Below are 72,089 nucleotides of genomic sequence, written 5' to 3' on the forward strand. Positions count from 1 at the left end.
TGGCAAAACCTCGCAATTTTTTCGTCCAGCATCGATTTGTACAAAAATTTGGGATTAGGCTTATTTCACCCTCTAGTTCAATTTCTATATTGAGCCGTTGTACGCTTTTGGTTTTTTAAGGGTGAAAACTACCAATAAAAAAATTATTGTAAAAAATTATAAAACAACATTTTAAACTTTAATATTGTCAATATTTGGTTCTTATTAGTTACAAAATGATTGTTTTATGCTTTAAGATATACTATCATAATATTTGAACCCTTAAAACCACCCTTGCTGGAGCTATATATAAAAAATCACTTATCCTAAAAGAATAATTTCGGCTTGCACCGATTTACATAAAAATTTGGGATTAGGATCATCTCACACTGTAATTCATATTCTATAACATGCTCAAGGGCGTCGATTATCTTTAGGGGTGTAAACTACCCCTTATTGTCAAAAATTATATAAAAACGTTGTAAACTTTAATATGGGTAAAATTTGGTTTTGATTGGCTAAAAATAATGATTGTTTTATGCTTTAGGATATAATATCATAATATTTCAACCCTTAAAAACTACCCTTAAGAACATTAGAATTGTTATAAGTAGATAATTTAATAGATCTATACAGAAAAAAAGTAGAATTAAAGAATTACAAAAACATTTATTTACACCAAAATCCCAATTTACAAATATGTAGAAGTACAAATACACATAGTTTTTAAGTCATCTTCCAGTATACGAACCAGTTCTGAGGAATTATACAAGCATTGAAAATGTTTCATAAGCGGACTATTCGAATATTTCGAAAAAAAACGGGTTTTAAAAACATAGCTCCTTCATTTTTGGCAATAAAAAGTTTTTTCAAAAATGGTTTTGATTTTTGAAGAACTATAAGAATGTGTAAATTAAATTCCGTTAGATCCCTTACTTTTTAATTGGGATGGATTTAATGGACTCGAATAAGGGGGTGTTTGCTTGTAAATAGAGGTTTTAAACAGCTATATCTCGCTAACTGTTCACTGTAAGGAAAATCTATGCAAAATATAATTTTAGCTATTAAAAAACTACAATTTAGTAGTCTATTATTTTTTTCGTATCTCCAGTATTTTCGGAGATATTTGGAAGTAAAACGTGAAAAATACGAAAGTGCAGAAAATCAATTTTTCTTTAAACTCCAATTTTTCTAAAATTTGGACTTTTAAATAGGTCAAACTTCTTGGGTGTATTGACAATACAAATATACAAGGAAATACAGAAAGGTGAAGACTAATTTTTAATTAGGAGAGTAGTTGGGGGGTTATTTTCACTGATTATTTCGTAGAGAAAAACAGGTACCGACATTTTTTTGATCATAAGTCGCTCTACTTTCGTGATCAAAATTTTTTATTATTATTCTTTGAAAGGTTTAATTGTATGCTTGAAAATAGATACTTCAAGTTTTCCACGAAAAGGCAAAGTTTTCCCGTTATTTGGCTTTGAATATTTCAAATTATGCATTTGACGAAAAAAGCTAACCTTTAACATGCCCTGTCTCGGTTGGTGTTGATCTTAAAGATATTATAGAAAAAGAATTTAGTTTGTCTTACTAAAAGATACAATTTTGTTATCTGCAGTTTTTTTGATTAAATGCATATTTTTCGAGGTATTCTCAAGAAAAACCTCTACAAAGTCGACTTTTTCGACGAAAAACTGTTACTTTCAAGCGCGAATAACTCGAAAAATATTAGTTTTACGAAGAAAACGTTTAAACATCTTTTTCTTAGAATTACCTTTTACATCGATTTACATGGTTAAAATGTAATAAAAAATTCCCACCCCCGAGATGGGGTGGCAACTACCCCCAAGGTTTTAGCGTACAGCGGCATGATATAGAAAATGATCCTTGGACTATTCACTACCTTCTGTGAAAATTTCAAGTAAATCCATGCTGGACGAAAAAATTGCGAGCCAAGATGCTTCATTTCCTCGACTACTAATGTATTCGTTTCACTCCTGTTTCCGTTTTGCCACCCATCCATTTATGTCTTCTACATTGCATGATCTTGTTATGTTTTTGCTTCTGCCCCTATCCAACAGACTTTTCCCTGATATTCGTCGGAGTATTTTCATCTCTGTTATTTTTAGTAGTCGTCTAGTATTAGATGTGTCAGGTCTTGTCTCTGCCGTGTATATAATATAGATCTAATTGCTGTTTTCTAGATTCTTGCTTTTGTCTCTTGTCTTAGGTGTTTGTTCTTCCAGGTTGTGTCATTAAGAGATCCCGCCGCTTTATTGCTTTTAAGCTTTGTTGTCGTACTTCCTCTTCAACATCTCCGTAACTGGTTATATCTATTCCTGCTTTATTATTTTCCCATAAATTTTGATTTTCCATCGTAGTGGGTATTTAGATGTTGTCATACATTTGGTTTTTTCTGGTGATATTATCGTATTGTATTTCTTGGCTGTTGTATTGAAGATGTTTGTTAATCTTTGGAGATCGTCTTTTCTGTCGGCGAGTAATGCGGTCTCGTCTATATAACATAATATTTGGATTTCTTTGTTCCCCATTCTGTAACCATGACCTCTACTTATGGCTTCTATTATTTCGTCCATTATTATATTAAAGAGCCGTGGGCTTAATGAGTCACCTTCTCTGACTTCGCTTTGTACTGGTATAAACTGCGTTAGTTTTCCATTTTTATCTTTGCCTGTATTCGATTATGAAAATACATGTTTTCGATGGTTTGTATAATATTGATTGGTATGTTTCTTCTATACAGTAAATGTAAGACGTCTTCGACTTGGATGCGATCGAAAGCCTTTTTCAGGTCTATAAAACATAGATATGCTGGTTTATTGTACTCAATAGCCTTTTCTGTGGTTTGTCTCAGTACAAATACGGCGTCTACGCCTTGTTGTTCCTTGTTGTTCATATGATAAAGTTGTTAGTTTATTGATTTTGTTGGTTAAGATTTTTGTGGTTAGCTTGTGTTCGGTAGATTTATACCTCTATAATTGTTCGGGTCTTCTTTGTCTCCTTTCTTGAACATTGGTCTCATTATGCTATTTCTCCATACGTCTGGTACCTTGCAGTGCAGTATTAGTTTTTGTATATGTTTTGCCATCTCCAGGGTTATATTTTCTCCTCCGTATTTTAGAAGCTCGTTTGTTATTCCGTCTGGTCCTGGTGACTTTCTATTTTTGAGTGAATTTATGGCTATCTCTACTTCATGAAAACTGATTTCTATTTCGTGTCTTAATTCAGGTAGGTTATTGTTTTGATTATTATTTTCCTTTCCTATAAACAGTTCCATCAAGTATGTTTCCCATTTGTTTGCTGATATGTTATTGTATTCCTTCAATTCTGCCATTTCTTTAAGTTGGATTCTTATGAATCGCCATATTTGTTTTTGTATTCCGTAGAAGTCGCTTTCCATCCTTTTTGTAAACTGTTCCCAGTGTTCATTTTTTTTCTTCTTACCAATTGCTAAGTTTCATTTCGTATTCTTCTATAAGTGTCTCTGGACTCTGGATTGTTTGATGTGTTATTCTTCATGTATTCCTCTCGCTTCTCTTTACATTTCTCTTGTATTTTTTTCTGAACTATTGAGTATTGTTGTTGTTTCTTTTGTTTAGTATGACTTTACGTTTTCCTAGAGTTTCTGTTGCTGCCTCTTCAATGTTATTTTTCATTTTCTCCCAGCTCGCGTTTATATCCTCGATGTCGTCTATTTTTTTCAGCTATATCTTCTGTGCTAGCCTCCTTTGGTACATTTCTCTTGTAGAATGTTCCACAGTAATTCTACATTGAATTTTTCCTCGGTGATTTCCTGTAGAAAATGTTTCTGTGTTATTTTCATTCTTATTTTTGCTAGGACTAGTTTTTGTTCATTATCTGCGTCTGCTGAGTTTAAAGTTCGAATATCTAGAATCTGCTTTTGGGTGGATTTTTCTATTAGTGGCTATAAAGTCAATCATAGATTTGTGTCCCTTGGAGTTTTTAAACGTATATTTATACTGAAGCTTATGGTCGAAAATGTATTATTGATTCTCAGTTCGTTAAAGCACAGAGATTTGCCATTTTAGCCTTTAGACATCGCCATTCTGGTTAATTGGGTTTTTTCTGGTATACTAATCTCACGCATTGATTGGTACAGTTACTTATTCTCTTGACACTGTACTATGCAAACTTGAAATCGATGAAAGGTGACAGCTTCCAATGTTAAATTTCATCCTTTTCTTGAGTATCTGTCTTATTGTATGAATCTGGTCAATTGTTGATTTTTATGAAGTGAATCCAGCCTGGTATTTTCCAATTATGCCCACTGTATAAACCTGTACTGGTTTAGTTGCACTTCTGCTGATCTCTTTAGAGCAGCGGTATTGAAAGTGCGAATTGCCGTGATGGTTGCCAACCTTCTTAGAGGAGACGACACACGAGGAAGAAGAATAAACCTGTAGCATTTCGTAGAGAATAGTTGGTAGTATTTTTTAAGCAGTAGTTGTTCACAGGGTTACACTGGCGCATCACTACCATTCTTATAGAGCTCACTGCATTAGTGATTAAGTACCTTATATCAAATGTTGTTTATACTCTTATCATTATCAATATTTTTGTTAGAAATATGAATACCTATCTAAATCCGACTCCACAAGATACCTGCTCCAAAAAAGAATAACGGAAAGAAGCAGAACCATGTACATCACAGAAAATGCCTTAGCATTTAGCCTTAGTAATATATTAGCCTCAGCCAAGTAAGTTCTTGGTGAAAAAAACATTAATAAAAATAAATCGCTTCCAAGGCGAAGAACTCCATGCTGTACACAAGTGAAGGAAAATGTAAAGAGAAGAAAAAAAACGAAACACATTCAGTCGTAAGAAGAATAAAAAATGATCACTGGGAACGTTTTTAGAAAGAAATCGAACATGATTTTTATGGCCTCCAAAAGGAAAGGCGCTTTATAAGAGGTCAAAGAATGGAGGTAAAGGAACTAATAGAACCAAAACACATAGAAAATGATATATGGATTCTTCTTCTTCTTGTGCCATTCCTATCGGAGATTGGAAATCATCAAGGCTACCCTGACTTTATATGGATATAGATTGACTATCTCAAAAAGCTCTATGAAGGGGAAGAACAAATGTTGCTAGAACCGGAAACACCAGAAATTACCACAAATGAAGATATTAATATAAGTACACAGGAAGTTCGAAAAACACTTAAAAAGCTGAAGAATATAGCATTACAAATTTCGCTACAATGTTTTGTTTTAGGAACCCGTCTAAATAAGTATTTTTCCAATTTATTTTATGAAGTAATTTACCATAAAAATTCTGAACCGCCCCTGCTTTTGAGTATTACAAAATATTACACAATATTTGGAAAGTACCTGTTTCCCCTTCAAAAAACCTATTGGGCTGGTCCCAAAATTGTTTATGTTGCAGCAATAAGGACCAGTTTCGCTTGAAAATGCGCAACAGGTTCGCAGCGGTGAAAGATTTTGTCCCGCGAGAGTTAGTTCCACAAAAATCTCTGCTGGAGTTACATCGATCCAGCATTGGAGCTTATAGAGAAGCCACCACCTTGCCGGCATCAATAAGATATTATCGCCATGTGAAACAAAGTGAGGAGTTTGTAGTTTGTTCCGTGACCATTGAAGAGTATTCGTGGAAAGTTTCACTCCCTAATTTTGGGTTTTTGAAGTGAAAATGCAAATACGCAGTACAAATGAATTACGTAATTGATGGCCGGCCTTGCGTGGTGATGTTCTGTTCCTGTTCCCCTATTGATGTCCCAATGAGATGTTTGTTTTATGTTCCTGTTCCCCTATTGATGTCCCGATGCGATGTTTGTTTTATGTTCCTGTGTTCAAGTTTCCAGTTCCCCAGAGCCCCTTTGTATTATGGAATGCCCGCCCCACCCACCTGTAGATTGACACATGAAAGTGTTTGCTTGGTTTATATGTGACAAGTCGTTTTAAAAAAGGTACGGTATTTATTTTGGTACTAAAAGTGAATAAATCCCGAGTAAATAATAAAATTTACAGTTGGTAAATGCTTTAATGTTTTTTTTTATATAAAGATATTTTGCTTTCATAATGGCTTAATTTTTGTAACGTTTGTTTAATATTTACAGTAGTGTTTTGCTATGAAAAATGTCTAAGAAAATTTAGTTTGAAAATAAATTTGCGTATTATGTAAAGTAAATACAATGGCAGTGACATTTGACAGCATAAGTCAAATTTTTGCTTGAGATACACTGCTCAACAAAGTCAAAATATTTGTATTTGTAAAATCATATAAAAGTTGTAGTTGTTCATATTTTATCCTGTGATAAAGTCATTCATTTCCTGTCAAAGAATATTTTTTTAAATAAAAATGAGGTTTGAAATAAATATTTTAAAAATGTACCTATTTTTATTTTCTCTAACCCTTTGGAAAGTTATTAACCAGATTTCTAATGCAACTGTATAAGTTTTAGAGTAGAGAAAAAAAAAGGAATTTGGCATAGAAGCCAATATTGAGGATAAAGTAGCCCGATTACACCCAACAGAGGAGTCTCCGATGAATGTCCCCCCAATTGGTACCCGTAAGTACAGAATATGTCCAGTACGTACTCAGTAATGAACCAGAGGATTTATTTCAAACGGCGTCCATTTTTAAATAGTAGAAAAATCCTCTAGTCTGTGTAAGTATCCTTTGTTTATTTGGGTATGGTAGTTAGTCATCTTTAAACCCTCTCACCCCCCTAACGATTCCACGACCTGCCACCAACAAAACCTGATCTGTCGTTCGCAAAGAAGCTTTATGTGTCTGCTTCTTCTACTTTAGCCCATTTCGACCCCCCAGTAATCTTGTAGTTAGTTTTATCCCTGATCCCGTCTGAACAGACATGTAAAACGCTTCAAGAACAGAAAAGCTGCAGGTAAGGATGGAATCATCATCATCACTGGCTCCACAAGCCTTTCTGAGTCTTGGCCTGTTCCAGGATTCTTCTCCATTCTGATCTGTTTCGTGCTTTTTTCGTAAAGATGGAATACCAAACGAATTACTGAAATATTGTGGAGCAGCAATGACAGAACAATTAACAAAATTAAGTAACAAAATCATAAAACACAATGAAATACCGGAACAATGGAGAACGAGCGAACTAATTCTACTATTTAAAAAAGGAGATAAAAAGCAGCCAAAAAACTACAGAGGTATCAACTTGTTAAATATGTACTACCCTAAAACTTACAATTAAAATTTTTTAAGATCTAATGAATCAGGGGATAAGTTTAGCAGATGAAAAACAGGGTTTCCGTACTAAAAGTTCGTGTACAGATGCAACATTCGTCATAAAGCAAATTACTGAGAAATTACTAGAGTACAACAGACCAGCACTTCTATGTCTGATTGACTTGAAGAAAGCATTTGACAGAGTAAGACTCAAAGATGTAATCCATCTTCTGTATAATAGAGAAGTCCCCCTAGATATCATAAAAACTATTGAAAACATCTACCAAAACAACAAAATGGAAGTCAGAATAGATGGACAACTTACAGAACCTATAGATATAGGCAGCGGAACAAGACAGAGAGACTCATTGAGTCCTATGCTCTTCAATTTAATCATGGATGAAATCATCAAAACCTTCAACAAAGGAAGGAGATATAAAATGGGAAACAAAGAAGTAAAAATACTCTGCTACGCAGACGACGCAATATTGCCAGCCCAAGATGAAGATAGTCTGCAAAGATTAGTCCACAGGTTTAACATAACAGCAAAAGAATTCGATATGAAAACTTATCTCAAAAAACTAAAACAATAGTAATCAGTAAACAACCAATCAGATGTAAAGTAGAAATTGATGGTATCAGTAATGAACAAGTAATGGAAGTAAAATACCTTGGACGTACATTGTCAAGTTACGGAGACCTGGACAAAGAAGTGAGAAATCAAGTACAAGAAGCAAATAGACTGGCGGGATGTCTTAATAACACTATATGGCGAAACCGCCATATTAACACTGACATGAAGACAAGAATTTATAAAGCCAATGTATGGTCAATAATGACATATGCATCAGAGACAAGACCCGATACAGCCACAACACAAATACTACTGGAAACGGCAGAGATGAGAGTACTGAGAAGAATTACAGGAAATACGCTGAGAGATCAAAAGAGGAGTGAAGACATTAGAAGACAATGTAACGTACAGTATATAAACGAATGGACACTAAATAGAAAAAAAATGGACTAACCACATAACCAGAATGGGGGAGACACGTGTCGTCAAAATAGCAAGAGATAAATCACCGATCGGTAGAAGAAGTATTGGCCGACCGCAAAAGATGGAGTGAAAACCTTCCATAGAGGTCCGCCAATGAACAAGCAGAATTGCTTATAAAGAGAAAGAAGAAGAAGAAAACTAAATCCGTAGTAAACCCAAAGTAAAAAATTTTTCAACGGAAGGGGTAGGCGCAAAATATCCCACCAATGTGTTTTAAATGCATTCATTTTTTTCGAATCCTGAGAAAACTAGAAATACGGAATCTGCCAAAATAAACAGTACCGACATTAAGATGGCTGTGAAATTGCGCAAGCAAGTTGCATTTATCATTATTGGTATACTTGTCATTAGCTGTCAACTTGGCATTACGTTACTGTTAAAATCGTTATCATTATATTTCCTTCTATCGAAGAAAATTTTTTTCAGTAGAACAATATTTTCGCTCATACGTAGTTGGACGGAGTAAAGGCCCATATTTAAAATAAGTGTCAGAAAGATATCAACATTTTAACAATCAATCCCTTAATAAAGCTGTAATGCTAGCGGTTGATGAATAGCTTTAATGGTAGAGAACGCCTTCTTAAAATGTTGTTAATATCTTTTGACACTTTTTTAAACATGGGCCATTATTCCGTCCAACTCCGTATGCGCTAAAATAATGTTCTATTAAAAAATTTTTTTCTTCGGTAGAAAGAACCATAATGACAAAAATTTTAACAGTAACGTAATGTCAAGTTGACATCTAATGACAATTATACCAAATATTATGGGCACAAAATGAAATTCTCTACCGATTAGCACTGACAGAGAAAGAAAAAGAACATTAAATGGTTCAATAACTATATTTGTGCCTCTCTCTTACTCTCCCGCCTACCTCTTGTTTTTACTGCTACAAGGTAGCAATCAGTATTATGTCTTTTCATGACGAATATCCGGGTGAGTTTGTGTTTTAGCATTTTGTATTATATAGAAGAGATTTTAGTTGAGCCGATATATTATAGAAAATATAATAAATAAATGGGTATAATTCATAATAGATCGCTATTTTCATAAACAGTGACAGAGCATTCATAATATAAGGGATCAAACTTAAAAAGGATTATTGAGAGTCTCGTTCGAACGTTCGGACAGTAAAGTCGTTATCGTAGATAACCATTAGTTTATAATTGCTTTTTAATTTCACAAGTTTTTGTTAGTGAAGTGCAAAACAACACATCTATTAATCATTGGGTGATGATGGATTTTGTTATCATTGGATGATAACAAATTTAGTGAGTACCTATTTAATTTACCTACTTCATAATATTTAACATGTCACAGAACGTCAATAACCCTACTAAGTCGTATTCAGCGGCGTTAGCCCAGAACTCGAATCTACTACCAAACAGAGATCAAGCCGTAGTTTTTACATCAATACATAGGCGTAACCAGGGGGGGGTTATGGGGGTTGTAACCCCCCCCCATTGGGATGTACTTTGAGCTCTATACGCTTAACACCATAGCCCTCAGAGACCTTCCAGTAGTTGTAACCCCCCCCCTTTTAGGTAGTGTAACCCCCCCCTTAGGATCATCCTGGTTACGCCTATGCATCAATAGATGGTTTTAAAATACAAGACTATCTCCTACAGATGGGACCAATAGTGAACCCATATAATATAATATACTGTTCACGCATCTCTAACAATCGAGTATGCATATACTTGAGAGATAAAAACATTGTCGACGATTTTCTAAAAAATTATGGAAGTATCACAATTAATAACACTCGTATAGTTGCTTGAAGATTAATTACCCCATCAGATAGATTGCTAGTATCTAATGCAAGCCCCACAATTTCTAATGAAGAAATCACAGGATGTTTACAAAATCTAGGCTTAACATTATTATCGCCAATGATACAACTGAGAATTGGAGCTACTGACCCAGCTTACAGCCATATACTTAGTTTTAGAAGACAAATTTACATCTCGCCTCCAGAAAATGCATCTTTACCGGAATACATTGATATAGAACAAGATGGAATAGTAAATAGGTTATATTTAACACTAGACAGCCACAACTGTTTCAAATGCAAGCAGGCAGGACACAATGCTTTACAATGCACTGCCTCATTTCCACCACCTATGAGTATAATACCTACAGGAAGCAATATTCAATCAGACAACATAACTCAGGCCCAGAATTCAGCACTTTCTATTTCTGACACCACTACCGCTTCTTCTTCCAATAATACACAACCCATCAAAGACCACAGTTCACTAATAAAACAAAACGTGCCCCTAGACATGTCTAAGCTATCTACGCCACAAAATCCATAACTATCAAACTCACCCCTCTCTCAATCTTTCAATACCCCTATGAATCTTGAGATAAACAAAAATATTTTGGTGGACAATACAAAGTCCGATCATCCCTCAACACAAAATAACTCACAAAAACGTACCGCTTCTGCTGTTTCTTCTCCTACTTCTGAGGATGTCCAATTCGCAACTCCAACTATAACACAAAATAAGAAAAAGACCAAAACAGAAAAAAAACCTGAACAAAACATAAAGTTTTCAGACAATACTAAAACATATATAGATAATCACTCGCCTCCTTTTTGCCTCAGCAGTCAGCAAGTTGAAAGTCTACTAGAAAATTGCTACGGCTGTTCTGATGTAGTAACGGTGGCGAAGGATTATAACTCTGACATCGTAGCTATTATCACTATGTTGGATGAAATTCACCCACATTTAGAAGACAGAACAACAAAATATCGCTGCACTAAATTGAGGAAAAAATTAGCTCTACAAATTAATTTACAAATTAATTTAACGAATTTGGATTCTGAAAGTGATTCATCCACTTTTTAATTTTTGTGCTCAATAATAAAATATAATCATTTATGTATAACAAAATTTTACAGTGGAATTTAAATAGCTTTAAAACTCGTTTACCTATGTTACAGTTGTTAATCAATCAATACACACCACAAATTATTTGTCTTCAAGAAACTAATTTTAAAGATTCCACCTGCATGAATCTAAAATCTTTTAATTCATATTTTAAAAATAGGGATAATGCTGGTCACGCTTCAGGTGGCGTTGCCATTTATGTAAAAGAACAAATAATATCCAAAGAAATTCCTCTAAGCACAAATCTGGAAGCTGTAGCTGTACAAATTGGTACAACACAAAAAGTTAACATATGTAATATATATATACCTCCAAATTATAACCTAGAAGAACAACATCTTGTAAACCTAATAAATCAGGTACCTAATCCAAAATTTATACTGGGAGATCTAAATGGACATAACACTAACTGGGGTTCCTTTAAAACTACATCTACCGGAAAGAAGATTGAAAATATAGTGAACACGTTAAATCTTGCAATACTAAACGATGGTAGTAGCACCCACTTAAACTTATCGACAGGGACATTTTCTTCTATAGATATCTCACTTTGTACACCCACTCTTCAAATAAATCACAATTGGTACGTAGAAAAAGACTTATATGGGAGTGATCACTACCCGATTTTAATAGAAAAACACTTGATTAAATCTACGCCAGTTAAGCCTGATCCGAAATGGAAGTTAGACAAAGCTGACTGGGGCCTTTTTCAAGAAATTATCCGTAGTGAATCTTCAATGATTTGTTTAGATAATACAATAGACGAAATAATTCTACAGTTCAATAAAATCATAACCGATGCAGCTATAAAAGCAATAGGAAAAACAAAGTTCATTGAAAGGGATAAAGTTACTCCCTGGTGGAATGAAGAATGTAAAGAAGCTATTAAACTAAGTAAAAAAGCTCTTCAAAAGTACAAAAGGCACAAAAATCTAGAAAATTTAATCGAACTTAAAAGAAGTAGGGCTAGAGCCAAACTGGTTACCACAAGATCTAAAAGACAATCATGGATAAAATATGTAGAAACGATAAATAATTACACACCTGTATCAAAAGTTTGGAGGAAAATAAAGAAGATAACAGGCTCGAGTTCATATCAAGGAATAGATTCATTAGAATTAGACAATAAATCATCTACAACAGACCATGCAGAAATCGTAGAAAAAATAGCCGAAACATTCCAGTTAACATCCTCAAATTCCATTTATGATAAAGATTTCCTAACATATAAAGAACAACAAGAAAGTATTCCCATCAACATAGTAAACAATAATGAACCTATAAATGTACTTATCACAATCAGAGAAATAAGAGAGATGTTAGATTCTTTAAAGGACACATCTCCAGGTCCGGATGACATTCCAGCTTCTTTTCTGAAACACCTACCTGAAGAAGCTTTAGAAATTTTATTAAAAATATACAATCGTATATGGACTAAACATGAATTTCCCAGATTATGGAAATCCTCTATAACTATTCCCATTTTAAAACCTAATAAACCACGAAACAAAGCAGATTCTTATCGTCCTGTCTCTCTAACTTGTGTCATGTGTAAGCTTTTAGAAAAAATTATAAATAAACGTTTATTGTGGTGTCTGGAAGAAAACAACCATCTGATTAATGAACAATCTGGATTTCGTCCTTTAAAATCGGCCACCGACAACTTAGTAGATCTAGAAACGCATATTAATAACGCCTTCTGTAACAACCAGAAATGTATTGCAATTTATTTTGATTTGCATAAAGCATTTGATATGGCCTGGAATCACAAAATAATATCATCACTGAAATCATGGGGTTATCAAGGAAATATACTCGCTTTTGTTAAAAATTTTCTCCTAAATAGAAATTTCAAGCTAAAAGTAAACGGTCTTCTATCTAATGTGAAATATCAAGAAAATGGCACACCTCAGGGATCAGTGATCAGTCCGACGCTTTTTCTTGTAGCTATTAATGATATAATCAAATCAATGAATAAACCCATTCAAGCCAGATTATATGCTGATGATCTCATAATATTCTTAAAGGGAAACAATATACAGAGTATGGCCAAATTACTACAAGATCAACTCGATAAATTTATATCTTGGTCTAAAAAGAGTGGTTTTCAATTTGCTTCATCCAAAACTCGCTGTATCCTATTTTCAAAGAGACCAAAGCAGATAAAGGAGATACCTACTTTAAAATTTGGAGGTCAGAGACTCGAATATGTAGAAACAATTAAATATCTAGGTCTAATATTTGACCAAGCTTTAACCTGGAAAGAACATATTAAATATATTTCAGCAGCATGTCAAAAAAGACTAAACCTCTTGAAATGTCTTTCTGATACAAACTGGGGAGCGGACGGTAGGACTCTACTCACATTATATAAAAATCTGATCCGTTCCAAGATTGATTATGGATGCAAAGCTTACTCATCTGCTTCAAAAACAACTCTAAAAGTTTTAGATATCGTACAAAACAACGCTCTTAGAATAATATGTGGTGCATTTAGAACAACTCCTATTATAAGTCTTCAGGCCGAACTCGGCGAACTACCTTTAGATTTAAGAAGACAGGAATTAATACTCTCATATGCAGTGAAGCGGTATTCTTCACAATGTCACCAAACTATTTGCTCTTCAAGTACTCAGCATACAAAAACTCACATTCCCTTTCAAGAAAAATGCAAACGAATCATAAATGAACTACACCTTAAAGTTCCTAAAATCTATCCTAGCAAAATACCAACTCCCCCTCCTTGGCTAATATCTTCTCCTCATTTAATAATGGATCTAGCGTTAGAAAATAAGAAAGAAACCAATCGTCATATAATTATTTCTAAATATCAAACCTTAATTTCTCAATTTTCCTCATTCGAACAGTTATTCACTGATGGATCAAAGACTAAATATTGTGTAGCATCTGCCTTTGTAACACATAATGAAATAAAGAAATGTAAACTAGAGGGGACTAACACTATTTTAACAGGAGAACTCTTTGCGATATATAAAGCCCTAAGTCATGTTAGGAAAAGTTCTCAAATTAACTTTCTCATAATTACGGACTCTTTAAATTCTTTAGAAATCATCTCTAAAATCTATTCCACCCACCCTGTGGCCAAACTCATAAGACAAGAATTGCACAATCTAAATCACAAAAATGTTGCTTTCCTGTGGGTTCCATCTCATATTGGAATCGCTGGAAATGAACTGGCAGATAAACATGCTCGAGAAGCCTTAGAGGACGCAACTATAGAGATCTATCCAACAACTCCAGCGTCAGATCTCAAATCATATTTCCACAGCAAAATAGTTGATATATGGAATAGCAGATGGCATGAAAACCAGAAGCAGTTATTTGAGGTAAAACCAACATTTCAACGATGGTCTGACAATTCCACAAATCGATTTTCCCAAGTGATCATCTCGCGATTGCGGCTTGGTCATAGCCGCCTCACGCATGGTCATCTGATGACACGAGATCCTCAACCGGAGTGTTATGCTTGTGAGACCCCTCTGACAATAAAACACCTTCTAGTGGAGTGCCCGTTATACAGTGCGGAAAGAGTTCAATTCGGAATCCCGGACGAATTGAAAATACTATTCTCAAAGTGCGGTTTGTATAAAATTTAATTGTAGTATTCTATAGTTATTATTATTGTTAACAAAACTATCATTTTCGCTAATAGCCGTACAGGCTGATGCGAGTTTGTAAATAAAAAAAAAAAAAAAAAACTTAAAAAGTTCCTTATTTCTGTTATGTTTTTTTGTACTATATGGGACTAAATAGAAAGCAATTTTTTTTCATTACATGTAATTAATGTAATTTATTTATATTATTATTTTTTATCATGGCTATCTACTTACTTACTTAGTCCTAAGCCTTTCTACCTTTAGGTGTAAGGCTGGTGGAGTTGAGTTTGGCATTGTAGTCTCCATGCTTTCCGATCTTGCGCTAAGTTTCTTGCACTTTCCAATGTCAGTCCCTTCTTCTCGACTTCTTTCCTGATTTCATCTACCCACATAACTCTTGGTCTCCCTCTTTTGTTTTTCCCCTGCACTCTCGTTTCGAACACTCGTTTTGTTAGCCTCTCGTTCGACATTCTACACACGTGCCCGAACCATCTAAGTTGTCCTTCTACTATTTTTTCATTGATTGGTTCTAGTTTTAGGTTTTGTCTAATTGTTTCGTTTCGTATTTTGTCTGTCCTTTTTCTGTTTGCTATTTTCCTCAGGAACCTCATTTCCATAGCATTGACTCTGGATTTTTGTCTCCCCGTCAATGTCCATGTCTCGCTGCTATACATGATTGTTGGTCTAACTACTGATTTAACGACTGCCGTTTTTACTTTTTCCGGTATCCCTTTTTTCCCAAAAAATGTTGTTTTCATAGTGTTAAATAAGCTTCCTGTTCGTCCCATTCTCTCGTTTATTTCCATGTCTTGTTTACCATTTGATTCGATTATTACTCCTAGGTATTTAAAATATTCCACTTGCTCTAGTTGTTTCCCGTCTAATTCTATTGCGTGTGTCTTCCTCGTATTTGAAATTATCATTGTTTTTGTTTTCTCTGTATTAATTTTCATATTTATGTTTGATAGTTCTTCTTCTAGGATTTCAAGATTGTTCTGTAAGTCTTCTCTGTTTTCTGCTATCAATACCATGTCGTCTGCAAATAGTAGCTCCGATAGTTGAGTCTGTTTCATTTGCCAGTATCCTAATGTTAGTTTTCTCATTCTTCTCTTGGCTTTCTTTATCGCTTCATCCAGTACCACTGAGAATAGCAGTGGACTCAGCACGCATCCCTGTTTGACGCCTTGACTTGTAGAAAATTCTCTGGATTCCTCGTTATTGGTTCTTACTGTAGTTGTATTATTTTTGTACATATCCTTTATTACTTCTATTATGTGTCTGTCGACTCCCCTTTCTGTTAGTGTCTTCCAAACGTCCTTTCTTCGGATTCTGTCAAACGCCTTTTCCAGGTCAATGAAGCACATATGTATCTCTCTATTTTTCTTGATTACCTTCTCACTTACTTGTCTTAATGTGAATATTAGGTCTTGCGTGCTTCTGTCCTTCCTGAATCCACACTGTGTGTCTTCCATAGTTGTTTCTATTTGTGTTTTTATTCTTGTCTCTAGTATTCTTGCTAATACCTTCCCAGGGATACTTGATATGGTGATACCTCGGTAATTATTACAGTTTCTCTTGTCTCCCTTTTTGTGTATTGGTAATATAATGTCTTTCTTCCAGTCCTTTGGTAATTCTGCTCTATTTATGATATCATTCATTAGTTCTTTCATGCTATCCATTCCCTCTGTCCCCATGAATTTTATCATTTCCGGGGTGATATGATCCTTGCCTGGTGCTTTGCCCAGTTTTACTCTTTCTATTGCTTTCTCTAATTCCTCTCTTGTTATGGATTCCACTTGTTGTTCTTCATTCCTTTCTTGTATCTCCCCTATGTTGTCCTTGTCTACATGAGTTAGCTCTTTGAAATGTTCTCTCCATCTTTCCATTATTTGTTTTTCTTCTGTTAGTACGTTTCCATTCTTGTCTTTTATATTCGGCATCGTGTGCTCTTTCTTTTGTCTGAGTTGTTTTAATGCGCCGTAGAAGAGTTTTTGGTTTTCCCTATAATTTTTTGTCATTTTTTGTCCAAATATCTCCCATGACCTTTCCTTTCCTGCTTTCACCGCTATTTTAACCTCTTTCCTTTTTTCTTTATATGCTTCGTAATCTTCCGGGTGTTTTGTGCTTAGGTATCTTTTCCATTTGTCTTTTTTGTTCTTTATTTTCTCTCGTATTTCTTCCGTCCACCATTCTGTTCTCCTCATGTTAGTGTTTGCTATTTTTGCTTTCCCGCAAGTTTCCTCAGCTGCTTTGATTATGCTGGTTTTTAGATATTCCCATTTTTTTTCTATATTTGTATTTTTTGCCCTACCTTTCAAAGTATTATCTAATTTTTCTTGGAATTTCTTCTTATATATTTCCTCTTTTAATTTGTAACTTTTTATTTTTTCATTTACTACCTTTTTCTCTTTTCTTCTTTTTCCTCTGTTGTTCTCATTCTCATTATTACTAGATGGTGGTCACTGCCAATCTCCGAGCCTCTTTTCACTTTCGTATCCTGTACTCTTTTCCATTTGTTGCTGCTTACCAAAAAGTAATCTATGATTGATTTTTCGTTTCTGCTGTCTTGTACTCTCGTGTATTTGTGTACTTCTTTATGTTTAAATTTTGTATTTGTTATAACTAGTTTATTCTCCATACATATTTCTATTATTCTTTCACCATTTCTGTTTAGCATTTCTTCTCCTTCTTTTCCCATGCACTCCTCTATTCCGCTGTTGTTGTTTCCGACTCTACCGTTTAGATCTCCCATTACAATTATGTTTTCTTCCCCATTATCAATTTGCATTTGGAGCTCCTCGAAAAATTTATCTTTCTCTTCCTTTCTTGCATCTTCATTTACTCCGTAGGCTGTTATTATTGTCCATATTTCTTCGTCCATCAGTTTAATTTTCACCGATAATATTCTCTGGTTAACATATGTTTCTTCTATAACGTGTTGTAGTCTATTCGGTGCAATTATTATCCCGACTCCTTCTTTTGCTCTCTCTTTTGTATCCGCTCCTACCCAAAGTAACCAATATCCTTTGTGTATTTTCTTAAGACCTTTTCCTTTCATCTTCGTTTCTGTTATTCCTAGTATTTCTATTTTTTGTCTTATCATATCTTCTACCAGTTCTTCCTCTTTTCCATTGATGCTTCTCACATTCCATGTTCCCATTTTTATCTCTCCTTTTTTCTGCAATCTAGCTTTCCCCTTTTTCCTATTTTCATCCTTGTTTACCTTTGCATCATCTTTTTCCCTATCGCTTTTCCCATTCATTGCCTTGGTTGTCATTGTTGTGGGTCCGGTCTCATTATTTTCTTTTAGTTTTTTGAAGTCCCTTCCCCGATATTTCTGTGAGTTAGTATAAGTTTCTCTTTATTATGGTCCCATTTCCACTCCTTTCCATTAATCTCCAGTTTCATATATCCTATCTTCGTAGTATTACCTTTGTCTTTTTCTTCTTTTGCCATTTTCCTAATTTTTGCTTGTATTTCCCTTTCCTTTCTTGTTAAATCTGATTCTATATACACCTTTTGTCCCTGTAGATTTTTCAGTTTTCCTTTGTTTTTTAGTACACTCATCTTATCCGTTAGGTTTTCCATTTCTGCTACAAAGATTTGGTCGCCGATCTTCACCGCTCCTCTCAGTCTGACCTCTAATTTCAGATTTCTTCCTATGAAGTGTTCTACTGACTCCTTTACAGGCTTTCCGTCGGTAGCATCTAGTGTTAGGCCTTTTAATACTATATTATTTCTCCGTCTATCTTTTTCCAATTGTTCTATTCTATTGTTTGCCATTTTTAAACCTTCTTCCAATTTTTCGTTTTTTTCTTTCAGCTCCTTAATATATTCCATCGTTTCTTTTTGGTCTTTCCGTATGGTTCTTATTTCTGCCATCATTTCATCATTTTTCCACATAACTTCCCGCATCATTTTTATCATCTCTTCATTTGTGTCGTTGCTTTTATTCGGTGTTCGTCTCGTCAGGTTACTCTTTTCAAAATATAATTTATCTTCTTTATATTTTTTCTTCTTAGATTCTTCGTCGCCACTATCAGATAGTTCTTCATTCTTTCTATAGGTTTCCTTTCGGATTGTTCCTGTTCCGCCACTGGCCATTTTAAATTAAATGTTAACCTCAGCACTAATATAAATATTATTATTATATACTTAGAAGTTTATTTTTATTTCGCACAAGAACTCTTTTTAAGTTTAACGATTATCGATAACGATAGGTCTTTTAAAAAACCGGTGTTTTTATTGTGATAGGTTTCGAATTCGAAATTACCTTATCGCCAATACACCTGCCACACGACCTCTCGCCTCGCCCGCCAAACTCGAAATCATGGCTATCTATTGTATAATTATCAAGAAACAAATCTGCCAAATTTCACATTTATAACTTAAATAATAAACATGTTATTTGAAAAAATAGCTGTAATATTGGAAACCAAAATCTTTAAACGCGATTTCCCAACAATCTGCTTTTTGAATTGTGCCTCTATATTACCGAGGGCGCGATATGCCCAAAGATGGATATTCCTGGATGCTTAGATAAATATATTATTATCAAGGCCCTACTATCCATTCTACAATTTACAGCACTCAACATTTTGTATCCAAAGGGAAATAAATATAAGAGGAAATCTGTTTTTATTTTTTAATGAGAAGATAGGTACATACCTATCGCTTGGCCAGAATATATTAGACGGCGACCCTGCAGATTTGAAAATATGATTTTTGGTGTCTTAATTTGATAAAAATATTCTAAGATAACACGGATATGGTGATTTTTTAATATGAATTTGGTTTGAGCCGATCATATCAACATTTGTCACAAAATTAAAAATAACCTTGTGAGATATTTTGTACTAGGAACTAGAGCAAAGAAATAGCTTATTGATATTTCGTAAATTGCATTCAAATTCTTTCTTTAACATGTTAACTGTGCCATTTACGCTGCAGGTCATTTATAGCATGTTGATTCATGAGGCCATGACGATTTTTATTTGTAGGTTTTTAAGTTATACCGAGTACCAAATTTTAACTCAATATTTGAGTTTTACTTATGGACTGAGTAAGGTACTCAAATGACTCTTTGGCAATGCAGGAAAAAGGGCTGGCAGCCAACCTGTAAAAATACTTAGTACATCGATAGAAAATATTTTATCGCCAACCGTCACTAAAGTCATTCATTATTGTATTCATTTGCCCTCATTTGCGGCAGTAAAGTAACACTTTATTGTACTGAAAGGAGAATTTTACTTTACCTGCCGCGATTAATCAAATTAACCGAGATTGAATGTAAGTGGTCAGAGGCGGCTTTACCTATTGTGCAGGGTGTGCAGTGCAAACGGGCGCCGGATGTTGGGGGCGCTGAGCGCCAAAGAGCGGGTCCTTTACTTTGTTTCAACATAGAATATGCTTTAAAACGATTAATGAAAAATTACATTGGCACTTAAGCGCGATTTATAGATTGCCGCCCGCCCGGTTTCCGTCCAACGGACGGACGGAAATCTTTTGATTCGTTTGAAGACATACCGACAATGATTCCGAAATCGGTTGTGGAACCTATAAAGGTCAATTTACTTGGGACTTGCCGAGTATTTTTAAAGGCGTTTGTACACGTGTCGCGGGGTAATTTTGCGAAATAAGCTTTGACGGAATGAGATTCAAGAAATATGGCAAATTCATAGGTCTGGATCCCGCGTATGAAAAAAAAGTTGATTAATAGCAAGCTAAAAATCTGTTAATAGCTTAAGGGTGTCTAGTCGGATAAACTTTGATATATGGGAACACTGTAAGAGGGACAGTTTTAAATTGTGGAACAGGTTAAAAATTTGGAACGGTCAGACTACGAAAACGGCACATTTATTTTGTCCGACAGAATAGACTTAAACTCTCCGAACAGAGATTAAACTCTTATGCAAAAATCAGACTGCTATTCTCGCTCTTCTCGTAATCTCAGACTCGTTCGATAAAGAGTCACTGTACTAACTTGGTACATAAATAACTATTATTAAAATATAATGTTAATTTTATTTCAACGGCAACACTGCCGCCAATACCGTCAAGTTGACGGCATCGCTCAGTTGTTTACGAAATAGTTAATTCGTATCAGTTGTTTGTATTATCGAGTTGTGAGTTGTTTTTTTTTTCAAGAAGGTGTAACAACAGTCACAATATTTAACGATAGCAAAGCATCAATGAAACATAACAAAATTATCAAGAAAGCTTATTACGCTTACTTTGGTGTAAAGCATGGTGGCTGATCACGAATTCCTTCCCAACCGTAATTTTGAATCCAGGTAGCTCTCGAATTCCTTCCAGTGGATTAAAATGTTAACCCTTGTAAAAGACGCATTTCATCCATGTAATTCAGATACCCCGCCGTTGTTCGACTATTCAGTGTATTTAGACAATACTGTATTTAACCATGTAATGCAGAAATCCCGTAAGTACCACATTTGAGGGGTTTCTGTACTGCATGGTGTAAAACGTGAATTTTGCGCAGTGACAAGGCTCCTTGGAAAATAATAAATTTCTTATTTTAAATTCTCCAAAATTTAATGCTGCCCAATATTCCAGTTCAAGAGGTATTTTGTCTCCACCAACTGACTATTAATGTATTTGAAATTCATGATCTCCACAAGGACACTGCAATGTTTTACGTAAATCATGAAGGCGTTGCAAAAAAGTTGTAATGATGTATGTTCATTCATAATGCACTATATAGGTTCTGTTCAGCCTGAAACAACACGACAGCAGCACATATTTTGGGACGGATGTGCAGGACATAATTAAAACCATACAATGATTCGACTATGTGCCACACTGGCAACCAAAACAAACCCCGGCGTGCAGTCACGGATTGCAACGAACGAAATGGCATAGATGCCCTAGCAGCAACTGCTAGCAAAAGACTATGTTTTGACTCTAATGGCATATAAAACAACGTAATGTTACTCTACATCCTACCAGACTGAAAACAATGGGAGATTATCCCTATTAGAGATCTGTTTTCTTCCATATGTTAGATATTTCCTGTAGTCAAACGAAAAATGAAGAAAACAGATCGAATTTACACTGCAATGGACTACTTGAAGTTAATAGCGAATGCCAGTCAAAGACAAAAATTTTCTATTTATGAAGTGCACACTGATATGATAATAGACTATAAGTTATGGTGGCCCAAGTACTATAAGCAAAACTGTCTGTCAGTTGACTCGTATGCTCGTAGAGTTACTAGAGGAATGATTACTTTACTCATGATTCAATAAAACCTGATTATGTTGTAGCACGTGATTTTATTGACTCAGCTGTACAGTTTGAATATCAGTTAAGTAAGACCAACTCAAAACCTATTCTCCCAAAGACGGCACCATATCCAGAAGGGTGTATACCAATTAATGTGAAAAAAATAAGAGATCTACAGAAGTTAAAATCCTGCTTAACATATGACATTCAGAGCTTCTACGATGAGATTTTTGGATGGCCAGTACTGGACAAATATGACCCACATGACGTTCTTGACTAACTTTGTATTAACTGAATAAACATCTTACTTTTTTGCAAGCAATACTTTTTATTTTAACATCTAATTCAGAAACCCCGTAAGTGCAGCGACAAAATCTCTTAGTAAAATTGGTAAAAAAGCAATAACTAATATTCAACATGAAGAAAATCATTGCAAAACACTCATATGCAAACAAAGATCTCATTAAAATTGTAACAAATAACAGGGGTTGATTGTAAATCAGTTTTTTGTCCACCACGAAAAATGTTCGGCGTACGTGTGGGGTTTCTGAAATATATGATTCAAATATTGTCATTTTTTCAACCCTTTTAAATCTTGAATTTTTGTCTTCTCTTACAACAATATTCTTTTCTCACAAGTTTTTATAATTCATGGACTGTCAGATAATATTTATATTCCTTTGGTATTCTTTTTTGCTTCTAGGGAAATCTTCTAATGTTTACTCTAACGCTTTCTTGCTTTTGCAGTCCGAATGTAAAACGTAATTTCTTATTTTCACCCAAAATTATTTTTGTTGATTTCGAAGTTGCAATACATTCAGCAACCAAAAGAGTATTTCCGGAAGTTGTCACTACCAGGTCTCTTTTGTATTTAGGTCAATCTTGGTGAAAAAAAAATCTAAAAATAGGGTTGAGTGTGAAATATAAAAATAGCGATTCTGAGGTTGAAAACATTTTAAAAAAATTATTTCCTTCAATTCTTCTCTGCTCTTTCTTTACCCTCTCGGGGTAAGGAACTCGAGTGGTTTTTTGACGGCGGCGGGAAGGAATTCAAGTAGACCGAGCTTGGTGATAAGGACAAATCTTGAGCTATACCGAAAGTGTACTTTCAGTGTGAACAGCTACTGAGACAATGCAAAAAAGGTAGACGAAACTCTTTACCCTTCGGCATTCCAGTGGTATGCTGGGAACCAATAAACCAAAACATATGACTGTTACTTCTGCTCCTGCAAAGGATTTCAGCGCGAAAAATAAACATACACTTCGGGATTGTGATTTACCTGCTAAACGATTTGTACCTTGTTCACCATGTATCCCCATGCTTCCACCTTTTTGTCACACCATTCAATAACAATCATCAGATGAAAGTTAAAATGAAAAAAATGAATATGAATTAAATCCTGAAATAAGGGTGATTCCATTTCAAATCACTCAATTTTGATCAAAAAAAAATTTTAGATCTCCGATTTGTCTGAAAATTGGTATACATATTTAGCATCTGCGAGATGTAGAAATAAAACATTTAACGTCAAATTGTCTTCTTCTTCTTCTTTGTTTTTTCTCAAAATATTATTTTAAGCGAATTTACAGTGATTTGGTATTTATTTAAACAAATTTGCATTTTCGATCGTAAAGTATCAACGGAAAATATGATATTTTAATAGAAGAGACTCAAAAATGTCATTATATGATATTTTAATAAGTTATTTTGACTCAAAATAAGTTTTCTATCAAATTTTATAGTGTAGATAACGTTAAAATACCGGTTTTTACATTTTCCTCCATTCCAAAATACGTCATAATAGATTTGGCTGAAAATTTTCCCACAAATAGCCAAAATAGAGGACTTTAAGTGGTTAGAGGGATTTGAATTACAGGGTGTAACAAAAATACAGGTCATAAATTAAATCACATATTCTGGGACCAAACATAGTTCGAATGAACCTAACTTACCTTAGTACAAATATGCACAGAAAAAAAGTTATAGCCCTTTGAAGTTACAAAATAAAAATCGATTTTTTCGAATATATCGAAAACTATTAAAAATTTTTTATCGAAAATGGATATGTGGCATTCTTATGACAGGAGCATCTTAAAGAAAAATTATAGTGCAATTTGTGCTCCCCATAAAGAATTTATGGGGGTTTTGTTCCCTTAAACCCCCCCAAACTTTTCTGTACGTTCCAATTAAATTATTATTGTAATACCATTAGTTAAATTCAATATTTTTAAGACTTTTTTGGCTCTTAGAATTTTTTCTATACGGCAGTTTTTATCGAGTTGCAGCTTATTTTTTAATATGTTTGCATAAAAATTTTATGGGGGTTTTGTTCATTTAAACCCCCCAAATGTTTGTGTACGCTCCAATTAAACTATTACTGCGACACCATTAGTTAAACAAAATGTTTTTAAAACTTGTTTGCCTCTTTGTATTTTTTCGAGAAGGTATCTTTTATCGAGATATGGCTTATTTTATAATACGATTCAAAATATACCTAAAAATGTAAATCATACATAAATTTTCATATTATTACCAAGTCTCCATAATCGTACTTTTAACCATATACAAATGTGTGGTGGATTTGACAAATATTCAAAATATCTCGATAAAAACTGACTTTTCGAAAAAGTACTAAGAGCCAAAAAAGTTTTAGAAATATTGTGTTTAAGTAATGGTGCTACAATAATAATTTAATTGGAAGGTACACAAAAGTTTGGGGGGGTTTAAAGGAACTAAACCCCCATCAAATTTTTATAGGGTGTCCAAATTTCCCTATAATTTTTTCTTAAGATGCTACTGTCATAAGAATGTTATATGTCCATTTTCAATAAAAAAACTGTAATAGTTTTCGATATATTGAAAAAAATCGATTTTCATTTTGTAACTTCAAAGGGTTGTAACTTTTTTTATATGCACATTTGTACTAAGGTAAGTTAGGTTCAATCAAACTATTTTTGATCCCAAAATATGTGGTTAAATTTATGACCTGTATTTTCGTTACACCCTGTATATTTTAACACAAAAAAAGTTACATGCAATATCATAATAAAAAATATAGGCGCCTACTGTAAGTACAATTAACTCGACAAACATTAACATTAAGTAACAAAATATCGACCTCACGACAAAAATTGTTAAAAAGAAGTTGTAATAATTGTAAATACGATTTATCTGGAATAATTTCAGTTCCTACCATTTTTGTCGAGAAGTTAAAAATGGCGGAGATATTAAGCAAAAACGGTTCTCCTTTAAAATCAAGATGGCGGCTAACGTAACAGGGGAATTCATTCGCGATTTTAAATTTAGGCTACTATTGACCCCCTAAAGATTAGAAAAGTTAAATTTTGGGCAGCTTGGCATGCAAGGTCAAATGCTCTCCCGACTGGACTAATATACTTTTCTGATATTATTAGTCTGATATTATTGCATGTAACTTTTTTGGTATTGTAATATAATTAAAACCCTTCTAACCACTTAAACTCCTATGTTTTAGCTATCTGTGGGCAAATTTTCAGCCAAATCGATTACGATGTATTTTGGGAATGGGGGAAAATGTAAAAAACGGTAGTTTAACGTTTTCTACACTATAAAATTTGATCAAAAACTTGTTTTGAATAAAAACAACTTGTTATAATGCTACGTATATAATGACATTTTTGAGTTCCTTCTATTAAAATATTATTTTGTCCATTGATACTTTACGATAGAAAATGCAAATTTGTTTAAATAAACACCAAATCACTGTAAAATCGCATAAAATAATATTTTGATAAAAAAAGAAGAAGAGTTTTTGACCTTAAATATCTTATTTTTACGTCCCGCAGAAGTTATACACCAAATTTCATAAAAATCGGAGATCCAAAAGTTTTTGCCTAAGTGATTTGACATGGAATGTACCATAGACCAACCTCAACCGTTTATCCGAGTTGTACTAAATGACTTAATGAGAAACTTGGGCCTATCGAAGGATGCTGCACAAATCTTAGGACCCCGGCTAAAAGATAATAATCTTTTGCCTCTATAATATGTTCACGCGTAAGTGACTCGTACGCTGTGGTGTACGAGTAAGGTATACGAGGGTATATAAATTGGTATACGAGGTACCCTGTAACACTTTCAATAAAAAACAAAATGTAAATAATTCAATAAAAAAACTCCTTTTACAAAATTTATTGTTCACTCGTTTTCCTGACAATTATTCCTTCTTTTTTAATCGACGAATAAGTTTTTAGCGTTTCTCCAGCCTAAAAAGTGGATTTTGCAGAGACCGCTGAAAATTTCCCATTTTCAACTCGCACTTCAGACTGAACTAAAAATGAAGTAAAAACTAAATAGGTAGTGGTATTTGTAGACTTTTAAATACTTAAATTTTTGTGAGCAGGCCAATTACTATAAGTTTTCAAGATGTAAGCAAAAAAGCGGGAAAAAGCAGATATTTTTCGCTGTTTTAGCGATTTTTTCAATGTTACGTCACGAAATTTTGTCCGCAAACCTCATATTCGGATTCAGCACCCCAAAATACATGTATAATGAAAGAAATTAGAACTACCCCAAAACTTTCCCACCACAACCACAAGTTAATTGAATTATAAAAAGTATAACTAAAGCAAATAGTCCACCACAAACAAAAAATATGCCCAAAAATAGATTAGTCCTGTCGCCAGGGGGGGTACAACGGCCTCCTTTATTCAGATGGACTTACTCAAGTTTTTTTATGTATTTTGAGTCGTAGAACACGAATTTTTTGGGTAACAGTTGATCCGGATGTCGATAAGATTGTTATACACAAAGAACTTGAGGAATTACATAACAGCGATTTATCTTAAAAACAAAATATTTTTTTGCATATTTTGGGTCATTTAAAAAAAATTTCTTATAAGTTTTTTTGTAGAATGCATAGTTTTCGAGATAAACGCAGTTGAACTTTCAAAAAATCGAAAAATTGCAATTTTTTAACCCGAATAACTTTTGATTAAAAAATAAAATAGCAATTCTGCTTACCGCATTTGAAAGTTCAAGTCAAATTATTTCGGTTTTGATTATTTGCATTGCTAAAAATTAATTTTTTTATTGTCAAACAAAACTATAAATAAAGAGTGTTCCCGTGCTAAATGCAAGCGTTTTAATGCATGCTACGTAGAAATAGCCTGTTTGTAGCGCGCCTACTCGTTCGATTGAGAAATGCATTGAAAATATCACTCAAGCACTATGTGTTTATAGCTTTGTTTAACAATAAAAAAAATTAATTTTTAGCAATGCAAGTATTCAAAACCGATAGAATTTGACTTGAACTTTCAGATGAGGCAAGCAGAATTGCTATTTTATTTTTTATTCAAAAGTTATTCGGGTTCAAACATTGCAATTTTTCGATTTTTTGAAAATTCAACCGCGTTTATCTACAAAACTATGCATCCTATGAAAAAAAACTTGAAAGAACATGTTTTGCTTAGAATGATAAAGATACAAAAAAAATTTTTGTTTTGCGAAAAATCGTTGTTATGTAATTCCTCAAGTTCTTTGTTTATAACAATCTTATCGATATCCGGATCAACTGTTACCCAAAAAATTCGTGTTCTACGGGTCAAAACACATAAAAAAAACTTTGGTAAGTCCATCTAAATAAAGGAGGCCGTTGTACCTCCCCTGGCGACAGGACTAGATACTCTACGTTACTTAGATAATTATAACACTATCAGGGTCCTATTATCCATTCTAAAATTTATTGCACTTAAAATCTAGTAACGAGAAGGATAAAAAACGAGGAAACCTGTTTATAATTTTTAATGAGAAGATAGATACATTCGATTGGTCACCATGGCTTAGAGGTCAGCCCTGGTAATTTAATAATAATTAAATAAATAATGAATGTCATCTGAATAATTATTCCGAAAAGTTTCCTATAGCACATACTTAGATTTACATGATTAAGTCTTTAAAAAGCCTCTAACACAAAAGGACAACAATAGAAATTAACAAACACCTGACAATACAACACACGAACAAAACTAAAGCGTAATTATCGGCTGTGTGCAAGAGAGTGAGTGGGTGTAAGCTTGAGCGTAAAACGCCGACCGACTACATGTAAAGTGCCCCTTAGCGTACCGTTGGCAAATGAAGACACGTCTCTCCTACAGAGCAGAGTATGCAAATCCCAATCTACCGATAATAATGACTGCGATGCGTGGACTACTTCTTATTGAACTAATTTGGCAGTGGTTAGTGAACCACCGTCACCTTCGAAACGCGGCTTCAGCTTTTCTGCTCTGTATACAGCCAGTCGGATGTTTTCTAAACCCTTAGAAAAGCGCTGGCTTGTGTCTCTTTTAAGTTGCCGGGGGTATCGACTAATATTATTCAAACGTTGGCTTTAGTTATGTCTAATTAAGGAGGGGTTATCTCTACGAACTAACCATTTAATTATGAACATGTGAAATTTAGAGTTAAGTTAAGCAATTAAAATCCGTCACGTTAGTTAAATTATTTGGAAAATTCTTTGATACGAAAGTTCAATTTACAACAGACAAATTTATTTGCTACATACTTAAAATAATAATCACATGTTTCATATAATGCAGGAAGAAATGTAAAAGTATCTCTTAGGAAGCTCTCATACCAAAAGCGATATCCGATCGATATATATGTAACACGCAACATCCCATATAGTCCAGACTGTATCGTCGTCCCCGTTAGGTAATTATTTCGATCCGTCTTTTTTTGCACAAACGTTTTTACTCAAAAAAAAAAGGTCCTAATAACAAATACACGGTGCCGGGAGGTGCCGCGGTCGGATAATTGTTTAAACAATTTTTGTAAACAAATTTAAAAAATCAATTTTTTCACTTCGTAATAATTTTTTTAGATTCTTTGGGACATTATGAGCAAAAAAGGTCTCTTATGATTTTTCTCGAAAATTAATTGTTGTCGAGTTATACGCGATTTAAAATTTGAAAACCCAAGGCTTTAACTCTGTTAAAAATTTTTATTATGAAAGTCAGAAAGTGACTAAATCAAAGTTTAAAGGCCCCCTACGTGATCCTGAAGAAATTTTTGTCATTAATTTATTACTAAACTGTTTTTAACTATTAGCACTAACAGCGTATTGTGGCGGCCGTCAATGTGAGTGCGAGTAAGATGCACCATTGGTTGCCGGAATGGTGCATCTCTTTCGCACTCACATTGACGGCCGCCTCAATACACTATTAGCGCTCATTAATAATAATTAAAAATAACAGCTTAGTAATACATTAATGACACAAATTTCTGCAAGATCATGTAGGGGGGGGGGGCTTTAAACTTTTATTTAGTCACTTTTTGTCTTTCATAATAATAATTTTTAACTGAGTTATTAAGCCTTGAAAATGGTCATTTTGGTGTTATATATAGTCTTACCTTAGATTGCAGGCCATACTGGAGTAAAGGGGAATAAGAGGCTGATAAATTGGCAAATATAGACTTTAAACGTTTCTGCAAACATTGAAATATATAAATTTGACTTTTTACCTTTCATTAAACACAAAATTGTAGTTTGAGTTGTAATTGAGTTTAAAGTTGAATGGACAAAACAGTTTAAAACTAAAGGGAAATGGTATGAACAATACCAAAGTGATTTTTCTACAAACCCTTGGTTCCACAAATTCACATTTGTGGATCGAAGGCGCTTGATATCAATCATTAGGATGCGAACGGGTCAATGCCTCACACCAGATCATTATTTGTTTAAAATCAATTATAGTGATACTCCTTTTTGTGAATGTTGACAAATAGGAAGTATAACTCATATGTTATTTGAATGCCCAATTACAAAATAAATCAATTTGACCTGTATCAGGAACTTGTTAATATAGGAAGTCCAACCCTCATTTCAATATAAAATCGTCTACATAATATTAATGACCAAATCTTAAGAACGATCAATCAATTTATAATAATATTTCAAATTAAAATATAAAATAGTTATTTGACAATCATAATACAATGAATTTAACGAAGGGAATATGGAAAATCCAGGCCCTTTGAAAAGAGGATTCAGCGTTTTTCCAATTTTAAATCGCGTATAACTCAAAAACAATCAATTTTAGAGAAAAATTACAAGAAACCTTTTTTGCCCATAATGACTCAAAGAATCTAAAAAAATTGTACGAAGTTAGAAAATTGATTTTTTGAATTTGTTTAAAAAAAAATTTTAAACTATTTTCCGATCGCGGCACCTCCCGGCACCCTGTGGATTTATTATGAGGACCTCTTTTTCAGTAAGTTTGTGCAAAGAAAACGAATCCGAATAATTAACCTAACGGGGGCAACGATACAGCATGGTCTAATAAATATCACCCGTTAATATATGTATTCAATGCACTTAAACTATTACCTAGAATTCTTTGAAACGTCGTCCGGGGTCGGATTCTAAAAAAAAGGGCAGAGTGTGCCGTTGCATATGCCCAGATGTGTATACATATTTGGGATTGAAAGCGTAGAACGAGAGGGATCCTAGGGTATTATAATTTTTGAGATAATAGGTTTATTGAAATCAATTTTTTACAATAATTTGGTCTACTTTTTTATTTAGTACAAGTAGTAAATAATTTTATATATATAATCTATATCTAAACCTTTCTTAAGGTGTTTGAAAAATACATTTCATGCATCTATATCATATACAAAGCGTCTCCACTCTTGCTTATTCTTGGACCTTGGTTTCGCTTCAGTCCAAGTTGTATTTTTCTTCAGAATTCTTACCACTTCATCGTTCCAGGTTTTCTTTGGTCTCCCTTTTTCTCCCTTGTTTTGTACTGATGCCTCCCATACGCGTTTTACGTGTCTATTGTCGTTTATTCTACACAAAACCCAAAAAGATTTAAGCTTGTTCTTATCTAGTATTTGTGTTTTTGGTTCGACTTGTAGTTCTTCTCTTACAATGCTGTTTCTTATTCTATCGCGTCTTGTAATTCCTTTTACTTTTCATGAGTACTTAATGTCCATTGAGTTTATTCTATTTTTCGATGATTGTTTTAGCACCCAGCTCTCACTACCATAGGTGGGGATCGGCCTGAAGATCATTTTATACACCCCCATCTTCGTCCTATTGCTTACTTCTTTCTTTCCAATGAATGCTCTGTTTAAGCCCTAGTACATTCTGAAAGTCATGGTTATCCTTTCGTTGACTTGTTCTTCTGATCTTCCTCCATTTTCTATTTTCACACCCAGGTATTTATGTATATGTTGTTACTTGTTCTAGTTTTTGGTTATTTATCTCTATATTTACTCCCTTATTTCCCATGACCATTATCTTTGTTTTCTCCATGTTTATTTTCACATTTCTTTCCCTAATAATACAAAAAAATAATTTTTTATACAAATTAATTTAAGTGATATTTTTAAAGTTTATGGGCAATTGATAGTTTGTTCGCTGACGGTAAAATAATGCAAAACCTATAAATTTTAAAGATCCGCTTAGATTGACATGAAAGGCATATACATAAATATATAGGTAGCATGGAGGCGAGTTTCATTCCTTCTCGAGGGTGAAAAAATATACGTTCAAAATAAGACCGGAAGTGGATAAACTAACTAATTCTAAGCAACTTTTGTTTCATAGCATTTTTTCATTAAGTTGCGAGTAAGTATGTTCATAAAAAAACACATTTTCAGACGGTTTCTTGCAACTAACTTAAAAAGTAAGTATTTTATCGAAAAAATAATATTCTTAGCAAAAATATATCCCATAAAAAAGTGAAAAAAATGGTTTAAGTATGAGATTACCTAGTAAAAGAAGAGTTATAAGTAATGAAAAACACATTTGATACTCGCCAAATTTCAAATTGAATATATCAACGTGGAATAACCAAAAAATAAAGCACTTTTTGGGAAAAACTCATTACCACTTTTTTAAATTGTTTAAAAAACTTTAATTTTGTTTTAGTAGCAAAAGTAAGCTTCTTCTTCTTCTTGTGCCACTCCTATCGGAGATTGGAAATCATCAAGGCTACCCTGATTTTGTTTACAGCTGACCTAAAAAGTTCATTAGTGGTGCAGCCAAACCACTCTCTCAAATTCCGCATCCACGACATTCTTCTACGGCCTGGATTCCGTTTTCCTTCTATTTTTCCTTGCATTATATTTTGAAGTAATGCGTATTTATGACCTCTCATCAGGTGACCCAAATACTCGAGTTTTCTTCGTTTTATCGTTAATAAAATTTCTGGGTCTCTTCCTATCCTTCGTATTACTTCAAGATTTGTGATTCTTTCAACCCAACTTATCTTCAGCATTCGACGGTAGCACCACATCTCGAAACTTTCAATATTTTTTATGTTGTTCTGTTTGAGAGTCCAGGCCTCTACACCGTATAATAGCGTGTTAAATACGTAGCCACTTAGCATTCTTAATCGTAGAGGGATGCTTATATCTCTGTTGCAGAAGAATTTTCTCATCTTTATGAAGGTGGCCCTGGCAATTTCGATACGTCTTTTTATTTCATTGTTTTGGTCTCCAGTTTCGTTTATTAAAGTTCCCAAGTATTTATAACTTGATACTTTTTCAATTTGAATGCCGTTTATACTAATATGTGCTGGTTGTGTCATGATTTTACTGAAGACAATATACTTGGTTTTTTTGATATTAATGTTTATGCCATAATTGTTGCAAGCAATATTTATGTTTGTAAGTAATCGTTGTAATTCTTCTACTGTTCTTGCAACTAGTACAGTGTCGTCTGCGTATCGAATATTATTTACAACCTCTCCATTGATTACGATTCCTTCATTTGCTTGCAAAAGGGCTTCCTGACAGATGCTTTCACTATATACATTAAACAGCAGTGGTGACAAAATGCATCCCTGTCTTACTCCTCTACGTATTTCTATTGCTTTTGATATCTCGTTTTCTATTTTGATGTTAGCTTTCTGATTCCAATATAAGTTGAGAATTATTCGCAGATCTTTATTATCTATGTCTTTTCTTTCAAGAATGTCTCTTAGCCTATCGTGGCGCAAAAGTAAGCAAGTTACGCTTAAAATAACGTTGGTCACTTCCTTTTTTCGTAAAAAGAAATCGTGAAAATCACCACCTAATCAGCATCCCCAGTGAAATTAATCCTACTAATATAATATGATTCTTTTACAACTTATGCTTATTCGCATACTACCCAGAGCTTTTCATTCTCCAATTGCTTAATTTTATCATTAAGGCTTTTCAAGATTTTGCTTAGACTTTCTTGTATACTGTTTTTTTTTGTACTTTTTTGGTATTCTCTAATTCCTCTAATATTTTTTTTTCGTGTATGGAGCCCTTTATATTTTTTACTTCGTAAATAGTATATTTATTTGTATTGTTCTGTTTTCTAGCGACACTCTGACACCGTATGTTGTTATTTTTTTGACTGGGCCATTGGTCCTTGGAAGATAGGTATTTTATTTTGAACTGCCTCCTCTTGACAGACAAAAGTTTATGGCATCATTTTTTATGGCATCATTTAAACCGAGCTTCTAATCTCCTACTGACACTTGTTTTCTGTTCCAGTTTAAGTCAAAAAGCTTAAAGTTGCAGTTTACTGGTGTTTCAAAATTGGCACGCTCCTGTATTCTACATAATATATAAAATGTGTGATGCGACGTTATCTCTATTGAGTGTAAACAGATGTACGCTATTAATTATGAACTGTGCAACATTTTACGTATGAATTTTATTTTATGTGTTGCATTTGGTCTGCGAGCTTCCTTACTAAGCTAAGACAAGCGAAATACATATAAGAATAATAGAAAACCTATAATAATAGAAAACCTGTTTTTCGCAGATGATCAAGTAGTCGTAGCGAATGATGAGAAAGACACGGCCTACATATTTACAAAACTAAAGAAAGAATATGAAAAATGGGGTCTCAATATGAATATGTCAAAGGCAGAGTATCTTAAAATAGGGATGATGAAGAAAATCCAGATTTAGAAATTAGAACCACAAAAACCTGTAAAGAATATAAATATCTCGGATCTGTAATATCTAAAGATGGCCCTACCAAAAGAGACATTGAAAACAGAACGCAGCAGGGCAAAAAGGCAGTAAACATTCTAAGCTCTCTACTATGGTCTAAAGATATAAGGCAAAAAACGAAATTGACCATGTAGAGCCTATTACGACTTATGGGGCAGAAGTTTGGCAGATCACGAAAACAGATAGAAAAAGAATAATATAATATAATTAATAATAAAAAGATATTAGAAGGAGGACAAATACTGTATATTCCAGAGAAGATAGAATTGAAACGAGACGACTAGTGTGGTATGGTTACGTGAAACGAACGAATGAAGATAAATGGTCAAAAAAAGCTTTAAATTACATCCCACAACAAAGAAAAAGAAGAGGAAGGCCTTCAGTTGCCTGGGAAGAAAATGTACGGCACATCATGAGAGATAGAGCCATCAAAGAAGACGAATGGATGGACAGAAAAAGATGGCGGTCGAAATGCGAGAAGCGGCAGAGGCTGTAGAAACCTCGTTTATAGATAGATAGATAGAAAACCTATATTATATCCCGACACCACACAAGAAAGTATGTAACACTCAATCGCAGAATATCAAAATTAAAAAAATATTTATTAACAACAAGGTTACATTCTCCCCCTATTATTATTTAACTCTTCCTCGGCAGTTATTATGCCAGAAACAGTTGGTGTTGTAGTACCCGGAAACCCTATTGAGGTATGCAAATGGAATCGTATTAATGACAGAGAATATTTTGAAGATTTGTAGAGAAACAGTCCAAAAAGTTTATACACAAGTTTGCATTATGGCTTAAATGTAAACTTGAATAAAACCAAGTTTCTAATCTTTACCAAGAAACCAAATAATAATGCCCAACTTTTTGCTCAAATGCCCGTTTTGCTCAAATGCCCGCTGCCCGTGCAGCGTTTTGTGAGCTAATTAGAGTATTCTCAGCATTTAAAGATCACGAAGACCGTCAATAAATGTTTGAGCAGCCAACTTTTCCACCATTTCTTCGGGAGCTGTTGGAGATCTTCATCTTTCGTTTTTCTTCGATTTTTAAACTGCGACTGACAAGACATGCTTTACATATTCGTAACCATATCGCATGTTTAGTCTCTTCTTATGCTGTTAGAAGTCAGCTGTCTCCTCTACTGCTATTGTCTGGAGCCTATCTAAAGCATCTCCTCGAAGAGCAATAGACAGGTTTACAGTATTTTTTTTTCGGACCATCCTTTCGCTAGTGCAGCTAATTCGAACTGTTTCATATAATTGTTCGCTAAAGATTTTCTGTGGAAATTTGGAACTTTCATCTGAACAGAACTTTTTTCAACTATCGGCCGTGACTCCAATTTGTATTTGGGGTCATCGTCTTTTATCTCTGCTAAAATATGTTTAATTGCTCTGTATACTTTCCCTGTCTCCTCCACCTCTTTCATATTTTCTCCAAAAGCCAAAATATCGGCAACAACTTTGTTTTACGACGATATCTTCTCGTCGAAATCCGAGGTGACCTTACAGATTTCCGATGAGATCCCAGATAGCATGTAAACTTGTGGCAAGTTTGATTCTTCTTTGATTTTAAATTGCTGCGTCAAATATTATGAGGCAAGTTTGTGTCAAGTTTGCTGCAATATTGTTATGACAAAGATGATAATTAAAGTTTGCAGCAACTTTGCTGCAAGCGTACAGTTGCAAAGCCACGTCACGCGTGCCATCTATTTGGTTGACTTACACGTTACGGTCGGTTCGGTTCGGTTTCGTTCGTTACCCTGACTGATGTCACGCCCGCGAAAACGACAGTGTTGCCACCAGTGGTAAATTTCTCTTTTTGCAAGAATGTTCAACATAAAAGGGAAAAAGTTAACTTATAAGGGAATCTTTGCTCCAGTTCAAATTGTAAAATATTTATAAAAATCAAAATATTTGAAAATAATTCAACATATTTTTACAGATCTTTCAAACAAGAGCATAGAAGGGAATTTTGTCATAAAAGTGGGAATTTTTAAGGTACGTTGAGGGAAAAAGCTTAATCGACAGCTGGAAACACGGGAAAAGCAACCTGCCATCCTGCCAAGCGGTGATAATTTGTGGTTAGGTATGGTATATTCTATCCTATGTTGATATTTTTCTTTGATTGTTTTTACAACATTTACCGTACAATTCTCCGAGACTATTACTTTAATTACTAAGCTGAAGCTTGTTGTCTTCACTTTTTCATAGACCCACCTGCTTGTGGTGATTAGGTACAGATTGGTATTCTTTTTGCTTTGGTGAAATTGAGCTAAGTTTTTTTATGTTTTTCGTAGCTTCTAACTGTATTTACATACATACTATCTAAAATAAACCTATTATAATATATTATTTATAAACAAGTTTTAGGTTTTATTGTAAAATTGTTACTTTAACATGTTTTTATCTCTTTTAATAGCAAATATTAATTCTGTTCACACAGCAAGAATTTATAACAATTTCTTTTATTTGTTTCAGAGCTGAGACAAAACTGAGCATCGGAATCTGAAGCTAGCGGGTTTAATGTAAGTTCCAATAAATAATTTTAGACAATAGATTGTATTTTAGTTGAGTGATTACTGAATAAATAGTTATATAAAGTGGTATTTTATTTTCTATTCACATTGTTTTATTCAAATTGTAGGTAGTATGTCAAAACAAACCTTAAGCAAGTTTGTATCAAGTTTGAAAAAACAAACTTCATGCAACAAAACAAAAACAAACCTTCAGTAGGTTTATTATATCAAGTTTGTATCAAGTTTGAAAAAACAAACTTCATGCAAGTTTGTTACACTCCAACTAGCAAGTTTGTTTAAACTTGCTTCAAGCTTGCAAAGTTGCCATGGCAAACCTGCAGCAAACTTTCATGTTTGATGTATCAAACTATTTGCAAGTTTGAAACAAGTTTATATTGCTATCTGGGATGTTAGCAGAAACTGTGATTTTCAGAGAAGAAATCTCGCTAGAGACTTTGGTTTCCAGGAATGTAATATCACCTGAAACTTTGGCCACATCGGAAGAACCTTTTGAAATAGCAGAAGTAACTTTATTTTATAAGGATTTTATATTACCCGATATTTTGGAAATTTCTCCAGAAACTTTATATTCCAATTTCGAAATTGACGTAATCACATCAGCTTGCCTGTCCCTAAACACATAAGTTTCTGGATTATGCTCCTCTTCTTGCAGGACGTTATTAAGATGTTGGACTAAATCAGCCTTTTTTCCAGCAAATTTTTCTCGGTATTCGAGTTCCTTTCTTAACTCACTAACGCGCAAATCACTGATTAAGGACATGACTATAAAATTTATACTCAAATCTCACTCACTGAAGTTATTTTACGAATATAATTTTATTTATATTTTAAACATCCCACTCTGACACCAATTTGTTACGTTTTTCTTACTGATTTATATTTTTTAGACAACTATGTTTATTTAAATAAAAACACTTTATTTATCTTCTTTATTTTACAAACTATTTTTTTAATTTATTTAATATTAAAATTATTTTATATTGAACACTAAACATAATAACTTATCTAATTACAATTATTATAAGTCAAAAATAAACCGCGCAACCATACATTCAAAAAGGCAACGAGGATTCAAAATTATGACTGAACGCCGTTCGTATCGCTTCTATCTTTCATAGTGGTACACCTATGGCCCGGATCCTTCCATTTGGTCACATCTAGTCTAGGTAATAAAAGATAACAAATCGATTATTCTAGAATGAAACGTTTTGTTTACCTGTGTGGCGAAGGTCAAACATTTGCTTTTGGGCACTCATTTCGATATTGTCATAATAAGGCCAGCCGTTGCGTCGAGTCTCTGCCTGACAGACAGTCGAGGACAGCGTGTAAGGCCGTCCGCACACAGAGCTACTAAAAAGAAACTAAACTAGTTGGTAACTAGATTTACCAACTGGTTACTAACTAGGACTCGCACACTACGCTACTGAGAATTAATAAAAACGAGTCACTTCTTGACTGTGCGAGTAGCATTGTTATACAGTATTTAAATTTTAAACCTTTATACCTATTACATTATTGAGTGTTATTATCGCGTTAAAAATGTCTAGTGATTCAAGTGATAAAGGTATTATTCTTTATTATGATAACAGAAGAGGTAAATCGCAGAAAAAAAGGAGTTAGTGTATTCATCCCTACATTGAAAACAATATAAATTGCAGAGCCTTTGTCGCTGCAAAATGATTACAAGAAAGTGATGCTATATTTCTTTCATTTTATAGGATGTCAAAAAAATCTTATTTACATTTAGTACAATTGCTTGTACCGGCAATTCACAAGAAAAATACTCCAATGCGATGTGTTGGGGCGGAAGAAGAAGATTTTAATAACCCTCAGGTAAGGAAGTAACATTTATTTAATTTTTTTAAAAGAAAGTTTCTAAACCACTAAACTATTAATGTCTACTTAAGATATCGGTACCTAAATTAAACATTAGTATTACATATATGTATTTATTATATTTTCCATTAGTTGATAATAGACTGTTCTACCAACTTCGCGTGTTAAACTTTAATAAAAACATCACAACAAACTAGAAACTAGTCCCCAAGCGACCTGAACCTCTAGTCCGTTGTCGACTGATCACTGACCGGCTACTAACTAGGAGCGCTGTGTGCGGATACTCATTAAAATACATTGGCAGTGACTAATAAGTAACTGATTGGTAACTAAAGTTACCAACTGGTTTCTTTTTAGTAATAAGAAAGCTGACACTGAAGAAAGAACACATAATTAAGCTGCAGTCATTTGAAATGTGTTGTCACAGAGGGGTGTTTCGAACAATATGGACACAGAAGAAAAAGGCGTATTGCGAGAAATGGATAAATAATACGAAATAATAAACACATAAAAATAAGAAAGTTACATTATCTGAGACACGTAATAAGGGGATAGCGATATGAATAATTGCTAAAACTGATAATATAGGGAAATATCAGAGCAGAAAGGAGTATAGCAAGAAGGAAAATATCGTAGTTGAAAATTTTAAGAAACTGGTTTAAATGCAATAGTACTCTTCATATAGTTAGAGAGATTTAAGTTAGTGATGATGATATCCAACCTCCAATTGGGAGATGTCACTTAAAGAAGACAAAAAGATGGAGAACCAGCGTTACAAGAGGAATTACAATTCTCTGCTTTATTATTTTTAGTCCAGTCATTTCGTCCCATATCAAACATATAAATTACTAAAAATAATCAAATCTGCATTGAATATTATGGAAGGTCAGATAATAGAATAAGTGATGGAGTTTAAATACCTAGGCATCACACTATCTAGCTAAGGAAGGCTCGAAACAGAAGTGGAAGATCAAGTGAATAGAGCAAACAGAGACGCAGGTTGCCTGAATGACTCAATATAGAGAAATAAAAATATCGGAAAAGAAATGAAAGGCAACATTTACAAAATGGTCATCAGACCAATAATAACAACAAAAAGATGGCTCGGAGAGGACAAAAAGATGTGATGATGATAACCAACCTCCGATTGAGAGATGGCACTTAAAGAAGACGAAAGATATGAAGAACCAGTGTTACAAGAGCAATATCAATTCTCTAATTATATCGCGTAATTTTATTATTTTTATTCCGGTTCTTTCGCCCTATATCAAACACATCAATTACTAAAAATAATCAAATTTGCATTAAACTTAATTTTTTTTTCACTATAGTTTGAACTGCACATTTTTGTTTTTAGATATATAGATACCTGCCATTAAAATTATTTGCTCATTATTTTATGAAGTCATGCGTGTTCCGCACTGCTGGCAGGCAGGCAAAAACGTAAATAAAAATAACAATAAATTGAAAATAAATAGCCGATACAAAATAACGAGGTCCGCTGAATTGTGTTCTGTCAAGTGGAAGTTTGCATCATTTCGAGAAGGCATATTTAAACGAACTGGCCCTTCAAATGTCCGGTATCACTGCAGAGAGGGACTAGGTACTTTTTGTCATATACACCAATCAATTCGAAAAATGAACCACTAAGTTAATTTAATGTAAATTGTTTATTGCATTAAGTAGGAACTTATACGTCTACTCAGTAGAAAAATGAAATTCTCTTATAAATGAAAGAAAAAACAAGTTTCCTATCTTCGTTTTTCTTGTATTCAGTAAAACAGCAAAACTTGATAACATTTTGAAATCACATTTGGAATAACAATTTATCTATATTTACGTTATAGTCATTAAGAATTAATGATGCATTTTAATGTGCTTGAAAGGCCACCAAGGCGCAGACCCACGTAGCACAATAAAAACATTTTAGTTTTATTTAAGGTTTATAGAGGTTTTATTGTGGTAAATAGGAAGATAATGGTTTTAAAGTTACATTGTATATATACTGCTAGAACTTTAAAACTGTTAAGCATTTGTCACTAGTTTAAAAGTATCTAATAAGAGTATCAAATAAGACTAATTATTCTTAATTGGTAATTTGTCTTTTTGTAGTTTTAAAATGGTTTATTCTCAGTTCACTTTAAAACTAATCAGTTTTATAAAGAACTTCCGGACTGTTTGGTTTTATTAGATTCTAATTTGCTACCTTTTCGTTTTATTGCAGTTTTAAAGATTCTCCTAATATGACTAATAAAACCTATTATTAAAACTACTTGATCTCGATCTCAAGACTATTATGTCAGTAAAACATATGTCTTAAAACTATAAAGTTGCTTTCTTAAAAGCAACTAGTAGGCTATATTAAAACCAAACGCTCTTAACTGAATCAATTTGATTTCGTAAAGACTAAATTATGCTTCTTGTTAGAAACAATAAAACTATAACTCATCCCCTCTTATTTCATGTCCAAAATGGTCGGCCATTTGTTTTAGAGCGAAACAGTAGTTTAGTGTGTTGTAAAAAGTGGAAGTACTGTTAGTATGGAAGAAATAAGTCGCAAGTACTTAAAGTATAAACAAACTGACAAATCACAGCACTATGACGCCTCGATTTTAGGTTAGATTCACATTAAACCCGAGTGGCATTATTGACAACAGCATTAAAACTAAACGGTTTTAATTGCAAGGCAACCTTGCTTTTTAGTAGGACATATGTTCTTGGAAAGGTATAAAATAAAACCATTTGATTTTAGCAATTCTCTGTCCATAGAACAAATAGTTTTATTTGGATTTCGACCATATTGCTTTCTGGAGAAACTGAAAGCCATGAAAGATTACAATATAAGGCTTACATAAAAATTATAAATAAGCGACTTAAAGACATAAATTCGATTTATTTTAACAATAAAACATTACAATTGTAGATAATTTTTTTTTTTCAAATTAATATTTTTCGGATATAAATTTTTTTATTATTTTTATTTTGAATCGCCAAAAGTCAGAAATTTTAGGGCGCTTGAGTTATTTAGACCTATTTTTGTTAACATTATCAATAAAGTTAGGTGCGCAAGTGTTTTTCTACCTTGACAGTCCGAAATAACCAAATACTTTTTATTCTTTTACGGTTACAAATACGTATCTACCTATCATAACACATGTAAAAATTTGTTGGCCCATATGGAGTATATGGGTTTAAAGAATCATTTAATATGGTAAATTGTCTTTAAAAGTCTCCATTTAAGAAACCTTTTTAAGTTAGCAATAAACCTGCCTGCACTTAAACTGTCTTTTAACATTGTTTTAAAAGCACCTTCACAGCCGCTTTAAAACCAGTTGCTTAAGAAAACAAAGGTTTAAGAAGGTTTTTATTTTAGGTTTTATTGACATCTTTCAGAGTTGGCCCTTTTATGCTGAAAGCGGTTTTGTTGAAACCTTAAGGTTTATTAAAAACCAAATGCTTTTAATTTTAGTTTTATTCTTCAGTTTTAAAGCATCCTTAAAAGACTTAATAAACCCGTTCGGTGCTACGTGGGGAGTGTACCTCAAAGAAATTCAAATTTCTAGGGCAATAACTTTAATTCAAGAAGGTTATTCAAGAGGCCGCCCAGAAAAATGTTAAATGTTAGTCGTACTATGATAAATAGAGCCTGGACCAGATATGAAATGTATTGAGTTATTGCAAGACAACCTGTAAATTATAGCTAAATAGGATCGACTTTACAAGTACAGGCCGTCAGGATCGTCCAAGAACAGCTCGAACGCTACAAAATGAGTTGGGAGAAGCTACAAGTACAAAAGTAAGTACTCTAACTTTACGTAAGTAATGGGCTTCATGAGGCTTCTTGCATGGATTAAATGCAAGAAGCCCAGCCATAGTACCTTCTTTGACCCCTGCACATCTTAGAGCCAGATGCTTGTTTGTAGAAGAACACATTAATTGGGCTATGACACAATGGAGTAATGTGATGTTTACGGACCGGTCCAGATTTCTTTTAAATCATGTTCACGAGCTTTTGGTGGAGCTTCAATTATTATGGTGGGGTGGGATAAGTTTAAATAGCAGCTCTGACCTGGTAGTTATTAGGCGATGACAGCAGTGTCCAATAATAAATATTCAGAATTCATATTCGATATTGAACAGAATTATTTTATCACCCAGTAGACCGCACGAATTTATTTATTTTATATTCACGCACGTAGATTAATTAGTTTAGATACAAATTGGTCAATTATCAACAATATAATTTGGAAATGTCACGAAACTGCTGACAAAAGTAGAATTATTTACCTTAATTAGATATACAAATCACGGGGGACTAGCGTCACCTATGACCCAATTTAAGCTTCTATAAAACTAGGCTCTTGGGCCTAGAAAGAGAGTTCTCATTCAGTCTTCAGCTAATCGCGTATCAATTATCAGTTACAGTGTTCGGCGGTTCTCCCGGGATTGAAATATATCCTTGTGTTCGTCTATATCAATAAACGTATTTATCGCTACACGTGGTCGATTACACATGGTCCTTATCGAGAAAAAAAGGAGGCCTACAAGTACAGTCCACACCAATCGAAATCAGTAGCAAATAGACGACACTAGGCCCGGGAGAACAGAACCAGAGCGAAGCAGAAGCCGTATCCAGAAAACTACAGGTCAGAAGCCGTATCCAGAAAAATAACGGTCAGAAGCCGTAACCAGAAAAATACAGGTCAGAAGCCGTATCCAGAAAAATAACGGTCAGAAGCCGTAACCAGAAAAATACAGGTCAGAAGCCGTATCCAGAAAAATAACGGTCAGAAGCCGTAACCAGAAAAATACAGGTCAGAAGCCGTATCCAGAAAAATAACGGTCAGAAGCCGTAACCAGAAAAATACAGGTCAGAAGCCGTATCCAGAAAACTACAGGTCAGAAGCCGTATCCAGAAAAATATCGGTCAGAAGCCTTAACCAGAAAAATACAGGTCAGAAGCCGTATCCAGAAAAATAACGGTCAGAAGCCGTAACCAGAAAAATACAGGTCAGGAGCCGTATCGAGAAAAATACAGGTCAGAAGCCGTATCCAGAAAAATACAGGATACAGGTCAGAAGCCGTAACCAGAAAACTACAGGCCAGAAGCCGTATCCAGAAAACTACAGGCCAGAAGCCGTACCCAGAAGAGTTACTGCAGATCCAGAAAGAAAACTGCAGGTCAGAGGGCATATCCAGGTGCGCATGCAGAGCCAGTCCAGAAACATAAAAAAGAAAAAAAACCGTAAGTTTTTGAACAAATTAACATTTTTCCAACTATTTCGTATCGTATAACGCAATATTCTTTCCAATTTTAAACCGAATTATTCGACCTATACATATTTACAAAAATTTTAGTGCATTCTATACAATAGTTGCCATTCAAATAAATTTAAATATTTACTAACTATTTACTCTTTTATTTTTGTTAACTATATTTGCCTATATTTATTTATTGATTCTAACTATATTTGCCTTATATATTAACTATACTTTGACTACCCTAATAATTTCATAGTGCTTGGTATTTCATTTACATAATTTTAGATCGCATTATTTTAAATACTCATCGTAATACAGAGGTTGTATTCTTATTATTCTATTTATAACTGTGCAACATAATACTTTGATTGACATTAACCCACATATAACACTGACCTGCAGATAAATAAGCAAACCTCAGCAAGGTCTACAGAATTACTATTTACGATTCAGCAAAAGGTGAATCACAGTAAATTGAAAATATAAATAGTTACGAAAAAAATACGGTAAAAACATTTATTACTGCATAAAATAGAAAGTACGTGGATTTAAACATGGAAGCGTTACAGAACAAGCAAGCTGAGCTTGGAGGAGAGATTTCTAAACAGGTGTCGTCTCTTAAGAGAGACCCTGGATCTCGCAAGAATCAACAATACATTAAAGAGCGTCAGGATAGATTAGAGGATTATTGGACAAGGTTTGGGCATAACCACGAGAAATTATTAGATAGCGGAGTAACGAAAGACAAGTACTTCGAAACAAAATACTACGAGCAGGTTTTTAAGACATATATTGAGGGAAAAACCCTATTGGAAGAATATGGAAGAATATTGAAAAGAGGAAAGACAACAAAAGGAAAGGAGATACAAATAAGAAAACAAAAAATCGAGGAATTATTACAAGAATATGAACAGGAGTTGCAGTACGATGAAGAACTGCAAGCAGAATTGAAAGAACACATGGAGAAAATAAACACACTCATCATAGAAGCAACAGTAAATGATGAGCTAGACGTTATAAACAGTGACGAAGTAGAGAGGATAGATCAGCTAAGGAGGAAGGTCAGGGAAACGATAAAGAAAATGCGGCCTGCAATGCAACGACCAGACAGCACACAGAGAAGAGAGGGAGTAACATTACCGCAGGTAAAAATCCCTGTGTATGAAGGAAGATATGAAACGTGGAGAACTTTCCACGATCTGTTTACAAAGGTAATACATGAAAACGAACAGTTGTCGAGAGCAGAGAAGATGCAGTACTTCAAAACACAAGTAAGAGGGGAAGCCCACAGGATGATACAACACTTGCACATATCCGAAGCCAACTACGAAGTGGCATGGAACATGTTAAAGGAAAGATATGAGAATCCGAGGATGATACTGTTTAAACTAATAGACAGGATGTTACTAGCACAGGAAGTAAAGGATTCTTCCGCTAGAGCACTGAAATCACTACATGACACCTTCCATGAGTGCCTGGAAGCCATAGGAGGGTTGGGAACAGACACGGAAGCGTGGAGCCCATTGATAGCGCGAATTAGCATAACAAAATGGGACAATGAGACAAGGAGACTATACGAAAACTACAGCGGAGACAGTAGAGAGATACCGACGTTCAAGTCAACACAAACGTTTCTACAGCGACGATTCCAAACACTGGAACTGCTGGAGTCAGAAAAGAGACAAGAGAAACAAGGAGGAACGGGTAAGAAAACAAGAATGGGTTGCGTGATATGCAACGGAGATCACGGAGTACCATACTGCAGAGAATTTCTGGAACTCAAGGTAAAAGACCGGAACAGGATAATACGAGAAAAAGAATGGTGTGCGAATTGTCTAGCACATAAGAAGGAGAAACAATGCTTTTCACAGGTTAGGTGCAAACACTGTGGCTGAGACCACCACCAAACGTTGCATTATGAAACAGGAAACACAGGCAACAGAAGAAACACAAATGAAACAAGAGGAGAACAAATACAGGAAAGAAATGGAAGAGAATCAAAGAGTAGAAGAAACGGGTACCAATCGGACAGGTACAGAGGAGGAAATAATTATTCCAACAACGCCAGAGAACAAAATAACGGAAGACGAGACAATACGCAAGGGAACAATGGGCAAAGAAACAACAACACACAGCAAAGAGGACAGAACTCAGTTAACTGTGCAAGCCATAAGGAAGGTGAAGCATTACTAGCCACAGCAGTGGTACGCGTTAGGGATGCGAATGGAGAGCCTCACATAATGAGAGCATTGATCGACCAAGGGTCACAATGTGCATTTATAACGGAACAAGCGGCGACGGCGCTAGGAACAAAAAGGCAGCCAATACAGGCGACCATATCCGGAATAGGCTCGTCAGGGGAAAAGACAGCCAACTGGAGTATGAAACTATTGATCGGAAATCATTACCAAAGTGACTTCGAGATGGAAATAGAGGCACTGGTACTACCGAAAATAACAAGGGATTTACCGGAACAGGACATAGTCCTACAGGATTACAACGAGAAGGATGTGCTACTGGCAGACCCAAGATACTACAGGGTAGGAAAAATAGACTTATTGCTAGGAGTAAAAGAATATAGTTACATATTGACAGAAGGGATGCACAGAAGAAGTAATGGACTACTAAGTCAAAACACCAAACTAGGATGGATAATTTCGGGGATAGCGAAAGAAAGGGAGACTACTAAAGCAGAAGTATGCTGTATGATATCCAGACAAGAAATGGACATACAAATAAAGAAATTCTGGGAATTAGAAGAAGTGAATCAAGAAACAAGTTTATCAGTAGAAGAGCAAGAATGTGAAGAAATGTATCGTCAGACAGTAAAAAGAAATGAAGAAGGTAGATACGAAGTGAGAATTCCGTTTAAGGAAGACGTCACAAAGTTAGGAGAATCTAAGCAGCAGGCATTCGCCAGATTGATGCAACTTGAAAGGACGTTCACAAAAGACAAACAGTTAGAAACGAATTACAGACAATTCATGGAAGATTATGAAAACCAAGGTCATATGGCAATAGCGGAAGTCCAGGGAGGAGGTTACTACCTACCTCATCATCCAGTGAGAAAGGAGGACAGCACTACAACAAAAATAAGAGCCGTGTTAGATGCATCAAGTAAAAGCTCATCAACAGTAAGCCTAAATGATATTATGCACACGGGGCCAAAATTACAACAGGATTTGACAGATATACTATTGAGATGGAGATCCCATAAGGTAGCATACTCAGCGGATCTGGAGAAAATGTTTAGACAGATCAGAATGGCAGAAGAAGACCAAATGTATCAAAAAATACTCTGGAGAAAGAACACAAAGGATCCAGTGCAAGAATATAAATTGAAGACGGTGACATACGGCACGGCCGCAGCACCATTTTTAGCATTAAGAACAATACAACAGTTACAAGAGGATGAAGGAGGGAATTTCCCTACAGCAGCGAAAATAATAAAAGAAAATATGTATGTAGACGATATATTAGGAGGAGCGGAGACGTTAAAAGAGGCAGAATCAGCCCAAAAGGAACTAATACAAATTTTTAAGAAAGGTGGATTTACACTTAGAAAATGGTTGAGCAACGAAGAAAAAATAATGGAGAACGTACCGGAACAAATGAGGAATGTAGACTCAAAAGCATTCAAGCAAGAAGAAATACGAAAGACGTTAGGAATACATTGGTCACCCAAAGAAGATACAATCAGATTCAAGATAGAAATAACGACGACAAAGAAAATAACGAAAAGACACATACTGCCAGAAGTAGCAAAACTATATGACCCATTAGGATGGATAGCACCAGTAGTAATTCAGGCGAAAATGTTCATAGAAGAACTTTGGGAGCAAAAGACCAGTTGGGACAAAGAATTAACTAGCGCGCAACAAAGCCGGTGGAAAGCATATCAGGCACAATTAATAAATCTTGAGAGAATAACGTTATCCAGGTGGAACAATTTAAATAAAACAAACAGAGTAGAACTACATGGATTCGCAGATGCGTCTCTGAAAGGATATGGAGCGGTTATTTATGCTAGGGTATTAGACCCGGAAATTAAAACAAATCTATTGATAGCAAAATCTAAAGTCGCACCATTGAAAGGGAAAACGACATTACCAAGATTGGAATTGTGTGCCGCGGTACTATTAGCAAATTTAATGAAGAAAACCCTACAAGCATTGAACAGGGAGAACATGGCAATATATGCATGGTCGGACTCAACAATAACCCTGGCTTGGATAAAGGGATCATCAAAAAGATGGAAAATGTTCGTCGCCAACAGAGTAGAGGAGATAAAAGGAGTTATAGCGCCAGAAAATTGGCATAAAGTGGATACGAAAGAAAACCCAGCGGACATCCTCTCACGTGGAAGTACCGCTTCAGAGTTATTAGAAGCAGAGTTATGGTGGAAGGGACTAACTTGGCTAACGAGTAAAAAAGCACTGAGGTTACCGGCAGAGGATATACCTGAAACAAATGAGGAGGAAGTCAAAACGAAAGTAACGACGCACATGGTAACGATAAAGGAAGACATATGCGAGAGATTCTCGAATTTAGAAAAAATGAGAAGAGTGGTATCATATTGTATGAGATTTGCAAACAACTGCAGAAAGAAGGACAAAACTCAAGGACAACTTACAGTCCGAGAATTAGAGGAAACATTGTTAAAAGTGATAAAACTCACACAAATTAACAACTTCAAGCTAGAAATAAATAAACTGGAAAAGAAACAGCAACTAGACAGGGAAAACAAATTAGCATCATTGGTACCGTTCCTGGATAAACAAGGGATTCTAAGAGTCACCGGAAGGCTAAGGCACACGAAGCTACAGTACGCCGAAAAACATCCTATAATTTTACCTAAGGACAGCGCATTAACAAAGTTAATTATATCGGACAGTCATACAAAAAATCTACATAGCGGACTACAACAGACATTACAATACATAAAGAGGAAAAATTGGATAATAAACGGAAGAAGAACCGTGAAAAGTCAGTTAACTAAATGTATAAAGTGTAGGAGGTATAAAGGACAAGTAGCACAACAGTTAATGGGAGACCTGCCGGAGGACAGAGTGAACCCGAGTCATCCTTTCACGAATACAGGGATAGATTACGCCGGGCCGATAAAAATAAGTACTACGAAAGGCAGAGGACAAAGGAGTTATAAAGGATACATTGCAGTATTTGTGTGTCTGTCAACAAAGGCAGTACATCTTGAGGTAGTAAGTGATATGTCTACAGATGCATTTATTGCGGCGTTCAAAAGATTTACGGCACGCAGAGGACAGTGCGTCAACATTTACAGTGATAACGGAACCACATTCGTAGGAACGGCAAACTTACTAAAAAAAGAAAATCAAAACCTAGAGGACGAGATAAAACAAGGATTAATTGCACTAGGCACCCAGTGGCACGTCATACCTGCATATGCGCCACACTTCGGAGGATTGTGGGAAAGCGCCGTGCGAATAATGAAATATCATCTGAAAAGAATCATAGGGGAAACAGTACTGACATATGAAGAACTGAGTACGGTGCTAACACAAATAGAAGCCTGTATGAATTCGAGACCATTATGTGAATCATCAGAAGACCCAGAAGGAAAAATAGCAATCACACCAGCTCACTTCCTTATAGGGAAAGAAATTGTATCACCGAATCGGGAAGAAGAGCTCACGACGTACTTGAAGATGCCAGCAAGGTGGCGAATATTGGAAAAAATAAAAAGGGATTTCTGGAAGATTTGGAGGCAAGAGTACCTGCAACAGTTACAACAAAGGAATAAATGGCATAAAACACACCCAAACATAAAAAAAGAAGAAATAGTCATAATTAAGGAAGAAGATACACCTCCAGGTAGATGGCCACTAGCAAGGGTAATAGAAACACACCCTGGAGCGGAGGGATTAACCAGAGTAGTGTCAGTGAGAAAGGCTAACGGGAAAATAACAAAAAGACCTATACATAAGCTGATAAAATTAGAAGAAGAGAAACAGGAAAAACCAAAGAATTCATCAGGATCAAGATGGAAGAAAATATTAATCGCAATAATGCCCATGAATGCAGAACTGTATAAAATATATAATCCGGAACCAGGGTTATTTACTGAAGACCTTGGAGAGGTTTACATAGATCGAGGAACATTCCGAATAAAAGTGCTAATCGAAAAAGGAAGAGTTCAAAAGGAGCATCAACTGATAGGAAGTATGATACAAGGCATACGGGATCTGTGCCAAGAGACAAAAATCGTAAATTGTAAGGAGATAATAGGGAAGTTAGAGGAAGGACAAAGGAAGGCGGAGTCAATAAGTGAAGCGTTGACAGTAGAAATAAAAGGAAGAGAAAAAAGAGGAATATTAGGCACAATATTAACCTCCATATTTGGAGTGAACGACGAAGCCTATAGTGACATTGAGACACTAGACAAAAACCAGAGAGAATTAATAAAGGGGTCACAGCATCAGGCAAAGATAATGTTAGAGACAATAACGTCAATAAACCACACGGAGATGAGGATAAATGAACAGATGAACAAGTTTAACAAAGCACTATTCACAGGCCTACAAGAAATATCAAAAGGACTCAATGAAGTAGAAGACAAAGCATTAAGACTAGAAACCGAATACAGCACGTTACGAATACAAACCATAGCATTACAAGTTACGGAGTTCATAAACGAATATATTCAATTTTACGAGGGAATATTAAACCTGCACTACAACCACGGCCATTTCGTTGATATAATAAAGCCGGGTCAAATAACCAAGTTAATAGAAAGAGCGGGGAAGATACTACCAAAAGGAGTGGAAATACGACGACAACCCATTATAGAAACAGAGGTCAGCCATGACGACAAGTATATAAAGGTCATCGGCTACTTCATAGTGACAGGGAAAAATAATTACAGCATGCTCAAGATCACCGCGATACCACTTAAGGTCGAGGGGTCAGTATTGCATTCGTTTGTCGCCCCAAGAAATCTACTGATTGTAGATTATAACACTCTCCACTACTTCGAATTGACCGCAGAAGATAAAGCAAGATGCTTACAGCTGGCACGGGCACAGATAGCGTGCTCTCCAACGGCCGTAATGAACATGGATACCAAACCAAACTGTATACTGGAAGAAATTTATGAGCGATCTAAGAATAGCACATGTCCAGTGGCTACCCGGGCAATACATCAAGCTCAGTGGAGTAAGATGGGTACACCCAACCTTTGGTTAATAATCACACCGATTCCGATACACCTGTCCATTATCTGTGATGGAAATCGGAACGAAAGAGTTCTGGAGCGAGTCTCATTTCTGAAACTCTCGCCCCGATGCATCGCCCAAACGAAAAACATTACATTACTCCCCACTAGCAGCGGGGTGGAGACAGCGATAACCAGCTACCTGAAGACTCCGATCACTCCTGTAGCGCAGTTGCTGACGATGCCAAGACATCTGTTAAATACGATTCAACCCACACACATTAACACACAAGGCGATGAATTCCGTACTATACTATTGGACGAAGAAAGTCTGGAGCAAGAAGTAGCGCATACGCCCTGGCGAAAGATACATGAGTCACATTGGACTTATTTAACGGCCACCGGGGTCATTACTTCGATTGTGGTGATTGGTCTGCTCATATTGTGGAGATACTGTCCTGGTATACGAAAATGTCGCTCAGGCAAAGCACTTAGGCAGACACCCGACCACGAGGTAACTTCTTTAGCTCGTAACCGGAAAGACGCCTCCCCGTCGACTTCCAAAGCCGACATCCCCCTCAACACTTTTTCATCTAGTAGTCCCAATTTTGATCTAAATATAGAGTCGGACGGTGAAAGCTAAGTTAACAGTTGGAAAAATATTGATTATTCTTAAACTACTTATTAATAAATTATGTATGTTGTCATATTGGAGATATGGTTGTTATATTTTATATTTATGTTATACTTGTAAACCTCGAACACTGATACTTGGGACAGCTTCCGGCGGGCAGTATGTCCAATAATAAATATTCAGAATTCATATTCGATATTGAACAGAATTATTTTATCACCCAGTAGACCGCACGAATTTATTTATTTTATATTCACGCACGTAGATTAATTAGTTTAGATACAAATTGGTCAATTATCAACAATATAATTTGGAAATGTCACGAAACTGCTGACAAAAGTAGAATTATTTACCTTAATTAGATATACAAATCACGGGGGACTAGCGTCACCTATGACCCAATTTAAGCTTCTATAAAACTAGGCTCTTGGGCCTAGAAAGAGAGTTCTCATTCAGTCTTCAGCTAATCGCGTATCAATTATCAGTTACAGTGTTCGGCGGTTCTCCCGGGATTGAAATATATCCTTGTGTTCGTCTATATCAATAAACGTATTTATCGCTACACACGTCTTTTACATCCTACGTATTTACACAGCAGAGCAGTACATTAACGAAGTTTTTGAATAACATGTTGTCCCAATTGCTGAAAATATGGGTCTATAATTTAACTTTTAGCAAGATATGACCAGGATAGTGCAACATTATTTGACTACCCAAAACATTCAGGTTATGGAGTGGCCAGCAAGGAGTCCGGATTGAAATACAATCGAACAAATTTGGGATATATTCGCGAAGCACTTGAAGGATCGTCGGTCAGTAAAAAACCTACAACATCTCGAGAAAGTTCGTGTGGAATAATGGGAACAACTAGATCAAGAAACTCTTCAAAATGTGAATCAAAGCATGCGTGGACGTTATGCAGAAGTTAGGCGAGTTAGAGAAGCCCATACACGCTATTAATTTTATTTTAAAATAATTTTTAGCAACGCTGTTCACATTTATCACTTTTTATTTTTTTCCGCAAGAATATTTATAGTTCAATAACAAAAACTTTTCCATTGGTAGGGGAGCAAAGTATGCTAAATGTGCAGTCACTGGAGCGCTGTGTGGACCTATTGCCATTTTTGGGGACTTGCCATTTTTTAATTTAATTTTCCATTTCCAACAATTGTTTTTTCCGATTATATTTTCTATCTATAGTTTCTATATAAATCTATCCATGTTTCGAAAAAATGTTTCAAAAAAAAGTTGCATATTTTTACGTAAAGAATCCAAATCTGCAATAAAAATTTGGGGCTCCTATTTAAGATTTTAAAGGAACCCCCCACCCCACCTCCTTGGGGTCGTGTTTGATACCATTCGATAGATTTTTCCTAAATATTGAATAAGTGTATTTTGCAGTTTTTCGATCTGATGTTTATTTTGAGAAATGTCGCGGGATTTGTGTTTAATATTTTAATTTTACCGCCCACCCCTCTCCGTAGTGTATCATGTTTGCTATCATTCGATAGACTTTTAAAAAATATTAAAAACGTAGTTTTTAGTTTTTCGATCTGAAGATCATTTCGCGAAATATTCGCTTTTTATCTTGTGATACTTTGTGACTCATCCATTTCCTTAGGCCCCGCTTAAAACGTCAGATTTTTGAGATATACACTCTTTTTTTCCATGTACTTAACTTACCTTATCTTAATCTGACAATTTCGAGTATTTTTAAGGATAGATTTTTTTTCGGGCTCCCCTTAACGAACTCCCCTGTGTTAAGAGCCAATATATGGTAGGTACATCTGCAGGGTACCAGGTTTCTCCCCATATGATAATCTGACGCGCTCGAGTAACAGCAAAAATCCCCGCTTGGGCTCCCCTATTATATATTTATAGCCTTAGATGTTATTAAATAAAAATAATGTAATCAATAAAGGAATTAGATCAAAATTATGAACATCTGAAAGTGGCTCCTTTTTCGTTTTGATCAGTATATAAACTAAAATATACCTTGGACTATCATTATGTAACCAGGCTATTGTAGTTTTCGTATGTTTCTTTTATTGTTTCATTAATTTTTTTGAAAGATTTTGGAAGACCCCTTTGTAAAGTTACAGATAAAAGAGTGTTGCAAAGACTTTCAAAATAAATAGTTGAGGAAAAGGAGAAACCAATATAAATAGTGTGTGAAACAACACAACGTGTTTGAGATGAATATGGAAGCAAAAATGAAACTATATGGTGACGAGTAGTCCTTTCAAGACGACAGACTCAGTAAAACACAGGTTAAAACAAAATACGTATATTCATTGTAGTTATGTACAGGTCAAAAAGAAATAAAGTAAAAATACAATTCTATTTGTCGCCGTGTTGCAGCTAAGTCCTCCGCCGGATATACGTCTTTAAAAGAAAAGCAAAATTAATAACATTCCGACATATCCTTACACCTGAATGCAGTGTAAGTTGCAACAGAGTCACGCGATTAAAATATATAAATTTATCGGGAGCTCGCTCACTTCCCTTGCTACCGTTTAATTATGAGCCGCAAATTACTTCAACACGGTACACCTTGCTGCTCAAGTTGGCCTGCCTTAGCTTGCGTGATCACGTCACTATGGTGACTCGCTGCTCAGGTCGGCCTGCTCGCTCACTTCGCTTGGCTGGTAGTGGAGCCCAGAGCTGTCGCTTCAAGACTCGAGAATCTCGGTTCGCTGGCCTCCTTAAGTATTCCTCTGCCTGTGCTGTTTCGAAGAAACGGAAATGAGTGGGGCATCTAAGCGGACGATGGAACTCGTACGGTTCTAGTGTTGGTGTGTGTTCGGCGTATGATTACAATATTAACATATCGGAAGAACCATACAAGTGGTCAAGAGATTTTTCGAATAGAGTTTTAGGCACTGCAGATAGTCATTTGTTCCGTGACCTGACCTAAACCCTGCTTCTTCTTCTGACAGAAATCGAGTTTTACTTCCCATATGTTTACCAGTCATCATCATTCTCTTCGCCATATCCCTATGCGGGGTCGGCTTCCCTAATTGCATTTCTTCATACAATTCTATCTTGAGTCATATCAACATTAATCCCCTTTCCAAATTGTCCTGCTTAATCGTCTCCTCCCACGTCTTCTTTGGTCTTACTCTCCTACTCCTTCCAGGAATCTACACTTCAGCAATTCTTCGTATTGGATGACTAGCGTCTCGACGTTGAACATGACCAAACCATCTCAACCTATGCTCTCTCATTTTGGCATCAATTGGTGCCACACCTAAACTCCCCTAATATACTTATTTTTAATTTTATCCTTTTTGTCACTCCACTCATCCATCTACGCATTCTCATTTCTGCCAAATGCATTCGTTGTTCCTCTTTCTTTTACACTGTCCATCATTCAGTTCCGTACATCATAGACGGTCTTATGACTGTTTTATAGAGTTTTCCCTTCAATTTCATTGGAATTTTCCTGTCACACGGCACACCACTCGCTTCCTTCCATTTCATCCATCCAGCCCTAATTCTACTGCATGCATCTCCATCTATTTCTCCATTACTCGGTAATACCGATCCCAGGTACTTAAAACTATTGCTTTTTACAATCAGTTCACCATCCAAAGATACCATGTTATTTGTAGTAGCTCCATCTTTAAATGAACATTGCAAATACTCTGTCTTTGTCCTACTAAGTTTTAAACCTTTTTCGTCCAGAGCTTTTCTCCACTGTTCCAGTTTTTGTTCTAAGTCTCTTTCACTATTTCCTACTAACACGACATCATCAGCATACATTAAGCACCATGGAATATTACCCTGTAGTTTCGCTGTTATCTGGTCCAAAACTAATGAGAATAAATACGGACTAAGCACCGAGCCCTAGTGCAATCCTACTTTCACATGAAATTTATCAGTCTCTCACACACCGGTCCTAAAACTAGTCGTTACTCCCTCATACATATCCCTCACAATCTTTACATATACCAGGGACTCCTTTCTTATTGAGTGCCCACCACAGAATCTCTCAAGGAACTCTATCATATATGCTTTCTCAAGATCAATGAATACCATATGAGTGTTTGTTTCTTTACTCCTGTATTTTTCCATCAACGGCCTTTTAATGAAAATTGCATCTGTTGTTGATCTGCCCTGCATAATGCCAAACTGATTCTCGGATATTTCAGTCTCTTCACGTATCCGTCTATCAATTATTCTTTCCCATATTTTCATGGTGTGGCTAAGCAGTTTTTTATAGCCCTGTAGTTTGTACATTGTTGTATATCTCCCTTGTTTTTGTAGATAGGTACTAGTATACTGCTTCTTCATTCGTCTGGCATATGTCCAACTTCCATAATTCTATTAAGTAAACCTTCTAGTCACCTTGTTCCTGTCTCTCCCAATGCTCTCCTTACTTTCCCAGGAATATCATCTGGTCCTACCGCTTTTCCTTTCTTTATTTTTTGAAGCTCTTGAGCCACTTCCTCGTTTGTTATTTTGGTGACCATTGCTGCTACTGTCTCCGTTGACTCTACAGGTTGTCTGTCTAATTCTTCATTTAATAAGCTGTCAAAGTACTTTGCGTTTACCAGTATTCGATCTGTATCCCATATGTTTACCAGTATTCGAGTAAAAAGCTTAGATATGGGGTTTACCAAGCTAATGGGCCTATAGTTCCCAAGATCTAATTTATCTTTATATTTTCAATATTTAATTTATCCCTCTTATTTTTTTATGAAGGATTGAAGATTTTAATGAAACTGAAAGGAAAATTAGTTAAAATTACCCTAACACCAGCTATGATCTTGAAAATTAAATTTTGAACAGTTAAAATGAAGGAGGAAAAAAGAAAAAGGAAAGTGGAACTGAGAATGCTTAAATGGAGGGTAAAGTGAAAAAAAGGATACAATTATTTATAATTATGGACAATCTTTATTTATAGACCAATTTATTGAGGAGAATGCATTGGTTAGGTTAAGGTAGGATAGGTGCGGACATATTCAAATCAAAAAGTTAATCTCCCAATATGAGGAGCTGCTGATTTGCCAATTCCAGGAACAAGTAGGAGAAAAAGAGCAAAAAAGCGGTGTATTCGACCCTCCTTGACGAAAATTCATTATATGTAACAATAACACACTGAAAACTTTTGTTTTCAATAATTCGACAAAATTTGTTACAAATTAATGCCACTAAAGCTGTTTCGGCAGAGTGCCTTTATCCAGTGACGTATTTTATTATGTCACTTCACTTTATATTCTTTAACTCGGCATCCGACAGATGGGGTGCAGTACACCCCAACAATACTGAAGCGAATAAAAAAATAAGGAAATTTTGCATGTAGTGGCCACAGCGGCTAGATAGCTTTCTAATCTCTATTAATCTATGCGATGACACATAGTTTTTAGCACGGGCGTAGCCAGGGGGTTGTGGGGGTTCAACCCCCCCCCCCCCCCCGAAAATTAAGATATTAACATATTTCAAATTTTTATTATAAATATAATTTTATTATAAATATATATTTGGTCGTTTTACTTTTTTGAACCCCCTCCGAAACTAAAACCTGGTTACGCCTGTGGTTTTTAGTCGTCTGTTTAGTTTCAGCAAGTGTAATAATTCGTCTTTGCCATTTCCAACCAGTGGCGGCTCGTGGCCTTGGAGACAGGGTCGGCAAGGTTTTTTTGTCTCCTCATATAGGTATACCATCAAACTAAAAGGCGTCATATTCATCATAGGAGATTTTGTTGTTTTTTGCTTTTTTTTTATTTGATGTACTTGACATTCTCTCTTGTTTCATGGTGTTTCGACAATACGTGTTGTTTCTTTTGAGACAAGGTAAATCCCGTTTTTTTAGGCAGAAATTGGTGGTAATAAGAAAATTGATAAACAGTTTGTTGTAATGAATTGCAGTACTTACTACATAGAATTATACATACATATTGTGCAACTTATCCCACTTTCTGAAAATATTTGGACCAGCATAATTTTTAAGTACATAACTTGCAATAATTAATATCTTGGAAATTCTTTGGCGAACGTAAGTTTTAAATTTTAAATCGTCAAAGAGGTCAAAAATTTGCAAATCTTCAAAATTCGAAAAACGAGTATCTATTTGCATATAATAGTAGGTATCCAAAATTTCAAGATATACTTACTCGTTTTTCGAGATATGTATCATGTCGTTGTCTTTTTTGGGGTGGTTCGGAAATATCAAGCGAATCCAAAACGTCACTGCGTATATATTGGAAACTAATATCACTACGAAAATCTCTGAGATTTTGCACCAGCTTTCGTATTCTATTTTTAGAATAAATAATGTCAGTTGACTGATTTTGAACAACAAGGAATATCTTGGGCAAACTCTGTCTTAAAAATATTTAAAAAAATATTGAAAGAGTCATAAGTATTTAATAAAGTTCTCAAACCGATTGCTTCACGGATCGAGGTATCGCCACTTTCAAAATCATCGCCTTCGATAATAAAATCAAAAACTTCCAAAAGCTGTTCACGAAAATGTGCTACAGATACTAAAACTATAAGAGATAATCTGCTTAGATAAAACTAACCGAGATTTAAAATTTCATCGCGTCTGACAAACTGTTCGCTTTTTTTTTCGAAACAAATTTGTTCTAAAGCAGTAATCCGTTTAGGTGAGCTAAACTGCCAAGAAAAGTCGATATTCTTTATTTTTTTACACGTATCATGTAAAACTAAATTCATTATATGCGCATAATAGTGAGTAAATAAAGCTTGTGATGCAATAGTTTTAACTTTTGCCTGGAGACTATTCAATTCACCACTCATCACAGCAGCGCCGTAATAAGATTGCCCCAGTTTGCCCTACCAATAATTTATTTTTGGTATAAAAAAATTTGTATCTGTTCTTTAAAACACCAAAAATATATTCTGCCCTATTGCTTTTACTCACATCTCTAAAACCTAAAAACCTCTCATAAATATTACCACGTAACGCGTATCGAACAAAATAATTGATAATAATTGTGAATGACATGATAATCAGAAGTTTCATCTACTTTCAGTGAAAAGCAAATGGTTTTCTAAATCTCAGATTCAACAACGTTATTCAAAATTTAACTATTTGATTATAATATGTATTATGTAGTTCATTCTGTATTACGAATACACTTAGAATCAGAAAGTAAATAGGTATTTCTAAAACAATTTTATTAATTCTCTATAATTACTTTGATTTTTAACAAATGCTTCGATCCATCATGTCCACTAAATGATAATTCCTGACAAATTAAAAAAATTACAATATCAATTAAACGACGTAAAACGGCGTGATTATTTTTGACAATTTCTACCGATGCATGCTTCCAAATGAAACACCGACCGGCAGATCGAAATGTGCCGTACTTGGCGCGTAACCTGCCATGCCGTATCTTCTATTGCCCACGGAGAAAAGTAATGTTCGCTTGCTCATCGACTTGTTACGTCGTCGTTGAGTTTTACGTGTAAATTGTCAAGTTACGGATGTTAGGGACGGCTAGCCGAAAAGTCAGATAAATGGCTCGGATCATTGGTTTTTTGAGAAGTCTGTTATGCGCAGGGATCACTTAACGCTCGGATTGATCAAATTCTTTTAAAAATCATGAATAAAATTTAGTCTGTATTATCTGATAGATTTTTTTTTATTTCAGAGATACAAATATTTAAAAAATCTATATCTATAAATGTGTGGGTCGGCACTGCCGACCCTGCCGACCCTGACCGGCCGCCACTGTTTCCAACTATCGAACGTGAAAAGTGATACTTTCCAGGAGAGCAAAATAACTCTTTTTTAGAGACTCCTAAATCAGCGCATTGACAATTGGGAAAATTTTTATATTTTTTGTATGTATTTAATGTTTATTCCTTGTTAGATTGATTACAAACTTGAACTGCTTATCATTTTTTTCTTTTCAAAAAATCACATTCGTTACTTTGCTTTTTGTATTAACCCATTAACCGCCAAGCAAAGAAATACTGCAATAATGTGTAATATATTTGATTAACTGGAGTAAAATAAACTTAAACATTCGTAAAAAAATTGTTTTACACTTTGATAATGGCAGGTGTCACAACAACAAAATGGTTCGTTTTCGAACCTTTGGCGGAAATGAGGTATAAAAATTGAAATACACAATTTTATTTTTTTGTGAAAAGTCTCAAAATATTTAGAGTGTAAATGGACCTAAAAGTTTTGATAAACAAAAATAGTATGGTTAGAACATTGCCTACACCTTATTCAGCTTCTTTCTCAAAAACGAAGTCGAACGGCCCTCTATCTTTTTTAGAAATTATTTTAGATATTTCCAGCTTACACTTTCTGTATCTTGCACTGTGCCAGTTGCATAAATTCGACAAATCGACATATTGTCTACAACACTACACAACCTCCCTTATGTAGCCCCCTCCCCCTCCCCCACCCTAGATTATAACAAAACTGAATACCAGAATATCCGTCTTTCTAAAGGTACGTATCCACTGCGTTCGTAATATTGGACCACCGAGACACTGCCGCACGGTCGTTGGCGCACTGTTGCACGGTCCGGGAGCGCCAACCATCCACTATGTTCACGAACCTCTTGCACTCCGCGCTCCCTGCAACTGCTCCAATCGATACGGTATGCGCTCCTCTACATATAAACCGACACTAATTGGAACGCCGAGGCGGAGCGTGCATTGTTGCACGGTTCGGGAGTGCCTACCATTCACTATGTTTACAAACCTCTCGCGCTCCGCGCTCCCTCCAACTGCTTCCATCGATACGGCATGCGCTCCTCTACATAAAAACCGCCACCTATTGGACCCCCGAGGCGAAGCGCGCACTTTTGCACGGTCCGGGAGCGCCAACCATCCACTATGTTCACAAACCTCTTGCGATCCACGCTCCATGCAACTGCTACCATCTAAATGCATACGCTCCTCTACATAATATAAACCGCCACCTATTGGACCGTTGAGGCGGAGCGCACACTGTTGCATGGTCCGAGAGCGCCAACCATCCACTATGCTCACGAACTTCTTGCGCTCCGCGCTCCCTGCAGCTGCTCCAATCGATACGGTATGCGCTCCCTTACATATAAACCGCCACAGATTGGAGCGCCGAGGCAGAGTGCGCACAATTGCACGGTCCGGGAGCGCCAAACGTGTCCACTATGTGGAGCAGTTGCAGGAGCTCGGAGCGCAAGCATAATGGATACGTGTTTTTACACATAATAAAGAAATATCCCAACAAATTACTGCCTGTGCATCACCTTGAACTTATTCCTGATCAGACAGGATCAGATATGTCGACTTCCGCCAATGCTTCGTTATCGAACCATTATTTTCAAACACGAGATTTTATGACTCAGAAATTTTTTTTTGTATTTTTATAAAAATTGGTGTACAAATAGGTTAAAAAAATAATGTTTTAATTTATTTGACCACAGAAGTGTTATGCCAATAAAATTACTACAGTAAAAATAAAGTTGTGTCGAAGGATTGAAAATGTTGGACATTTAGAAAATATTTTTGTGATGAAAGCATGAGTTTGGAAACTAAACAAAATTAAATTTAGTTGTACTTATATCTTCTGGTTGCTTAAAAAATACAAAGATTTAAAAAAATTTACGAATTGTCAAAAAAAATTCTACAAAAAATGGTGCGTTTTCGCACCTTTGGCGCTAGATGGGTTTCAAAGTTTTGTTTCGGTCCGATGTTTCAAAGTAGCGAATGTATAATAGCGAATAACTGTATAATCAAATAATGAAAATCCGTTAATATGAAATCATAAACTGCCTCACAAGAATTTCTTGGAAGCGATACTGAAACAAAATTCGCACAAATTGTAAACATGTGTATTTTGTTCTTCTCAGCAGTTTAGCATTTTCGACAGTTTACAGACTATAATTATTGAAAAACTGTTATAAATTACAACACAAACTAACGAATGTGACACATTCGACATTTAGCGTTGTACAAAAATATGCTTTAATTTATACAAAACAAAAGCATCGAATATACCCATTTTCGTCAGTTTGCAGTCAACCAAATGGAAAAATGTTCATATTTGATAGTTTAAACAGCATGTTTCCCGCGCTCTTGATCAAGCTACAATAACGAGAATTTGCCACAAGATGTATCACGTATAATGCGAGGACAAGGTATCGAAGATGAAAAACCCGATTTTTCACATTCGATAGTTGCAAATGGTAGGGAAGATATTTATATACATACTTGCAAGAATAAGTATTATTTGGATTGAAAGTGGTCAAACCCCACGAGTCGGATTTTGTACTTTCTGCAGAATTGTTGTTATTTTCTTATATAAGTACGTATATAAATATAAATGTAATTGAATAATACTTAGTACAGATTTTCACATATTTTGTTATTAGTCTAAACTAAAATTAATTGCGAACGAGAACAAGCACGTCTTCAGGTCTTAAGGGATGAAGCGGACAGTGATGAATGTATTGACAAAAGTGATTTGAAAATAAATGAAGAAATAGACAATGTTAGTGTAAATAGTGACTATCCTGACCAGCTTCAAGATGTTGACGTTCCAGATATCAAATAAAACTAAACGTAAAGATATTTTTTCAGATTCTTTAACTCTTTAAGTTGCTGGGGTTTCTCACACCCCACTTGTCTGATTGAGGCAGAAAAATTCAACTGTCGGATGCCGAGTTAATTGAATAGGTAAAGAAGGGGAAGCTGTTTGTCTTTAGTTGGTCATTCAGAATTATATCTGCTTCAAGGATTCCAGATTTTATTTAAAATGATATTGTTCACGATTGTGTAAATTTTCCTATTTATAAATGACCAGGAGTAATTATTATTTAATAAAATACTTTTTTCCCAACAACAGAATCTTCGTTACAACAGGAAAATATTGTCGAATACATTTGGAAGATTACGTCCCTGCCTAGAAAGCCATGTTGTTGTTATGGCCCCTGGAGGACGGTAATGGTCAAGAGGACTACTAGAATGCATATTTAGAAAATATTTCTGCTTACATTTTCCGTTGAGTGGATATTGAAGAGCAATAGGCTAAGAAAATATAATGACCTTTTCCGAATGGGCAATATTAAATAACGACAGGTTAAGAATTTTGCTCTTTTAGTCGTAGCTCTAAGGGCCTTGTCAAGATTTTCTTACCATGTTTTATATACTTTTATAAAATAAGCAGGAATAGTTCTGAATATTAAATTTAATAACAAAAAGCTGTGTAAATTTTCGTGATGTAAATGTTTGTTGCTTTTGAATATTTGAAGCGATGCGTTATAGACCAGGGCGCATATGTAAAAATATTAGTACATTTGGACGTTGAGAGGTGACTCAAATTTTTTTGCAGAAATTGCTTGAAAATAACTCAAATAATAATACTTGAGTTATCCTCCCTCTCAACAACGTCCGGAACATTGTTTAAATAATTAAAATGTCAAAAAATGAAGGAAATATTTTGATTTTTCTTGGTTTTTTGATTATAACTTTAAAAGTATTCATTTCCGAGAAAAGTTGTACTGATATAAAAGTGGTGTAATTAAATTTCCTATAATACAGAATTGGTTAAAAATTTAAAAAATAGTCACCCTTGTTGCAAAATAGCAGTAATTGCGAAAAAACCATATAAAAACAAGTATTCGCATTTTACGTTTTTCAACCATTTATACTACACTTAGAACCTTCATATTTCACCCAGAAAAACATTATGATACAGTAAAACAATACTGTAAATTTCATTAATATCGGTTCAAAAAATTTTGCAAAAAGAAATTTTGCAATCCAGCTTTCGCAAAAAAAATACATTTTTTCAAAATGTTACAGGACTGAAAATAAAGCAGATAGCAAGTTGAATTTTTTTTGCCTATAGAAGTGTACTGTAGCTTTCATTTGCAATTTGCAAAATTAAAATCGATTAGCTAGCACGGCGTCGGGAAGTTTTTAAAATAAACATTAATAATTGGTGCTACGCGCAGGACAGCGGATAGTTTGCCCTGATTGGGCATTCCAATGACCTTTGATAATGATTGATACATTTCAATTTTTATTACATTTCGATATAAATAAATAAATTTGTTTATTGCAAAATAAATACACATACTCTATCTTTTGAAATAACACTTTTTTTAGCAAACACTTTCTTTGTTCATATATTTATTTCAACTTAGAAAATAAAAGTTGATTACTTTTAAACATATGCAATTGTTTAAACAATATTTCACAAACAATAATAAAATTAGTTTGATTTTTGTGGAATTAAAATATTAAAATACAATAAAATATAGTGTAAGAAAATAATATATTAGATAAAGATTGGACGAAATTTTGGTGGAAATCAACTTGTGTGAATCGAACACCGCTATCCTGCGCGTAGCACCAAAAATTAATGTTTGTTTAAAAAATTTCCTGACACCGTGGTAATTAATCGATTTTAATTTTGCAAATTTCAAACGAAAGGTACAGTATACTTCTATAAGCAAAAAAAAATTCAAGTTGCTCTCTGCTTTATATTCAGCCCTGCAACATTTTAAAAAAATGAATTTTTTTTGCGAAAGCTGGATTGCAAAATTTATTTTGCAAAATCTATTAAACCGATCTTAATGAAATTTACAGTGTTGTTTTACTATATCATAAAGTTTTTCTGGGTAAAATATGAAAGATCTAAGTATAGTGTAAATAGTTGAAAAACGTAAAATGCGAATACTTGTTTTTGTATGGTTTTCTTCGCAATTATTGCTATTTTGCAACAAGTGTGAATATTTTTTAAATTTTTAACCAATTCCGTATTGTAGAAAATTTAATTACGCAACTTTTATGTCAGTACAACTTTTCTCAGAAATGAATAATTTTAAAGTTATAATCAAAAAACCAATAAAAAAAATCGAATTTTTCCTTCATATTTTGACATTTTGATTATTTAAACAATGTTCCGGACCATTTTGAGTGGGAGGATAACTCAAATATTATTATTTGAGTTATTTTCAAGCAATTTCTGCAAAAAAAATTGAGTCACCTCTCAACGTCCATCTCAAAACAGATGCGTCCTGGTCTATTATAGGCCTGGATCCCGCGTACCAAAAAAAAGTCGATCAATAGCAAGCTGAAAATTTGTTATTAACTTAACGGTGTCTAGTCGGACAAACTTTGACAAGGGGAAGTTTTAATTGTGGAGCAGTTTTGAAAATTTGGAATGTCAGATTACGAAAACGTCCCATGTATTTTGTCGGACAGAACATTCAATTGATTTGTTACCCTTTCATTTAAACTCTCATGCAAAAATCAGAATGCTATTACTAACCAACATAATTCCTGTCATTTGACATGTTCTTCGTGTTCCACTCATTAAAATACCCAGTTGATGATAAACACCTGTCTGCTTTTTGCAAGAGAGTTTAATGAAACGGTAACATATCTATTGGACGTTCTGTTCGACAAAAAACATGGAACGTTTTTGTAGTCTGACGTTCCAAATTTTTAGCCTGTTCCACAATTAAAACTTCCCCTGTTCCAGTGTTCCCATGCGTCAAAGTTTGTTCGATTAGACACCGTTAATTTTCAGCTTGCTATTAATCAACTTTTTTTTGGTAAACGGGATCCAGTTATATTACTCTACCAATATTCGGTACTTTGTACTCCATACTTTCGGTACTTTCAATTTTGCGTTAGAATGCAATATTTGTGACTTTACTAATTACTTAGTATTTAAAAGGTAACGGTAGTAGTTTTCTCTCTTATTATTCTTAATAAAAATAGTCCAAACTTGGATAACCTAGATTTTATTGAACATAATAAAAACTTCTTATTCAACATAATAAAAAATGCAACATTCTGCAGATAGGTTTCCTACACATTTTTCTTAGGATTAGCGCTGCTAGTGTGTGTTTGTGTGTGTGTGTGTGTGTGTGTGTGTGTGTGTGTGTGTGTGTGTGTGTGTGTGTGTGTGTGTGTGTGTGTGTGTGTGTGTGTGTGTGTGTGTGTGCGTGTGTGTGTGTGTGTGTGTGTGTGTGTGTGTGTGTGTGTGTGTGTGTGTGTGTGTGTGTGTGTGTGTGTGTGTGTGTGGTGTGTGTGTGTGTGTCCCAGGATATTTATGGCAACTTGTGTGTGAATAAGCCTGCACTCTGGTAACTTCTAAAATTGTGGCAACTTACACACGTTGCCAGAATTTTTTTGGTATTTATTTCACTAACATTACATCATTTCGTCATGATTTTGAAGCAATAAACTGAAAATCTGGTTTACATTTCAGTAGACACTCGTTTTTTGAAGAAATGTCCATAAATTTGTTTTTAATTTAATTTCTCTAGGATGTGTGTTAGTTTCCATTATTTAGTTTGAGGCATGTTACTAACACAAGCCAAATTATGGCAACGGGGGCGTGGTAAGATAGTGGCTCCCTCTACCCAACAATGCGATGTTGCTGGACCGTTATTTTAGTTCTAGTTAGACTTTAGAGTTGAGTTGCCGCAATTTGGATTGTGTGTAGGTGAAATATTAACATGTACAAAACGAGATTACAAAAGCTGAAAAATGCTGTTAACAAAATAAATGCTGCTAATGAAATTACATCTAAAGGCGGAGATACATATGCGCTCTGCTCGGTGTGCGAGCCGCTCGCGCGCAGCGTATTCGTCAGATTAGTACGTGTTTTCAAGTGACGCACAAACGGCACGCACACGGCGCACCACGATCTAAATTCTGTCGGTTTTTCAACAAACGCTTTGATGGTTCGCAATACGTATTTGGACGGGTTTGCGAGTGGTTTGTTGGTTTTGGCGCGCATGAGTTGAATATTTGTTAGTAATGGAATGGTCGGAACTGTCGGAAGGAAATTGATGTTTACCTTGGAAAATCATTATTGTGGGATCCTCAATAAAGAACCATTTAATTTAAAGAAACAACTTAAATCCGATCTGAACGGAAATAGAAGCTGAAATAAAAAAATGTACATGCGGACCTTTTTAAAAAATGTTAGTTCATTGTTGTACTAAAAATAACATGTATTAAAAATAAGATTTACTATTTTATTTGGGCATAAGCCATAATTCGAGTTTGAAATCAAGTTTACTTGACCTTTCGACTTTCACTTCGGAAATAGTTATCAATATCAAAAAAACATTCATAAGCAGATATATATTATGTGTCACCGGAAAGCGAAATAGGTAACGCACGACTTGGAGAACCTATAGTTTTCTAACTTCGTGTCTGGTGAAGCAACGCAGTTGAAACATTTGTGTATTATTATAATTAAATTATATTAAATATATTAAATTATATTAAATTATATTATAATTATATTAAACATTATTATAATTGTGTCACCGGAAAGCGAAAAAGGTAAGGCACAACTTGGAAGACCCAATAGTTTTCTAACTTCGCTTCTGGTGAAGCAACAGAGTTGGAACAAGCAGATATATTATAATTTGGTCACCGGAAAGCCAAAAAGGTAACGCACAACTTGGAAGACCCAATAGTTTTCTAACTTCGCTTCTGGTGAAGCAACGGAGTTGGAACAAGCAGATATATTATAATTGGGTCACCGGAAAACGAAAGAGGTAACGCACAACTTGGAAGACCCAATAGTTTTCTAACTTCGCTTCTGGTGAAGCAACGGAGTTGGAACAAGCAGATATATTATAATTGGGTCACCGGAAAGCCAAAAAGGTAACGCACAACTTGGAAAACCCAGTAGTTTTCTAACTTCGCTTCTGGTGAAGCAACGGAGTTGGAACAAGCAGATATATTATAATTGGGTCACCGGAAAGCGAAAAAGTTAACACAGGGCTTGGAAGAACCTATAGTTCTCTAATTTCGTTTCTAGTGAAGCTACGCAGTTGAAACAAGCAGATACATTACAATTGTGTCACCGGAAAACGAAAAAGGTATCGCATGACTTGGAAGTACCTATAGTTCTCTAATTTTGTTTCTGGTTGTAGGAACAAGCAGATATATTTTGGTAGGGAGCAAAGTATGCTAAATGTGCAGTCACTCGAGCGCTTTGGGGACCTATTTGGTTGTGATTATTAGGTCCTAAAACCAAAAAAGTTAAGTAAAATTTTCCAATTTAGTGGGGACTTCCTATTTTTTAATTTAATTTTCCATTTCCAACAACCTTTTTTCCGATTATAGCGCCATCTATCCATAATTCAAAAAAATGTTTCGAATAAATGTTGTTTATTTTTATACAAACAATCCAAATCTGCAATAAGAAACGGGGTCTACCATTTAAGATTTTAAAGTAACCCCCCACCTCACCTCCGTGGGGGGGTCGTGTTTGGAACCATTCGATAGATTTTTCAAAAACATTGATAAAGCGTATTTTGCAGTTTTTCGATATGATGTTTATTTTGCGAAAGATCGCGGGATTTGTATTTAAAATTTTAAATCTACCCCCCACCCCTCTCCGTGGGGGGTCAAGTTTGGTATTTTTCGATAGATTTTTGAAAAATATTGAACACGTAGTTTTTAGTTTTTCAATCTGACGTTCATTTCGCGAAATATTCGCTTTTTTTTGTGAAACTTTTTGACTCACCCATTTCGGTACGCCCCGCTCAAATCGTCATATTTTTGAAATATAGACTCTTTTGCATGTACTTAACTTACCTTATCTTAATCTGACAATTTCGAATATTTTAAGGATAGATTTTTTTTCGGGCCCCCCTGAACGAACTCCCCTGTGTTAAGAGCCAATATATGGTGGAGGTACATCTGCAGGGTACCACGTTTCTCCCCATATGATAATCTGACGCGCTCGAGTAACTGCAAAAATCCCCGCTTGGGCTCCCCTACCATTATATTTGTGTTGCCAGGAAGCGAAAAAGGTAGTTCCCGAAATGTTCCCAAACTGTGGCTTATTCCACATAAAATAGTATATTGCATAAGATGACACAAGAAAATAGTTTCAGAACAATACCAAAATAAGATGTAGTAGAAGTACAGGACAGAGACATGATTATCTACAATTACTAAACGTTCGTAAGTTTCCTCTGGATCGTCAAAATGAAAAATTTTAACGAACAATAACCGCGCCACGAACGCGCGGCGCACATACGGCGCAGAGTTCGCGGCGCGGATATCTGTCTCCGCCTTTAGACAAAACAACAATTACTCGAAACCAAATCATGTGATAAGTTGCAAAATAACCTTATATTTCTTCCAAAATATGAATCTACAAAATGTCTAAATAGAGAGGAACGTGAACAAGTGTTGGATTCCAAACACGTGCTATTGAATGATACGACTTTAAATGGTAAGTATATGTAATATTTTTGTACTTTAGTTTGACTATTCAATTCAAAATATCTATCCACCTATTTCACCAGTCAGATTTAAAAATCACTAAATGCAATTTACGTTTCGGTGCGTCTATAAAGGCATTCATTCATTATTAGTTAAACAAACGATAAAATTAGAAATACCCGAAACAGGTTGATTTTAATTTACTATTTGTTTAAATTATAATCTAGTGTACAGGGTGAACCACATTCGTGTGATTACATCATCACCATTTTGAAGCTTGCTTCTTATTGAACGACATAAGAAATTTTTCATTTTCTTGGATCAAACACAAGTAGTACAAGCTAATTTTTTTTAATTATACGTGGACGTTTTATTAAATCGTTTAGTTGTTTATTATTTTTAGTAAGATGGTACAAGATAGTAAGATAGTACAATAAATTTAAACTACAAGTTGCCATTTATTGAAAGCGGCAAATAGCTTTCCAATCGAATTACACACAGTATTTTTTCTACGACTACACGATATTAAAGAAATATGCATTTTCCATTTTCTTAGAACAAACTGCAAGTTGCCATTTATTGAAAGCGACATATAGCTTTCCAATCGAATTATACTGCATATTTTTTCTACGACCACAAGATATTAAAGAAATATGCATTTTCTAGTTTCTTAGAACAAACTGCAAGTTGCCATTTATTGAAAGCGACATATAGCTTTCCAATCGAATTATACAGAATATATTTTGTACGACCATACGATACTGAAGGAATATAAATTTTTCATTTTCTTAGAACAAACTACAAGTTGCCATTTATGGAAAGCGGCAAATAGCTTTCCAATCGAATTACACACACTATTTTTTCTACGACTACGCGATATTAAAGAAATAGGCATTTTCTAGTTTCTTCGACAAGACTACAAGTTGTAATTTATTGAAAGCGGCAAATAACTTTCCAATCGAATTACCCACAATATTTTTTCTACGATCACACGATACCAAAGAAATATGACTTTTCATTTCCGCAGAACAAACTGCAAGTTGCCATTTATTAAAAGCGATAAATAGCTTTTCAATCAAATTACACACAATATTCTTTCTACGACTACACGATATTAAAGTTGCAATTTATTGAAAGCGGCAAATAATTTTCCAATCGAATTACACAAATGATTTTTTCTACGACCACACGATATCTATTCTATTGTGCAGAAGAAGCAAGCTTCTGTCGGCGGTCCTACGACCGCTCACCTTTTGTTTTAAATGGAAGCCCTTTTTTTCAATTTCCGGATTTGCCTTGCTGACCTGATTTCAAAAATGTATAAAACGTTGCTTAAAATTGGTACAGGGTGGGCAGAAATACAAAAAAAGTTTATGAAAAATGTTTATGGAAAGTAATACGTTACTGAATGTAATAAACAAATTAAATGGAATTATGTACTTTTGCAATTACTGTGATCCACTACTAAAATCAAACAAACGAATATTTACAATAAATGTTCAAATTGTTCTTCATTGATCGTTAGACAATGACTGAACCGGGCATTACTTTCGTATCTAACATTATGTAGTATTGCGGGTATTATATGTCTTTCTTGTCTAATTCGTCTTGTAGTTGTCGGATATTTCCAGGTTTCTTTGTGAAAAGATATCAGATATTAAATAACCCCCATAAAAAGAAGTCTAATGGGCATGTATCAGGTGATCTACCGGGACATTCCACTAGTCCCATTATTTCTATCCACCTTTGTAAAGAAGTTCTGTTTAAAAATCGCGCATAGTTACTGCGAAATGTGGCGGTGCGCCATCCTGTTGAAACCAGATTCAGCGGTTTAAAACAGTGGGTATTTGAATATGCCAGGAAAAAGCTGGATCAGATCAGGAATTAATAAATTTTATAGGGAATCCAGATATAATGGTCCTGTTGAATTTTCGTCAAAAAATATGGAACAATAATTGTATTTCTCACAATACCAGCCCATGCGTTGGTTTTTTGTGGTCTTTGCGTATGGGACTCTTGCATTCAGTGTGGATTTTCATCAGACTAATAACGAGTGTTTTGCTGGTTAACACTACCTTTCAAATAAAACGTTGCCTCGTCCTAAAATAAAACGTTATCAATGAAATTGTTATTTTGGTTCATCATATTATAGTCGCAGAATTCAGTTCTTTGGTCAAAGTTGTCTTCAGCCAATTCATGGATAACACGTACTTTATAAGGGTGGTATCTTATTCTTTTTGCTACTGAAGACTTTCCAATACCAAAATCCCTTGATAATCTCCGCATTGTATATTCATCAACTGTTGGTCTATCTTGCAATTTGCATCCCTCACATGTCCTAATTCTCTGTATTTACTGCTCACCGTAGATTGTGAAATATATTCACGATCTAGGTGCACAAAGAGCAATCCGGAAATGAAAAAAGTTTCCATTTAAAAAAAATGGTGATGACGTCATCACACGAAGATGGTTCACCCTGTATGTTAGATTATAATTTGAAAGAAAAAGTAAATTGAATTCAAAAATTAACCTGTTTCGGGAACATCTAATATTATTGTTTATTTAGGTAATAATGCATTTATGTGTTACTTTATGGACGCACTGTGTAAATAATATCTAACAGTGACATTATTAGGTATTTCCTATCACGTAAATTGTATATAGGAATTCCTGTACCTATGTATTACCTAAATTTATGCAATGTGTTAATTTGTATCCACATTTTATCCCAATTTTTTCAGATTCCTCTGAAAGTGAACCTAAAACTAGCGGCAGCGAGTATATTCCATCGTCTCATTGTTCAGACAGTCCGCCATCTAAGAAGATACACGTTATTCAAAATATCGTAATTAGCGAAGGAAATTTGAATATATTAACTGAAAATAATCAAAGCGATAAAAGTTTTATTATAAACAAGTATCTTACAAGCCTCAACTACAGTGAAAGCCAAAAACCTATTGATATAATATCTAATTGTAATGATGAAGATTTAGCTGTTAGTGAAGGGTTAATTTTAAACCACAATGGAAATAAAATCGTTAACGTAACTGAATTATCTGAAAATGTTTCTAATTGCAATAATAAAGATCTACCAGCAAGTGATGGGTTAAAAACACACTATGAGACATCTGACAAATTTAGTAACAATATCAAAAATCGTGACAGTGGAGGTACAACAAACAGTTCTCAGCTTACTGATAAGTCCATAACGTACAGGAAAAAAAATTGTCGGAATGAAATTGAAATAAATGCAGCAATTAGAAAAAGTGGTAAAAGAGTAAGAAATAAAATTCATGCTTGTTACTACTGTAGTAAGCAAGTTATACTTATGGCAAGACACTTTGAAACCGTTCATTCCGAAGAATCAGAAGTAAAAAAATGTTTACTTCATCCCAAGGGTTCTCAAAACAGAAAGCAAGCTTTCTTAGAATTGATTGGGGTGGGAG

Source organism: Diabrotica virgifera, chromosome 8, assembly GCF_917563875.1.
Source record: "Diabrotica virgifera virgifera chromosome 8, PGI_DIABVI_V3a".
In the NCBI taxonomy this organism is placed as follows: Eukaryota; Metazoa; Arthropoda; class Insecta; order Coleoptera; family Chrysomelidae; genus Diabrotica; species Diabrotica virgifera.